General features: G+C 44.5%; 2 protein-coding genes across 16 annotated transcripts in view; both read left to right on the top strand.

Annotated features, from left to right (window-relative positions):
- Window positions 1-2,509: 2,509 nt before the first annotated feature.
- LOC110490333 (uncharacterized) lies at window positions 2,510-51,084 on the top strand. 6 transcript variants are annotated; one of them, XR_016486780.1, is made up of 10 exons: window positions 2,514-2,763; window positions 3,217-3,492; window positions 34,648-34,968; window positions 35,439-35,513; window positions 37,599-37,898; window positions 41,199-41,310; window positions 43,257-43,551; window positions 43,712-43,846; window positions 45,259-45,324; window positions 47,671-51,084. XR_016486780.1 is itself a non-coding variant. In XM_090200454.1 (10 exons), the coding sequence occupies exons 2-9, from the start codon at window positions 3,441-3,443 to the stop codon at window positions 45,312-45,314; spliced, it is 1,395 nt and encodes a 464-aa protein (XP_090056580.1). In that variant the 5' UTR covers window positions 2,547-2,763; window positions 3,217-3,440; the 3' UTR covers window positions 45,315-45,324; window positions 47,671-51,084. The 6 variants fall into 6 exon arrangements, 4 of the variants coding, with proteins under 4 accessions (XP_090056582.1, XP_090056580.1, XP_036800549.2 ...); XM_090200454.1 differs by having other exon boundaries at window positions 2,547-2,763; window positions 45,210-45,324; XM_036944654.2 differs by having other exon boundaries at window positions 2,646-2,763; window positions 3,243-3,492; window positions 45,210-45,324.
- Window positions 51,085-56,252: 5,168 nt separating this feature from the next.
- LOC110490751 (filamin-C) overlaps window positions 56,253-62,952 on the top strand; it is a 76,535-nt gene continuing 69,835 nt past the window's right edge. For 6 of the 10 annotated variants that reach the window (XM_036944650.2, XM_090200451.1, XM_036944645.2 and 3 more), the window contains exon 1: window positions 56,253-57,214. In XM_036944650.2, coding sequence (XP_036800545.2) covers window positions 56,836-57,214 — 379 coding nt within the window. In that variant the 5' untranslated portion in view covers window positions 56,253-56,835. The remainder of the gene's footprint in view (window positions 57,215-62,952) is intronic. The other 4 variants (XM_036944648.2, XM_036944647.2, XM_036944646.2 and 1 more) reach the window with 1 other exon arrangement.

Genomic DNA, 62,952 nt, shown 5'->3' with positions numbered 1-62,952 from the left:
TCTACCAACATGTACATATTACCTCAATTACCTCGACTAACCGGTCCCCCTGCACATTGACTCTGAACCAGTACCCCCTGTATATAGTCTCGCTATTGTTATTTTACTGCTGCTCTTTAACTAGTTATTTTTATTTCTCATCTGTATTTTTTAAACTGCATTGTTGATTAGGGGCTTGTACGTAAGCATTTCACTGTCACCTGTTGTATTCGTAGCATGTGACTAATACAATTTGATTTGATTATTATAGCCATGCTGGTTTAAAACACAGAAGATATAGTTATTACACACATTAGGCCAACCTAATATTTTTTCACTACTAGAACCTCCTTAGGTACAATAATATTCCTTCACCTCACTATGGTACTAAGGCATATTAATATAGATATATAAAATAGAAAGGGTATTGTAATGACACTTCTGTTGATCCCAACTCTGGCCCAGCTGTGTAGAACAAGGTCACAATGTGTTTCCAACAGAGTGCTCTGCCTTGCTCCAGCCGGGAATACCCAGTTTCACTCTCTCCCATGCTAACTGGGGCTACCTGACTGTAAACTGTTGCCCGTGTTTTAATACGGAGCAAGTCTGTCAGCTCCTCCTATGGCTGGTGGAAAGAGGAAACAAAAAAACAATTAGAGGATATGCCTTTTTTATGGTGTTGATGTTTTCTCCGAGCCACAACTCCTTTTAACCAAATGGACCTGCAGTGTGTGTGTGTGTGTGTGTGTGTGTGTGTGTGTGTGTGTGTGTGTGTGTGTGTGTGTGTGTGTGTGTGTGGGAAGAGGAGATATTCTGGAGAGAGCAGGACACAGGGCCCTCCAGGGCATGGTTATCAAGTGTGTGTATGTGTGTGTGTGTGTGTGTGGGAAGAGGAGATATTCTGGAGCGAGTAGGACACAGGGTCCTCCAGGGCATGGTTATCAAGTGTGTGTGTGTGTGTGTGTTTGCATCCATGTGTGTTAATAGACTGTACGTCCCCACTTGCCTCCTGATGACAGTAGCATGTCATTCATTGCATCTCCCATAGGATAGCACACAGCAGAAACCTCCACTCCTTGCGGCACAGTGGTGGGAGCAATACCTATATGTGTTGCTAGCGTATGCAAGTCTACTTATGCCATTTGTCAAAATTCTGGGTACACTCCCTTCCCTCTTCCTTTCACTCAGTAGTGTTCTCTCACTCTCTGGTCCTCTGAAAGCCTGCCTTATATAACTTATGCTGCAGTGTTGCTCAGGGATGCACAGCAGCTCAGTCACACTCACAGTAGTCAGGTTTACTGACTCACCATCTGATAGAGAAAAAGCCCACAGGGCAGAGGATACCAGGGTGTTCTGGCAAAGATGGGAAAACCCTTCAAAGTCAACTTTGAACTTTTGTAGTCTTTCCTGAAACTTTCAGTCATTGGCTAGTAAGGACCATCTTTTAAAACCCCCCCAACAGTCAACATCTCACAAGGAAAATGAGGTTTGACTGTTAAGAATGTTTCACTTTTCTCTGTAGTTTTGTTTTTAGCTTGAACAATTTGCATCTAGCCTATTTCATGTGATGCGGTCCAGTGGACTTGGTTGCCTAGCAACCCCTCCGCCTCGATTCGTGTGATGCTCTGAGCTCGTCGCAGTTCCATTTTTATAACGTGAGGCCTGCCTGTTGTGTGGCATTGTGTATTGTGGAGTGCAGTTTGTTACTTCATGACCTTTGTGCTCACAATGACATGTCAAAACTGAGAGCACATAGTTACATCTGTTGACATTAATCAACACTGACAAATAGCCTACTTTGGTTCCATTTGATGCCATTCTGATAGCAATGAATGTTAAGGGTTCTTTCAACACGAAGGAGAAAAGCTTTCAAAGGCTTGCCGAATGACAGATACCATAATTATTTACATTTTAATTTTTTTGACGATATGTCTTATCGTTTTGACAATATCGCAATATTATTTTTGCGCTAGTTGGCTTTACCTTCACCAAAACTTCATAGCTTGTTCTCCATCTTCTTTTTTAAAATTGGGAGCCAATTTGTTTTCAGCAGTTTTATTTCCATGACTGATCAAAATTCGTAATGAATAGTTTGAGAATAATCAGCACTGACAAGTAGCCTACTTTAGTTCCATTTGATGCCATTCTGATAGTCATGAATATTAAAGGTTCTTGCTACACAAAGCTTTCAAAGGCATTGTAGATATGACAAGATGCTGCTCGCAGAATGACAGATACCATATTTTCCCCCTTAGTGTTTCATGTCTCTCTGAAGGTACACGGCAGCTGTGAGAACCCACAAGAGTCCTACCTCATCAGTCTCTCCCCCAGTACTTGTCCTCAGTGCAGCGAAGGGATAAATCACCCACATCATAAGTTCATTGCGTATTCATGACATACATTCTGTGCTCTCTTGTTCAGGTTCGATGGCTGGATGAAATGACCTAATGTTCATTGATCACAGCTGACGGACCAACAGCAGGTAAGGGAAGGGTTAAGCCGTTTTGATCTGTAAGGAAAGATAGAGAGAGGATAGAAGGAGAGGAATGGATCAGACAGCAGTATTTAGTATGAGAACCTTTACTAATGAGATCTGCATAGTTAACACAACGAGAAAAGAGAATCAGAGGGAGAGAGAGAGAGTGTGTGTGTGTGTGTGTGTGAGCGAGAGAGAGAGAGAGGATGGAGGGAGGGAGGAGTGAACGACCGACGGGAAATGAATCGCAAGCTGCAGGAGAATAGGTTGTCAGCATCCAGAGCTCCAAGGTCTGACTCTCATTAAAGGTAAATACAGTGTGTGTGTCTATATTTACTTGATATTTGCGCTTACAGATACGTGTGCTAGATGGTGAAAGGAATGCCTTGGATTTGACCCGTGTGGTTAAATCAGCAGAAAGAGCAGGTAGAGGGAGAGGTAGAGCGAGAGATGGGATGCAAAAGCATGGGCATCAAACGTGCTTGATACCCAGACCGAGACAGGAGAGAAACCAGTAGAGGGACCAACCATGCAAATGAGAGCGAGAGAATTGGTCAGTGGTAGAGAGAGAGAGAGAATAGGACAGGAAGGGCTAATAGAATCACAGCTCAAGTAAAAAGGAGACATGAGTGCAGTATCAAAACAAAAGGAGGTCTAGAGAGTGAATTGTGAGTTTGAGAGAGAGAGCTGTACCGTTTGTCTCTTTGTTGCATGCATCTCAGACTGCGGTCCCTCGCTCAGTTTGTCTCTTTCATCTCCAGCGTCCGTACGTCTCTCTCACCTCCAGGATGGAGGGGCTGCTGCGGCTGAGTCTACCCGGAGCGTGAGGAGCCTTCCTGGGCTTCGTCTGCGTCATCCTCCCTCTGTCTCTCTCTGCCCTGGTCCCCCTATACTCATCCATCACTTGACCTCTGCAGTGCAAGAGAGCATCTGGACCCACACGACACCTCACCCTAATCCCCCACACTGAGTTGCCAGGGCAACCATGGACGGACTACGCCTGCCACCGGTCATCGAGGAGGTCATGGACCCTGCAGGTTAGTGTGTGTGTTTGTTTGTGTATGTGTATGTGTGTGTGTGCTTATCACACTATCATGTGTGTGTTGTTTGTGTGCCTGTGTGTGTGTGTATTACATACCAATGACTCCATGGGTGTGTACACAAAATGTTGTGTTCGTGAGTGTGTGAGCCATAAAGGCTCTGCCAGTGTATGTGTGTGGGTGTCTGTTTGTGTGTGTGTTTGTGTTAGCCAGTCAGCGAGGCCTGTGTTTACCAGAACAGACGGATTAACAGAGAGGCTTCATCTCAGAGGGATGGAGAGACAGCCTGCCAGCCTTCCATAGTGACACTACTCAGGGACGTCATCCAACAGAGACTGTAAGCTAGCTGGATCACAGAGCTCTATGAATATAACATTCATAAACTCTTAATATTATTAAAATATTGGATTTACACATCCAAATATAAATGCTGATGCTGGGTAAATAGTCAATCATCAGAAAAATGGGAATTCTGTGTACATACTTTCAGCTTTGAAATCCCCAGGGGTTTTCCTGGCATTAAACATCATGTTAATTTGTTTGAATTGGGACATTCAGCCTATGTATTTATAATGTAACCTATGACCTCTGTGTGAATCCTTTATCAAATCAAATCACTTAATTTGTCACATGCACCGAATACAACCAGTGTAGACTTTACCGTGAAATGCTTACTTACAAGCCCTTAACCCAACAGGGCATTTCAAGAAGAGTTAAGAAAATATTTACCAAGTAGACTAAAATAAAAAGTAACACAATAACAATAACGAGGCTATATACAGAAAGCACCGCTACTGAGTCAGTGTGTGGGGGTACAGGTTAGTTGAGGTAATTTGTACATGTAGTTGGGGGCGAAGTGACTATGCATAGATAATAAACAGCGAGAAGCAGCAGTGTACAAAAGGGAGGGGGGGGGGGGGGATCAATGTAAATTGTCCGGTGGCGAATGTATTAATTGTTCAGCAGTCTTATGGCTTGGGTGTAGAAGCTGTTGAGGAGCCTTTTGGGCCAAGACTTGGCGCTCCGGTACCGCTTGCCGTGCGGTAGCAGAGAAAACAGTCTATAACTTGGGTTACTCGAGTCTCTGGAGACAATTTTATGGCCTTTCCTCTATTGTATAGGTCCTGGATTGCAGGAAGCTTGGCCCCAGTGATGTATTGGGCCGTACGCACTACCCTCTGTAGCGCCTTGCGGTCAGATGTAGAGCAGTTGCCATACCAGGCGGTGGTTGCAATTCTCTCAATGGTGCAGCTGTAGAACCTTTTGAGGATCTGGGGTCCCATGCCAAATCTTTTCAGTCTCCTGAGGGGGAATAGGTTTTGTTGATTCCTCTTTACGACTGTCTTGGTATGTTTGGACGATAATAGTTCGTTGGTGATGTGGACACCAAGGAACTTGAAATTCTCGATCCGCTCCACTACAGCCCCGTCGATGTTAATGGGGGCCTGTTAGGCCCGCCTTTTCCTGTAGTCCACAATCAGCTCCTTTCTCTTGCTCACATTGAGGGAGAGGTTGTTGTCCTGGCACTACACTGCCAGTTGTCTGACCTCCCTATAGGCCTTCTCATCATTGTCGGTAATCAGGCCTACCACTGTTGTGTCGTCAGCAAACTTAATGATGGTGTTGGAGTCATGTTTAGCCACGCAGTCTTGGGTGAACAAGGTTATATAGGATGGGTCTAAGTACACACCCCAGAGGGGCCCCAGTGTTAAGGATCAGCGTGGCAGACGTGTTGTTGCCTACTCTTACCACCTGGTGGCGGCCTGTCAGGAAGTCCAGAATCCAGTTGCAGAGGGAGATGTTTAGTCCCAGATTCCTTAGCTTATTGATGAGCTTCATGGGCACTATGGTCTAGGGTGTCCAGGAGGATGCTGTTGATGTGAGCCATGACCAGCCTTTCAAAGTACTTCATCACTACCGACGTGAGTGCCACGGGATGGTGATCATTTAGGCAGGTTACCTTCGCTTCCTTGGGCACAGGGACTATGGTGGTCTGCTTGAAACATGTAGGTATTACAGACTCGGTCAGGGAGAGATTGAAAATGTCAGTGAAGACACTTGACAGTTGGTCCGCAGATGCTTTGAGTACACGTCCTGGTAATCCGTCTGGCCCAGCGGCTTTGTGAATGTTGATCTGTTTAAAGGTTTTGTTCACATCGGCTACCAAGAGCGTTATCACACAGTCATCCAGAACAGCTGTTGCTCTCGTGTATGCTTCAGTGTTGCTTGCCTCAAAACGAGCATACAAGGCATTTAGCTTGTCTGATAGGCTCGTGTCTGGGTTTCCCTTTGTAGTCCGTAATAGTTTCCAAGCCCTGCCACATTCGACGAGCATCAGAGCCGGTGTAGTAGGATTCAATTTTAATCCTGAGTTGACGCTTTGCTTGTATGATGGTTCATCTGAGGGCATAGCGGGATTTATTGTAAGCGTCCAGATTAGTCTCCCGATCCTTGAAAGCGGTAGCTCTAGCCTTTAGATTGATGCAGATGTTGCCTGTAATCCATGGCTTCTGCTTGGGATATGTACGTACAGTCACTGTGGGGACGATGTCGTCGATACACTTATTGATGAAGCCGAATGACTGAGGTGGTATACTCCTCAATGCCATTGGATGAATCCCGGAACATATTCCAGTCTGTGCTAGCAAAACAGTCCTCTAGTGAAGCATCCGCATCATCTGACCACTTCCGTATTGAGCGAGTCACGGGTACTTCCTGCTTTAGTTTTTGCTTGTAAGCAGGAATCAGGAGAATAGAATTATGGTCAGAGTGTTGCAATGTTGTTTGTTACAAAAGGGGCGACTCCTTGTAACACTCCGGCATTCAACATACTTTTTTACGACCTGAAAAGTTTTGTCGCTTGGTTTCTTGATCTGATCTATATGCTACATAGGCTATTCATCAAAGTAGCCTATTTTGCATTTAAAACCAAATATAATCTCAGTAACTGTTCAAAGAGTAAACCAAACTTGTGCTATTTTCTCCACGACCAAAACATGATAACGTTTTATGTTTTAGCTGATATGGGAATGAATACACAAGGAGCCTATCAAACTGGAATAATGATTTAGGTTACACCAGCAAGTATAAAAATATATATACAATTATAAATCTGATTATTTCACATGGCGATGTGGGAAGCTAAAAAGGCTAGCTAGCTCGCTATGTTTTTAGCAAGGCTAAAGCCAGCTAGCCAGGCTGCCACCTAGCTACTACTAGCATAGAAAGGCGACTCTTCCTTGCCTTCACAAAATGTTAAGACAAAAATAAAAAACTTTGGAGTGTAAATGGGAGAGGGACCGGCGAGGATATCATGTTACCAAAAGGTATCTGCTACTCCAAAAATCCCACTTCACCCACGTACACACACACACACACACACACACACACACACACACACACACACACACACACGTACATAGATCAACGGAGTGAAGCTTGTAGTAACATTCATTTTAGCCATGGTCTAATCACACGTATGGTTCCTGTTACGGAGTCTAGTTTATAGGTATTCGACTAGCCGGAGAGTTCCCCGGACTCGTGTATGGATTTGTACAATGCACAAACAAGGCTCTTGAACTTGACATTGGTGTCTGTCTTTATTCCTTTATCTAACATATCATACTGAAACATGGTATCAGAAGTGGCTCGGAAAACACGTTTGTTATTTTTGTAGCTAAGTACAGTATAGGTGCAGCTACGTTCCATATGCAAACACACGCCTTTTCCTACTCACAACACTCATCAACTCGTTGTTAGCTGGCTAGCTAGCATCACTACCTACCTCGATGACGGAGGGCAAAGAAGTCTCCTATTCCATTGCTATGGCAGCGAACATTCCGCCACCAAATCCCATGGTTCTCACTAAGGACTGGAATACTAATTGGGACAACTTCAGGGATGAATTCGAGGACTATGCGCTGGCGACCGGTCTACATGAGAAACCCAACGAGGTACAAGCTGCAACTCTGAGGAGTTTAATGGGCAGCGAATGCAGGCATATCTACCGGCACAATCTCACCCTCACAGCACGACAACAGTGTGATGAAAAGGCTATATTGGATGCATTGGAGAATTACTTCAAACCCGCCAGAAACATCATTTACGAGCAGTTCGTTTTCTGAAGCTGCAAACAGGAAGAGGGTGAGTCAGTACACAACTTTGTAACCCGTTTGAGAGAACGGGTTACGGGGGATTGAAAGATGAATTGATTCGTGACAAAATAGTACTGGTAATTGCAAACGAGGATACGCGCCGGCGTCTACTGAGAGAGAGAGGCTTAACATTAGTAACTGCCATCGAAATGTGCCGCACTGCCAAAGTCAGTGACATCAGAATGAGAGCAATGGAAATCGAAACCCCACGCACCGATGTTGATACTGTTCACGCTGTTGCTAGGCAGACATTCAGACAAAACCAATCGAGGCAGAGTAATTCACCACAAACGGTGAACACAGAGAGCCCCGTAGCATGTAAATACTGTGGGAACACACACACACGTGGCAAAGAGCACTGCCCTGCCTACGGAAAACCATGCAGAGCTTGTGGAACTAATAATCACTTTGCAAAACTGTGTCTCAAAAGCAAAAGAAGGGTGAGTGAGGGCAAGATTCTCTGTGTTGATGATGTCACTCACTGTTCAGAGCTGAACAGTGAAAGTGACATTTACATGCATGAATCCATTGGGGCTGAACACTCAAGAGGGAAGAAATGGTTTGTGACACTACGATTACACAACAAGTAACAACAATGTCAACTGGATTCCGGTGCTACATGCAACGTAATGAGCTACAAAGACAAAATCAATCTGGCACCTGACACACATCTATTGCCCAGCGATACTAGACTAACGCTGTACTCAGGAGAGCTAATGAGCTCTATGGGCACCTTTGAGAGCCTGAATGTGTTATTCGGGGACGCAAACACAAGCTGGAGTTTGAGATTGTGAAAACCAGTCAACATCCTCTCCTCTCAGGCTCTACATGTGAACGCCTGGGACTGATGCAGTTCACTGTACCAAATGACCTGCACATTGTGGATCATGTCCAGCATGAACCGCTGTCCAAAGAACAACTACTCAGCAGATATGACGATGTATTCAACAGGCCTGTTGAATCAGTGCCTAGGGAGGTACACTTTGAAGTGGATGAGAGCATCACTCCAGTCCAGTGTGCTCCTTGCAATGTGCCCATTGCATTGAAAGTGGCTGTGAAGGCCCAGCTGGACAAGTATGGCCACATGACATCTGTGACTGAACCAACTGACTGGTTCAGCAATATGGTCATAGTGAAAAAAACAGAGAAGCTGAGGGTCTGCATCGACCCAAAGCATCTGAACCAAGCACTGAAACGGTCCCACTACATCATGCCGACACTAGAGGATGTCCTCTATAAGCTTCCCAAGGCCAGGATTTCCACCTTGGTGTATGCCCGAGATGCATTCCTTCAATGCAAGCAGGACAAAGAAAGCAGCTTCATGATTACCTTCTGGACCCCCTGGGTCGGAAACGCTGGTTCAAGCTCCCGTTTGGTGTCTCAGTGGCGCCTGAGGTATACCAACGCAAGCAGCACGAGTTACTGGCTGGGCTCAAGGGCATTGAACCCATTGCCGATGATGTCCTGATTGTTGGCTGTGGTGACCACGATGTGAAGCTCCTGGGACTGATGGAGCGCTGCCGATCAGTTAAGCTTCACCTTGGCCTGAAGAAGCTGCAGTCAAGGTGAAAGACATCCACTTCCATGGCCTGAAGCCGGACCCAGACAAGGTCCGAGTGATCCTCGACATGCCAAACCCGTCTGATGCAAAAGGAGTACAGCATCTTTTCGGTTTTGCAAACTATCTTGCAAAGTTCATGCCACACCTATCAGCAGTCTGTGAGCCTCTGCGCCGGTTGCTGGACAAAGACACACCATGGCACTGGCAACCCAAGCACGAGGCCGCAGTGCAGGAGATGAATTCTCTGGCTTCATCCATGCCAGTGTTGCGCTACTACGACGTCACGAAGCCTGTCACAATCCAGAGCGACTCCAGCCAAAGGGGACTTGGATGCTGCCTTATGCAGGAAGGCCAGCCCGTTGCGTTTGCCTCGAGAGTGCTCACCCCAACCGAACAAAACTATGCACAAATTAAGAAAGAGTGCCTCAGCATCGTCTTCTCCTGCCAGCGATTCCATCACTACCTATATGGTCGAGAGCTGGTCACTACTGAAACTGACCACAAACCACTCATTGCCATATTCAGTAAACCTCTCCTCAAAGCGCCCAAGAGGCTTCAAAGCATGCTCCTGTCTCTGCAAAACTACAGCCTGAAGGTAATTTACAAACCAGGACCAGAGATCCGCGAATTTACAAACCAGTACATCAGCGACACACTGAGCAGGGCAACAGCACAATGTACAGGCAGAGGCAATGTCTATCAGCGGCAGGCCATCTGTTCGCTACAGCAGGAACAACAAGATGTTCAACAGATTAATCAGGCAGACTACTTAAACGTCACAGATCACCGCCTAGCCCAAATCAGGCAAACCACTGACAAGGACGAAAACCTACAGTCACTGAAGTCCATGGCTCTTGCAGGTTGGCCATACCTGAAAGATGAGACACCTTTCAGTGAGAGAATACTGGACCTTTCGAGATGAGATCAGCGTGCAAAATGGCATCTTGTTCAGAGGTCAGAAGGTCATTATTCCCAAATCACTACGTCCAGAGATGCTTACCCGCATACACTCCAGTCACGTTGGAGGTGACGCATGCTACCGCCAGGCCCGTGAAACATTATACTGGCCAAACATGCAAGCAGAAATTAAAGACTTTGTCAGCAACTGTACCACATGCAACGAGTATGCTCATGAACAGCAAAAGGAAACCATGATGTCACACGAACTGCTCACAAGGGCCTGGCAAATCGTCAGCATGGACTTATTCAGCCACAGACCAAAGGACTATCTTCTCATCGTTGATCACTACTCTGACTTTTGGGAAATTAAACTGCTCCCTGACTTGTCTGCAGAGACGGTCATAAAGCTTGCAAGGAGCAGTTTGCAAGGCAAGGTCAGCCTGACAAGGTAATCACGAACAATGGCCCACAATTCACTGCACAGTTCAAGCGTATCGCCTCAGAATGGGAGTTTGACCACGTGACCTCTCCAAGACACCCAAAAGCAAATGGCAAGGCAGAATCAGCTGTCAAGATTACAAAAAACCTGTTAAGCAGGGCCTTGTGCGACAGCAACGACCCATGGAAAGCAATCTTACAATGGAGGAACACACCCACCGAAAACATGGACAGCAGCCCAGCACAACGCCTTCTGTCCAGATGTCTGAAGACTAACATCCCCATAGCTAACAAGCTACTTGAGCCCTGCGTCATGGTTGGCATCACAGACAAACTGCGTCACAGAAAGCAGCTCGCTATGTGCTTCTACGACCGGACTGCTCGAGACCTACCAGAGCTGGAGGTGGGTGAAACGATAAGGATGAAACCGCTGCCGGGAGACCACACAGGACTTTGGAGGCTGGGCACATGACTGCAGAGAGTTGCACCACGTTCTTACCTGGTGGATGTTGGTGGCTCCCTCTATCGTCGCAATCGGGTGGATCTGCGCGTAGCAGAGCAGACAAACCAGAACACGCCATACACTCACCTAGATGAGCTGGATCACAGTCCAGGCCTAAGGGTAAGGGGCGCAGAATTGAGACATGAGCCAACTGAAGGTAAGGTTTCTACCTCACCAAGCTCTCCAGCTCGTGGCCCTAACCCTACCCCTGTCAGAGCCAATACTTAGTCACGGGTGGGTCGGCTGTGCAAGCCACCGGACAGGCTTACTCTGTAAGCAAGAGACTGTTAACTTGTCCTGTGTTAATTAAACATTTAAAATAAAACAAACATTTAAAAGGAAGATGACAACTGAAGTAAAAAGAAAATGTCATGCTTTTTCAATTGTTATGACTTGACTGTTAAGAACTTCATGTTATGCCTTTATGTTTGCACTTTCTATTGAAAAGGATGATGTTACGGAGTCTAGTTGATATGTATTCGACTAGCCGGACTGTTCCCCGGACTCCACGTGTAGGGATTTGTACAATGCACCAACAAGGCTCTTGAACTTGACATCGGTGTCTGTCTTCATTCCTTTATCCAACATATCATACAGAAACAGTTCCTTATGTTAATTATCCAATACATACTATATTTGAGGAGAGAGTGTGAGTGTGAGTTGTGCAGTGGGTGGTTAAAGCAGGTACAATGTTGTAGGAGAGACAGTGTTGTAGTTTTAAAACTAGTTAGGGATAGGCGGGACGCAAATGTCTCAACTGGCCAATTGCCAGGGAAAATGCAGAGCGCCAGATTCAAATAAAATACTACACAATTCAAACTTTCATTAAATCACACATGTAAGATACTCAATTAAATCTACACTCGTTGTGAATCCAGCCAACATGTCAGATTTAAAAAATGCTTTTCGGCGAAAGCATAAGAAGCTATTATCTGATAGCCTGCACCATCTGCACCAGCAGTAAACAAACGAGTTAGCATATTTCATATTTCAACCCTGCAGGCGCTACACAAAAAAATATTAAACATGCATTACCTTTGACGAGCTTCTTTTGTTGGCACTCCAATATGTCCCATAAACATCACAATTGGTCCTTTTGTTCGATTAATTCCATCCATATACAGTGGGGCAAAAAAGTATTTAGTCAGCCACCAATTGTGCAAGTTCTCCCACTTAAAAATATGAGAGAGGCCTGTAATTGTCTTCATAGGCAACAGCCCCAAACAATCACTGCTCTAGAGGAGATCTGCATGGAGGAATGGGCCAAAATACCAGCAACAGTGTGTGAAAACCTTGTGAAGACTTACAGAAGGTACACTTCATAGGTACACTTCAACTATGACAGACAAAATGAGAAAAAAAAATCCAGAAAATCTCATTGTAGGATTTTTAATGAATTTATTTGCAAATTATGGTGGAAAATAAGTATTTGGTCACCTACAAACAAGCAAGATTTCTGGCTCTCACAGACCTGTAACTTCTTCTCCTTTAAGAACTTGTTATCAGTATAAAAGACACCTGTCCACAACCTCAAACAGTCACACTCCAAACTCCACTATGGCCAAGACCAAAGAGCTGCCAAAGGACACCAGAAACAAAATTGTAGACCTGCACCAGGCTGGGAAGACTGAATATGCAATATGTAAGCAGCTTGGTTTGAATAAATCAACTGTCGGAGCAATTATTAGGAAATGGAAGACATACAAGACCACTGATAATCTCCCTCGATCTGGAGCTCCACGCAAGATCTCACCCCGTGGGGTCAAAATGATCACAAGAACGGTGAGCAAAAATCCCAGAACCACACGGGGGGACCTAGTGAATGACCTGCAGAGAGTTGGGTCCAAAGTAACAAAGCCTACCATCAGTAACACACTACGCCGCCAGGGACTCAAATCCTGCAGTGCCCGACGTGTCCCCCTGCTTAAGCCAGTACATGTCCAGGCCCGTCTGAAGTTTGCTAGAGAGCATTTGGATGATCCAGAAGAAGATTGGGAGAATGTCATATGTTCAGATGAAACCAAAATATAACTTTTTGGTAAAAACTCAACTTGTCGTGTTTGGAGGACAAAGAATGCTGAGTTGCATCCAAAGAACACCATACCATCACCTACTGTGAAGCATGGGGGTGGAAACATCATGCTTTGGGGCTGTTTTTCTGCAAATGGACCAGGATGACTGATCCGTGTAAAGGAAAGAATGAATGGGGCCATGTATCGTGAGATTTTGAGTGAAAACCTCCTTCCTCCTTCCTTCAGCAAGGGCATTGAAGATGAAACGTGGCTGGGTCTTTCAGCATGACAATGATCCCAAACACACCGCCTGGGCACTGAAGGAGTGGCTTCGTTTTTATTTTACTTTTATTTAACCAGGCAAGTCAGTTAAGAACAAATTCTTATTTTCAATGACGGCCTGGGAACAGTGGGTTAACTGCCTGTTCAGGGGCAGAACGACAGATTTGTACCTTGTCAGCTCGGGGGTTTGAACTCGCAACCTTCCGGTTACTAGTCCAACGCTCTAACCACTAGGCTACCCTGCCGCCCCGTAAGAAGCATTTCAAGGTCCTGGAGTGGCATAGCAAGTCTCCAGATCTCAACCCCATAGAAAATCTTTGGAGGGAGTTGAAAGTTCGTGTTGCCCAGCAACAGCCCCAAAACATCACTGCTCTAGAGGAGATTTGCATGGAGGAATGGGCCAAAATACCAGCAACAGTGTGTGAAAACCTTGTGAAGACTTACAGAAAACCTTTGACCTCTGTCATTGCCAACAAAGGGTATATAACAAAGTATTGAGATAAACTTTTGTTATTGACCAAATACTTATTTTCCACCATAATTTGCAAATAAATTCATAAAAAATCCTACAATGTGATTTTCTGGATTTTTTTTCTCATTTTGTCTGTCATAGTTGAAGTGTACCTATGATGAAAATTACAGGCCTCTCTCATCTTTTTAAGTGGGAGAACTTGCACAATTGGTGGCTGACTAAATACTTTTTCTGCCCCACTGTATATCCAAAATGTCCATTTATAAAGCACGTTTGATCCAGAAAAAAACAGCTTACAAAAAACGCAACGTCACTACAAAATATTTCAAAAGTTGCCTATAAACTTTGCCAAAATATTTCAAACTACTTTTGTAATACAACTTTTGGTATTTTTAAACGTTAATAATCAATCAAATTGTAGACGGGGCAATCTGTGTTCAATACAGGAAAGAAAACAAACCAGCGCCACTTTTCACGTCTTGCGCAACTCACAAAAGTGTCCCCAGTTCTTAGTTGGCCTACTTCTTCATTACACAAAGGAATAACCTCAACCAAATTCCAAAGACTGGTGACATCCAGTCACAGGTTCCTAAGAAATATCCCTTGGCAATAACAAGCCAGGGAACAGAGAGAGGCAAAAAACCAAAATCTGAACAGTTAGTCCTTTGGGTTTTGCCTGCTACATAGGTTCTGTTATACTCACAGACATGATTCAAACAGTTTTAGAAACTTCAGAGTGTTTTCTATCCAAGTCTATGAATAATATGCATATCTTATATTCCTGGCATGAGTAGCAGGAAGTTGAAATTGGGCATGCTATTTATCCAAAAGTGAAAATTCTGCCCCCTAGCCCCAAGAGGTTATTAACAGGTGTAGGTGAGACGGTGTTGTAGTTTTAACAGGTGTAGGTGAGACGGTGTTGTAGCTTTAACAGGTGTAGGTGAGACGGTGTTGTAGTTTTAACAGTTGTAGGCAGTGTTAATTTTTGCACTCTTTTTTTGTTTTAGATTTAGTCTAGTCTTAGATATTTTTACCTTCGAGAATGTTTTGCAACTGAACGTGGTTCTGGTACCAGAGCCACGTTACCAGAGCCACGTTGCAGATTGAAAATTCCATGAGTAGAACTGATGTTATTCCTTATTCAACATGTCAGAGAGGCATGTTTGTTCTACATACAGTAGCATATTTCTATCAGAATTTTCCAAAACAATACCTCCCAGGTTGTTAGCCATAGCTGGTGTAGTTGGTGTAGCCGAAACAAATGGTTGAAGGCTCGGTCTGGAAGCAGTCCAGTTTTAGAACAGCCTGCAATATGCTTTATGACTGTAAAAAGTGGTCCACCAATGCACGATAGAAAGTAAGAAGGTAGAGCGGGTATATGGGTCATATCTTTAAAACGGTAAAGGCTAGAATCCAGCTGTTTTCTCTGAGGAAAAGAGGGAGACTTGGTTACGGTGGCTGCAGAACCTGGCTATGAAATGCAGTGGGGAAAGTGGCAGGCTTGAACGAGACCACACTTTCAAAGACGGCCTACTTTTCTATACTAGAGGGAGAGAAAAACATAACTAGACTGTTGTTTCACTATTAAACTCAATGCTGCTTTTGTTTTTCATTTAGTAAAGAAGCTTATTTCTTAACCAGGCAAAAGGTAGCTAACTAGAAGACTGGTGGTGACTGGGGGAAGCGACTGTGTGCTCCGGGTGCTCCGTGTCCTTTAGACTGCTGAACAGAACTGCTCTGTGCGTCTGTGCTACTAATATTCATGGTGCTTATCAATGAAAAGCTCTCAATCTCACCTAAAACTCTTATCCAGTCCATTTAGTAGTCAGATTTTAGTCACAGAGATAACTGAAATGAAAACTAATTTTAGTTTAGTTATAGTCTTGTCAATTTCGTCTGAAAAATAGGTGTTTGACAAAAATTGTAGTCACTATTTTCGTTGACAAAATTAACACTGGGTGTAGGTGCGACATAGTTTAACAGGTAGAGGTGAGACAGTATTGTAGTTACAGTATGTAAAGGTGAGTTTGGGTTAGCCACAGCTGTCTGTGTTGAGTTGCTGTTCAAGATAAATTGAGTTAGCCAAAGCTGCTCTGGCAGAGTGGATGGGGCTAGTTAGCTGTTGTAGCTGTGAGTTAGCCATAGCTGGTCTATTGGGTTAATTGGGTTTGATAGCTAGTCTGAAGGACTTGAGCTATGTAGAGCTAGCTATACCCAGATGAAATAGAGAGTCCCGGGAGTTCTCTCTGTAAAATGCTGTCTCTGATCAAAGCCAAAGTCCGTTGTGATCTTCAGAGCTGCTTTGTGATGGCTCGGAGTGTGTAAGCTTATGCTGCGTGGTTCATTCTCTGTGTCTGTGTGTGGTTCATTCTGTGTGTGTGTGCTGATGGCCCAGTTTATTCTGCTATAGAAATGACTACAGTGTTTCTCCACTCTCACTACAAAGTACTGACAAACACACAGCATCTCTCTCTCTCTCCCTCTCCCCCCTTATCTGATTTGACTGACAAATCACCCAAAGATGTTACTTCCTCACAGTTGGCTTCTAAGGAGTTCGATAGAGAGGTAGAGGATAAATGGAGGCACTGGGAGAAGGACAGAGAAGGTCTCCACCCACTGCATCTCAATCTCCTTTGATCTGACTGCGACACTCTAGAACACCTCGTCCATGTTGTGTCAGTGACTCCCCTGTCCTTTAGCTCTGCTGTGCTGGTGTTCCATAAGTACGTACCCCCCCCCCCCCCCCCCCCCCCCTGATATGCCTTTGAAGAACCACTGACTCCCATAGCTCTTCCCTCAATACCCACTGGTTTCACCAATTCCCGTCTCTACTTGTCCACCCCCAGCAGCTGCACCCCTCCTCTCTCTCTCTTCACATATGCCATGTATAGCACCCACAGAGCCCAGCGCGTGCCAACCTGATCCTCCCACCATCACGCCTCCATGGCCCACTAACACACTACTCTACTGCAGTCTCTCTCCCTGCTCTCTCTCTCTCACACACAGGGAGATAAAATAAAATTTGATTTGATTTGATTTGGGAGACAGCTGCAGCCAATGTTCTGCCTCTGCATCCTCCTCTTAGAGCCTGTCTCCTCTCATCTGTCATCTGTAATTGGATGTGACTGGCGATGAAAAGTTCCGGATCGTGACCCATTGCCTGGGTTTACCCTCTCTGTCTATCTCTCCAGCAAAAACGAGGCCTCTTGAGCCTTCCCTCCCTTCCTGCCAGCAACCTGCCCCCCCCCCTGTTACAGTGTGTCTGTAGCAGAGGTCAACCAAAAGTACAGTCATGAGAGCTGATTGTCTAGTTGTAGTATAACCTTCTTTAAATTGTGTTTACCATGTTTACTCTCTCTCTCTCTCTCTCTGGTGTGTGTGGGCTGCTGTCTAACAGGATAATTATCAGTGTAGCTGAGTACTGAACTCCTACACTGTCTCTGTTACGACCCATTTAAAGGCAATATCTGTCAAACTAACAGTTCATCACTATACCCTCATCTAGTCACTAGAAGTCTGACTGGAACAGGACTCTAGACTGGGGATTTGCTTCTGCTGCTTTGAGCCAAGTCTGGAAAGGGTTTGAGGTCTGTGGACGTGTATCCTGGCTGGCAATCGCTATGAAATATCCTGTTTCGATTGACCATCTGCGTCCCAAATGGCACCTTGTTCCCTATATAGTGCACTACTTCTGACCAGAGCTCTATGGTCTATGTAAAGTAGTGAACTACAGTATATAGGGAAGAGTAAGGGGCGGCTGGTAGCCTAGTGGTTAGAGCGTTGGGCCAGTAACCCAAAAGGTTGCTGGAACGAATCCCCGAGCTGACAAGGTAAAAATCTGTTGTTCTGTCCCGGGGCCGTGGATGCTAAGGAAGCCCCCCGCACCTCTCTAACTCAAAGGGGTTGGGTTAAATGCGGAAGACACATTTCAGTTGAAGGCATTCAGTTGTTCAACTGACTAGCTTTCCCCTAGTGCCATTTGGGATGCTCTCTAATGTTAACGAATGACACTGCACTAACTCAGCAGTTTCAGGTAAACTAGCTAAACCATTGTGATTTAATTATAATGTCAATACTAGATACAGTGGTTAGCTAGCTTGGAGGAAGTATTTAATGTTTTGTGCACTGCGTCTGTGCACTTAGCTAGCTACCCATTGCATATGACGTGTGACTGGCTCATCCGTGGATGTACAGAGAAAATGCACTCTTTTTTTCTGATTGGTTCAAAGTTACTAATGAGCATTGTAATTCTACAAGTTGAATCGGTAGGTTCGTCGCTACCAAGTCGACACGCAGCAGGTAACACTTTTGTCTAGCAAGAGGAGGAAGGGCCTCCCACTGTGATAAGTACACATCGGCAGTGAGATTCTCAGTGTGTTTCCTGCTTTAGAAGTAAGCTATGTTATTAGACTAGTAACCTTCTGTGTTGCAGTATAGACTTAGTGAGAAGTGTGTGTCTGTGTTAGGCTGTGTGTGAAGTAGTGTGTTGGTGGGGTGTTGAGAAGTGTGTGTCTGTTAGGCTGTGTGTGAAGTGGTGTGTTGGTGGGGTGTTGAGAAATGTGTGTCTGTGTTAGGCTGTGTGTGAAGTGGTGTTTTAGTCGGAGTGTTGAGAAGTGTGTGTCTGTGTTAGGCTGTGTGTATGCAGGTGAAAACATGGGCACAGGGTTGGGTGTATTTTTGGTCTCTCTAATCAGTTGGCCTACTGAATATAATATAACTGTGATATATACAACCTAACAGTTACTAATTGGTAAATAGTAACCCTTATTTTTGTTCATTGCCATAGAATCCCAAATAGCTATTTATAACCTGTCAGGAATTTCCAGTTGATCATCTACCAGCCCATGTTAGCTAGGTAGGTATGTTTGGCTAACTAACCAGCTATATAACTGTTGTAGTTACCATGGCCAGAATATGTGCCCATGGGGGCCTCAACCAACAGGAGGCCCCCATTGATTTTGATGTGTCACTCAGGTACACTATATATATATATATATATATATACGGTGCCTTGCGAAAGTATTCGGCCCCCTTGAACTTTGCGACCTTTTGCCACATTTCAGGCTTCAAACATAAAGATATATATTTTTTTGTGAAGAATCAACAACAAGTGGGACACAATCATGAAGTGGAACGACATTTATTGGATATTCCAAACTTTTTTAACAAATCAAAAACTGAAAAATTGGGCGTGCAAAATTATTCAGCCCCCTTAAGTTAATACTTTGTAGCGCCACCTTTTGCTGCGATTACAGCTGTAAGTCGCTTGGGATATGTCTCTATCAGTTTTGCACATTGAGAGACTGACATTTTTTCCCGTTCCTCCTTGCAAAACAGCTCGAGCTCAGTGAGGTTGGATGGAGAGCATTTGTGAACAGCAGTTTTCAGTTCTTTCCACAGATTCTCGATTGGATTCAGGCCTGGACTTTGACTTGGCCATTCTAACACCTGGATATGTTTATTTTTGAACCATTCCATTGTAGATTTTGCTTTATGTTTTGGATCATTGTCTTGTTGGAAGACAAATCTCCGTCCCAGTCTCAGGTCTTTTGCAGACTCCATCAGGTTTTCTTCCAGAATGGTCCTGTCTTTGGCTCCATCCATCTTCCCATCAATTTTAACCATCTTCCCTGTCCCTGCTGAAAAAAAGCAGGCCCAAACCATGATGCTGCCACCACCATGTTTGACAGTGGGGATGGTGTGTTCAGCTGTGTTGCTTTTACACCAAACATAACGTTTTGCATTGTTGCCAAAAAGTTCAATTTTGGTTTCATCTGACCAGAGCACCTTCTTCCACATGTTTGGTGTGTCTCCCAGGTGGCTTGTGGCAAACTTTAAACAACACTTTTTATGGATATCTTTAAGAAATGGCTTTCTTTTTGCCACTCTTCCATAAAGGCCAGATTTGTGCAATATACGACTGATTGTTGTCCTATGGACAGAGTCTCCCACCTCAGCTGTAGATCTCTGCAGTTCATCCAGAGTGATCATGGGCCTCTTGGCTGCATCTCTGATCAGTCTTCTCCTTGTATGAGCTGAAAGTTTAGAGAGACGGCCAGGTCTTGGTAGATTTGCAGTGGTCTGATACTCCTTCCATTTCAATTTTATCGCTTGCACAGTGCTCCTTGGGATGTTTAAAGCTTGGGAAATCTTTTTGTATCCAAATCCGGCTTTAAACTTCTTCACAACAGTATCTTGGACCTGCCTGGTGTGTTCCTTGTTCTTCATGATGCTCTCTGCGCTTTTAACGGACCTCTGAGACTATCACAGTGCAGGTGCATTTATACGGAGACTTGTTTACACACAGGTGGATTGTATTTATCATCATTAGTCATTTAGGTCAACATTGGATCATTCAGAGATCCTCACTGAACTTCTGGAGAGAGTTTGCTGCACTGAAAGTAAAGGGGCTGAATAATTTTGCATGCCCAATTTTTCAGTTTTTGATTTGTTAAAAAAGTTTGAAATATCCAATAAATGTCGTTCCACTTCATGATTGTGTCCCACTTGTTGTTGATTCTTCACAAAAAAATACAGTTTTATATCTTTATGTTTGAAGCCTGAAATGTGGCAAAAGGTCGCAAAGTTCAAGGGGGCCGAATACTTTCGCAAGGCACCGTATATATATACAAATGTACGTGGACACCCCGTTGCTAACAGGTATATAAAATTGAGCACACAGCCATGCAATCTCCATAGACAAACATTTGCAGCTGATTGGCCTTACTGAAGAGCTTAGTGACTTTCAACGTGGCACTGTCATGGGATGCCACCTTTCCAACAAGTCAGTTCGTCAAATTTATTCACTGCCAGAGCTGCCCTGGTCAACTGTAAGTGCTGTTATTGTGAAGTGGAAATGGCTAGGTGGAACAACGGCTCAGCCGAGAAGTGGTAGGCCACACAAGCTCACAGGACCGGACCATCTAGTGCTGAAGCACGTAGCGCGTAGAAATCATCTGTCCTTAGTTGCAACACTCACTAACGAGTTTCAAACTGCCTCTGGAAGCAATATCATCACAAGAACTGTTCGTCGGGAGCTTCATTAAATGGGTTACCATGGGTGAGCCCCCGCACACAAGCCTAAGATCACCATACCAAGCTTTGGCTGGAGTGGTGTAAAGGTCGCCGCCATTGGACTCTGGAGCAGTGGAAACGCGTTCTCTGGAGGGATGAATCATGCTTCACCATCTGGCAGTCCGACGGATGAAGAATACTGCTTCCAACTTTGTGGCAACAGTTTGGGGAAGGCCCTTTCCTGTTTCAGCTTGACAATGCACAAAGCGAGGTCGATACAGAAATGGTTTGTCGAGATTGGTGTGGAAGAACTTGACTGGCCTGCACAGAGCCTTGACCTCAACTCCATCGAACACCTTTGAGATGAATTGGAACGCCGACTGTGAGCCAGGCCTAATCGCCCAACATCAGTGTCCAACCTCACTAATGCTCTTGTGGCTGAATGGAATCAAGTCCCCGCAGCAATGTTCCAACATCTAGTGGAAAGCCTTCCCAGCAGCAAAGGGGGGACCAACTCCATATTAATGGCCGCGATTGTTTGACGAGCAGGTGTCCACATATTTTTGATCATGTAGCGTATAATTGTATAAACACACATAAGATGGCAAAATGTGTAGAATTGCATGAACTCAGCTTTAAAACTGCAACATTTTCTCCACCAACTAGAGGGGTGTGAACAGTTTGGGGTCGTATTGGATCGCTTGGTGGGGGTTTGTTACCACACCGATAAATTACAATATCCGTCCGGACCTTCTCAAATAATATTTGAGTACCCCTGCTCTATACTAACCAGACAGGAGCTATCTCCAAAAGGGCTCGTGGGTGTGGACTGCCCTTGTATGGCCGTATATATAGTTTTTTATTCTAACAAGTGCGTGTGTGTCAATCCTTATGAAAGATCTCGGCTGACATAACCTACATATTTGTCTCGGTGAGAATGTGAATTCATAACATGGCTAGATTCCTGTCATGGTTTCTCTTCTGAATGGGATTTTTTTGTCCTTCAGGGAGCGACGTCAAAACAAAAGATGGTTGGGCTCATTGGAATGGGGGGGATGCGAGTTAAGTGAGGATTCTGCACATAACTGTAGTTTAAAGGTGTGTGTGTGTTTTCTCCAAATGGGACCATGAGACTGTTCCCAAGAAGACTGCATTGTGTCTATGCGGTGCTGCTAGACATTGACAGTGTGTGTAGGACTTGAGTGTGTGGGATGTCATCTTTGTGAGTGTGAGGGGGCTGTTACCTTAGTGTGTTAGTAGACAATTAGGATATGAATGATAGAGGTAGGGGAGAGAGAGTCAAATCGATAACATTATGTCCCAATGTCCTTCGTCCTCCATTTTCATCATCCTACAGTATATCATATCCCCTCTGCTCTGGCCCTGTGTGTAGTCAGGTTAGTCATATGGATTTTATAAGCCCTCGCTCTGTGTGTGTTTGTTTGTGTGTGAGAGATGGTGTGTGTATTCATAATCTAGTAAATCACAGAGACAGGGGTGCTCTGATAGGACATATTTTCCTCGTATTGATCTCCCTTCCCTCATACAGAAGGAAAACAAATGGAATTGGGTTTATAAACGGGTGAACATTAATACTGGTGATTAGTCTAGTCTGGTTTAGGCTTTGATTTATGTCCTCTCAACTTTTCCTACTCTTTGACACTGTTCATTCCATTTTACACCTATTTTCTCCCGCCTATCTTCTCCCGCCTATCTTCTCCCGCCTATCTTCTCTCGCCTATCTTCTCTCGCCTATCTTCTCCCGCCTATCTTTTCCCGCCTATCTTCTCTCTCCTATCTTCTCTCTCCTATCTTCTCTCGCCTATCTTCTCTCTCTTATCTTCTCTCCTCTCTCCTATCTTCTCTCTCCTATCTTCTCTCGCCTATCTTCTCTCTCTTATCTTCTCTTTCCTATCTACTCTCGCTTATCTTTTCTCTCCTATCTTCTCTCATATCTTCTCCCGCCTATCTTCTCCCGCCTATCTTCTCTCGCCTATCTTCTCTCTCCTATCTTCTCTCGCCTATCTTCTCTCTCTTATCTTCTCTCCTCTCTCCTATCTTCTCTCTCCTATCTTCTCTCGCCTATCTTCTCTCTCCTATCTTCTCTCCTATCTTCTCTCGCTTATCTTTTCTCTTCTATCTTCTCTCGCCTATCTTCTCTCATATCTACTCTCTCCTATCTTCTCTCGCCTATCTTCTCTCCTATCTACTCTCTCCTATCTTCTCTCGCCTATCTTCTCTCTCTTATCTTCTCTCTCCTATCTTCTCTCTCCTATCTTCTCTCTCCTATCTTCTCTGTCCTATCTTCTCCCGCCTAGCTTCTCTCGCCTATCTTCTCTCCTATCTACTCTCGCTTATCTTTTCTCTCCTATCTTCTTTCCTATCTTCTCTCCTATCTACTCTCTCCTATCTTCTCTTGCCTATCTTCTCTCGCCTATCTTATCGTCTATCTCCTATCTTCTCCCACCTATCTTCTCTCTCCTATCTTCTCTCTCCTATCTTCTCTCGCCTATCTTCTCTCGCCTATCTTCTCTCTCATATCTTCTCTGCTATCTCCTCTCTCCTATCTTCTCTCCATCTTTTTTACTCATCAGTCTTTCTCTCCCTTCAACTGTTTCGTTGTTTTTTCTCCTCTTGCTTTCATTCCCTCGCATCATCTTGCTGGCTTCCTCTCCTCTCTCTATCTCATATGAAGTACTCATTACAGCTCTATCAAACATGAATTAAAAACACCACTGCTACAATGATGACTTCTTATCTGGCCAGAGAGAAAGAAAGGGAAGATGCTGAGAGGCAGAGAACCAGAGGAGATGAGGCATGGAGGAAGTGAAGGAGAGAGAGATGTTAAATGTCTTCACAGAACTGATGCAGGCCTATTGATATTCCAGCACTGCTCTCCGCTGGCCTACGATCCACTGCCTTTTCTCATCAAGGCTGGGGTGCTGTGTGTGTGTGTGTGTGTGTGTGTGTGTGTGTGTGTGTGTGTTCTGTGGTAAAAGCTGGGATAATGTTCACTTGGGGAGTGATGAAAGGAACAGAGCTGGAAGGATTGATAAGGTGTATAGGTGTGTGTGGTGGTCCTCAATATTCTGCCACTGTCTCTTAGCCAATGTCACCCGCTTCGTATCAGTCTCACTCAGGAGTGTGTATGTGTATGTATGTGTGTGTGTGTGTTTGTGTATGTGTGAGAGATCCAAGATGGCGTAGCAGTCATAAGTGTGTTTTGTCTTGTCCCGTGGAAATATCGTAAATATCGTTTTCCCCGTTTTTTTCTCTCGTATATATTTTGCATATATGTTCATCTCACTTTCCATCTACGGACTGAATATACTCTACTGCCACCCGCCTCACCCAATGTGGTACAGATCTGCTATTTTTATAGGTTAGAACAGGAACCCCCATCAGAAGCTAGGCAGCTAACTAGCTACTAGCTAGTAGACAGCCACTGCTAGTGGTCTTTCACCATCAACTAGGACATCAGCCAGCCTCATCAGCTCGGTCAATACCTGCCAGTCTACACAGCACGATATCAACCCAGAGCATATCGGACTGCTTTTTCTCTACCACATCTCCAGATTCCTACCGCAAGTTCTGAACCTTTACATCGGATCATCGCAGCTAGCTAGCTGCAATCCGAGTGGCTACTTCTGGCTAACGTCTCTGTCCCAAAGCAAGCACCAGTTAGCCTTGAGCTAGCCTTCAGCTAGGCCCATCTCCCAACTAGCCGAAGAGGTCCACCAGCTAAATATTGGCTAAAGTACCTCTTTTGCCAATTGGCCTGGACTGCCGACACGGAGCCTCGCCGATCCATCACGACTGGTCTGCCGATGTAACAGTCCGAGGTGGTTTCAACAGGCCCTTCCGTTGCGAAGGCCCATCTGCTAGCCCGGCCCGCTAGCTGTCTGAATCGCTGTCTCCAGCTCGCCTATTGTAGTAGTGACTACTTGAATTTGCTCCCTGACTCACCTATTGCTACTCATTGGACCCTATGATCACTCGGCTACACTGCCCAATATGCCTTAGATAGCCCTTTTGTCCCACCCCCCACACATGCGGTGACCTCACCTGGGTTAACTGGTGCCTCTAGAGACAAAACCTCTCTTATCGTCACTCAAATCCTAGGTTTACCTCCACTGTACTCGCATCCTACCATACCCTTGTCTGTACATTATGCCTTGAATCTATTCTTCCAAGCACAGAAATCTGCTACTTTTACTCTCTGTTTCGAACGCACTAGATGACCAGTTCTTATAGCGTTTAGCCGTGCCCTTATCCTTCTCCTCCTCTGTTCCTCTGGTGATGTAGAGGTTAACCCAGGCCCTGAAGCCCCCAGCACCACTCCCATTCCCCAGGCGCTCTCATTTGTTGACTTCTGTAACTGTAAAAGCCTTGGTTTCATGCATGTTAACATCAGAAGCCTCTTCCCTAAGTTTGTTTTATTCACTGCTTTAGCACACTCCGCCAACCCTGATTTTCTAGCCGTGTCTGAATCTTGGCTTAGGAAGGCCACCAAAAATACTGACATTTCCTGAAAGTCCTGATTGCCCCCCATCTATCTTCAGAGTTCTACTGTTAGGTGACCTAAACTGGGATATGCTTAACACCCCGGCCAATCTCCAATCTAAGCTAGATGCCCTCAATCTCACACAATTTATCAAGGAACCTACCAGGTACAACCCTAAATCCGTAAATATGGGCACCCTCATAGATGTTATCCTCTGCTGTCTTCAACCAGGATCTCAGTGATCACTGCCTCATTGCCTGCGTTCGTAATGGGTCCGCGGTCAAACAACAATCCCTCATCACTGTCTAACGCTCCCTAAAACACTTCAGTGAGCAGGCCTTTCTAATCGACCTGGCCCGGGTATCCTGGAAGGATATTGACCTCATCCGTCAGTAGAAGATGCCTGGTTGTTCTTTAAAAGTGCTTTTCTCACCATCTTAAATAAACATGCCCCTTTCAAAAAATGTAGAACTAAGAACAGATGGTTCACCCCAGACGTGACTGCCCTTGACCAGCACAAAAACATTCTGTGGCGTTCTGCTTTAGTATCGAATAGCCCCCGCGATATGCAACTTTTCAGGGAAGTCAGAAACCAATATACACAGTCAGTTAGAAAAGCTAAGGCTAGCTTTTTCAAACAGAAATTTGCATCCTGTAGCACCATTTCCAAAAAGGTTTTGGACACTGTAAAGTCCATGGAGAATAAAAGCACCTCCTCCCAGCTGCCCACTGCACTGAGGCTAGGTAACTGTCACCACAGATAAATCTACAATAATCAATCATTTTAATAAGCATTTCTCTACGGCTGCCCATGCTTTCCACCTGGCTACCCCTACCCCAGACAACAGCTCTGCACCCCCTGCAGCAACTTGCCCTAGCCCTCCCCGATTCCACTTCACCCAAATCCATGTTCTGAAAGAGAGGCAAAATCTGGATCCCTACAAATCAGCTGGGCTAGACAATCTAGACCCTCTCGTTCTAAAATTGTCCGCCAAAATTGTTGCAACCCCTATTACTAGCCTGTTCAACCTCTCTTTCATATCGTCTGAGATTCCTAAAGATTGGAAAGCGGCCCTGCCCTGCCTTTCTAAAATCTTTGAAAGCCAAGTTAACAAACAGATCTCCGACCATTTCGAATCCCACCTTACCTTATGCAATCTGGTTTCCGAGCTGGTCATGGGTGAACCTCAGCCACGTTCAAGGTCCTAAACGATATCATTACCACCATCAATAAAAGACAATACTGTGCAGCCGTCTTCATCGACCTGGCCATGCATTCGACTTTGTCAATCACAGCATTCTTATCTGCAGACTCAATAGCCTTGATTTCTCAAATAACTGCCTCGCCTGGTTCACCAACTACTTATTAGATAGAGTTCAGTGTGTCAAATCAGAGGGCCTGTTGTCCGGACCTCTGTCAGTCTCTATGGGGATGCCACAGGGTTCATTTCTCGGGCCACTCTTTACTCTGTATATATCAATGATGTCGCTCTTGCTGCTGGTGATTCTCTGATCCACCTCTACGCAGACAACACCATTCTGTATACATCTGGCCCTTCTTTGGACACTGTGTTAACTAACCTCCAAACAAGCTTCAATGCCATACAACTCTCCTTCCGTGACCTCCAACTGCTTTTAAATGCTTGTAAACCTAAATGCATGTTCTTCAACCGATTGCTGCCCGCACCCGCCCGCCCGACTAGCATCACTACTCTGGACGGTTCTGACTTAGAATATGTGGACAACTATAAAACCTAGGTGTCTGGTTAGACTGTAAACTCTCCTTCCAGATCTCCAATCCAAAATGACATCTAGAATCGGCTTCCAATTTCGCAACAAAGCCTCCTTCACTCATGCTGCCAAACATACCCTCATAAAACTGACTATCCTACCGATCCTTGACTTTGGCGATGTCATTTACAAAATAGCCTCCAAAACTCTACTCAGCAAACTGGATGTAGTCTATCACAGTGCCATCTGTTTTGTCACCAAAGCCCCATATACCACCCACCACTGCGACCTGTAGGCTCTCGTTGGCTGGCCCTTGCTACATATTCATCGCCAGACCCACTGGCTCCAGGTCATCTATAAGTCTTTGCTAGGTAAAGACCCGCCTCATCTCAGCTCACTGGTCACCATAGCTACACCCACCCGTAGCACACGCTCTAGCAGGTATATTTCACTGGTCATCCCCAAAGCCAACACCTCATTTGGCCGCCTTTCCCTCCAGTTCTCTGCTGCCAATGACTGGAACAAATTGCAAAAATCACTGAAGCTGGAGACTTATATCTCCCTCTCTATCTTTAAGCATCAGCTGTCAGAGCAGCTTACCGATCACTGTACCTGTACACAGCCAATCTGTAAATAGCACAGCCAACTACCTCATCCCCATACTGTTATTTATCTTTTTGCTCTTTTGCACCTCAGTATCTCCACTTGCACATCATCATCTGCACATCTATCACTCCAGTGTTAATGCTAAATTGTAATCATTTCTTGCCTCTATGGCCTATTTATTGCCTTACCTCCCTACTCTTCTACATTTGTACACACTGTACATAGATGTTTCTGTTGTGCTATTGACTGTACGTTTGTTTATGTGTGTTGTTGTTTTTGATGCACTGCTTTGCTTTATCTTGGCCAGGTCGCAGTTTTAAATGAGAACTTGTTCTTAACTGGCCTACCTTGTTAAATAAAGGTGAAATAAATAAAATAGAAAACAAAATGTGTGATAAAGGCAATCTAGCACCCTGTCTTTGGTCTGGGAAGCAGCACAACAGAATAGTGATCAGTGCAGGTGTTGGCCTGGGGCGAAAGTCAGGTTACAGAGGTGACTGGACTTTTTCGGATTCTCTGTCACTCATTCTTTTCAACCTTTTCTCTCTTTTCACTGGCTCAGCTGTAGAATCTTGAGTGGCTCTGTGGCAGACCTGACCGTTTCTGAGGTGCAGGAGATGAAGAGTAACACTGAAAATAAAAGGAATCAGAGCATCCAAAAATGACAGAGGCCACATATAGGCAACGTGCGTCAATGCGATCAGACATGATGCGCAACACCTGCATACAAGGCAATCGGTAGTCAATTATCTCAATTATCTCAGAAAAGTGTGATTTGATTGAGACAGCATATGTAGTTTTGGGATTCAGTATAGTTTTGACAGAATTGTAAAATGTTTTACTACATTTTTGCATAATGCATAAACATTTCAAATGGCCTAGAAACAGGTGTGAAGACCAAGAAAGGCCTCCAACTGAATAAAAAAGCTCAAGAGGTGGGCCTATGGGAACATGTAAGCTGGAATTGGGTTAAAGAACCGTCATAAATGACAGGAACCACATAAAGCCAGGGGTTAGGGGGAAACATATGAAAGCATGACCCTCATGTTCAAATAATGAGAGAGAAAAAACACTGGGAAAAATATAATGTATACTGTCTCGATCAAGTCACACTTTTCTGAGATAATTGATTACTCATGTGCCTCCTGGCACTTTTATTGCTGTTGCGCGACATGTCTGATTGCATTGGCGCACGTTTCCTCTGTCATTGTGTGTTTTTGTATGCTCGGATGAAGGTCTGAAGACCGAAAGCTCGGCCTAATAATTTGAAAATGATGCATGAGTGTATAGAGATTCCTTTTCATTCCACTGTGTCAGCTGTGCCACAGAGCAGTGTTATCTGTTTCTCTTTCTCTCTCTCTCTCTCTGTGTGTGTGTGTGTGTGTGTGTGTGTGTGTGTGTGTGTGTGTGTGTGTGTGTGTGTGTGTGTGTGTGTGTGTGTGTGTGTGTGTGTGTGGTGTGTGTGTGTGTGTGTGTGTGTGTGTGTGTGTGTGTGTGTGTGTGTGTGTTTGTGTGTTTGTTTGCGTGAGTGCTCCTGAGGGGATGTGTGTACTGTGTAGACAGTGTGTTGATGGTACTTGTCAGGAGTGATCAGGGCTGTGAAGAGGCAATGTGTCTGGTCACTAAGTGCTTTGGTGCTATTCAGACAGAAGTGAATTGTAGCTTCACACCCCAGTGGACAGGGACTTCAGGTATCTGCATGCTAAGGAGGCTGTAGGGTGTGTTTGTATGTGCGTGTGTGCTGGAATCCTAGCCTTCGGTAAGTCTGTATGTCTCAAACTCTGTGATTGGTGTCATGGTTTTTACTGCTCTTTTGCATTCATGTCCCTTATCGTCGCCCGTTGTCTCTGTCCCCGGTTAGGAGATGACATTACTCCTGCTCTGACTCCCAGTTATGGTTTCAGTATCTTAGTTACCTGTTATGCACCTATAAGATTGCTCTAGTTCTGTTTCCCTGTGTACCTTGCAATAAAATTGTCTGTAGCCATAAACCCATTGTTGATATAACAGTGCGGTGATGGGATCAAGTGTGCAAGACTGGAGTCTCCTCATGTGTATTCTAAAGGGGGGTGTATCTCTTTGACTGCATAAATAAGCTGCTTTGTTTGTGATAGGATGCTTATGTGTAGCATACTGTGTGTGTGCTATGTGAAAAGGTGTGTGTTTGCAGAGAAGAGAGTGTGGCCATGGTTACCAAGGTGCTGTTTTCTGACGCAGTGTCGAGGTATGAGTCATTCTGCCATCGCAGCCCCCCGTCCCCATCCCCTCACCTCCAAACCACCAGCCACTGAGATTGTCCCGTCGTCATGTGGACACAAAGAGGGACAGGTCTGGGATTTTGAGTGTTGGGAGGGAGGGGGGGGGGGGGGGGGGGGGGGGTCATTATTTACGGTTACAGTTGTGCAGAAGGAAGATAATTGTGGTTATGGTTGTTATTTGGGCTCTGGACTTCGTCCTCTGTTCTAACTGTGGCTTCTCAGTCAGAGAGAAGAGAGAGACACATCTAGCTCATCTTGTCAAGAGCATTTCGATGTCAAACCCTGTCTTTAGAATGAGTATTGTGTTTCTGTGAGAGAGATAAAGAGGGAGAGATGAGAGAGAGAGTGCAAGGGAGGGCTAGCTGAGAGAAAGAAGAGGGAGAGAGGAAGGCAAAGAGAGAGGGAGAACAGTGCGAGAGAAGGTTAGGCAAGGAAGATTAGCGAAAGAGATGGAGAGAGAGGATAGAGAGCGGGGCGAGAGGGAAGGATCAGACAGCTATGATGAGTGATTTATTGAATGGTCCCTGTGACAGTGATGCTGTTGTAGCAGGGCCATCATTGGTTGCCTGCCAGAAGCCCTGACCAATCAGCCAGTCCTGTGGCAGACCAGAAGGATATTGGGGCGCAGAGTTGATTACAGAGAGAAGGAAGGAGGGGAGGGGGAGGAGGAAGGGGAAGAGAGGAGGGAACAGCTTAAATTACCTTGAAAATGGCACTTAACCATATTTGAAATGGCCTGTTGTAAGACCCGCATAGTGCTGACATAGATAGGACATAACATCTCATACCACATAACCTGACCAGATACCACATGACAATCTCTTCATGCCTTTCCTTCACCACGACAGGCCTTTCTTTCTCTGTCGTAGTTTAGAGGTACAGTGCCTTCAGAAAGTATTCACACCCCCTTAGATTTTGTGTCACTGGCCTACACACACTACCCCATAATGTCAAAGTGGAATTATGTTTTTTTTAATTTATTTTTTTTACAAATTAATAAAAATGAAAAGCTGATTTTTGAATGACTACCACATCTCTGTACCACACACATACAATTATCTGCAAGGTCCCTCAGTCGAGCAGTGAATTTCAAACACAGTTTCAACCACAAAGACCAGGGAGGTTTCCAATGCCACGCAAAGGTCCCCCATTGGTAGATGGATATAACAAAAAGCAGACATTAACTATCCCTTTTAGCATGGTGAAGTTATGCATTACACTTTAGATGGTTTATCAATACACTAACCAAAATGACAGAGTGAAAAGAAGAACGCCTATAGAGAATACAAATATTCCAATACACGCACCCTGTTTGCAATAAGGCACTAAAGTAAAACTGCAAAAAATGTGGTAAAGAAATTAACTTTATGTTGTGAATACAAAGCGTTCTGTTTTGGAGCAAATCCAACACATCACTGAGTACCACTCTCCATATTTTCAAGCCTGGTGGTGGCAGCATCATGTTATGGGTATATTTGTCATTGGCAAGAACTAGGGAGTTTTTTTTTAGGATAATAATAAACGTAATAGAGCTAAGCACAGGCAAAATCCTACTTTCTAACAGAAACTTGGAGACATTCACCTTTCAGCAGGAAAATAACCTACAACACAAGGCCAAATATACACTGGAGTTGCTCACCAAGACGCATTGAATGTTCCTGAGTGGCCTAGTTATAGTTCTGACTTAAATCGCCTTGAAAATCTATGGCAAGACTTGAACATTTCTTTCTAGCAACGATCAACAGCCAACTTGACAGAGCTTCAAGCATTTCAAAAATAATAATGTGCAAATGTTGTACAATCCAAGTGTGCGAAGCTCTTACAGATGTACACAGAACGAGTCAAAGCTGTAGTCACTGCTAAAGGTGATTCTAACACGCATTGACTCATGGGTGGGAATACTTATGTAAATTAGATATTTCTGTATTTCTTTTTTTAGAAAATGTCTCACATTTCCAAAAACATGTTTTCACTTTGTCATTATGGGGTCTTGTGTGTAGATGGGTGAGAAAAACAATCTATTGAATCCATTTTGAATTCGGGCTGTAACACAACAACATGTGGAATACGTGAAGGGGTATGAAGACTTTCTGAAGGCACTGTAGTTTTACTTTAACCTTCTTTGATTTCATGCGTTTCCCTCACATCGCTGTGTTCCAGATGTGTTGTTTACTCCTGTCTCGTCTCCCTTCGACAACTCATTACATTGGATTAAAAATAGATTGGCCTTGCTAGCTTTTAGGCATCACTGTTAAATCCAGACTAAACCAGGGCCTCCAGATATTTGTCCATAATTGTGCCATGATGATAAGTGTTATGCTGTGTTTCAAAAAATAAGTCTGAGTTTCTTTCTCCCTGGCTAACGTTGGATAAGTGTGTCGTGTCTTTTATTTGAGTAGATCTGAGTTGGAAGAGGGACTTGGGAATGAGTTCAATGACATTTCCATGCTAATATGATGTTGCCAAAAACCCAGATCTCACACCGAAAATAAAACAAGTTATCTTTCAAAAACATGAAATAAAATAAAATAAACAGGAAATAACTTATATACACACTTACGTACACAGGCGGTGTCCTTACCAGTCTATGCATGTTATGTAAGAATACAGTACTCACTGAGTACATAGGGCTCTTTGACGTGCCACTGTCAGCCGCAGGACATTAGCCCTCTGGATGGGTGTGTGTACCATGGAGGGATTGGCTATGAAATAGTGTGTCTGTCTGTCTGTGTGTTTGGGAGAGGGAGAGGTCAGTGTCTGTGTGTTGGAGGTACTAGCCTATGGTTGGAGGTAGACTGCACATTTTCTAATATATAGCCTCCTCCTTTCAAGTGTGAGTTATTCATATTCACCAGTAGACTAATCTACTGTGAGTCATCTTCACTGGGCTGTGTGTGTGTGTGTGTTCATCTGATTATAACCTGTTGTTGACTGTTTGTTAATAAACAGGTGTTGCCTTGTTGTGCTGTCTGCATTATGTATATATTTTCAATCCAAAGGGAAAAATTTGGTGTACTCTCAGGTGCACAATCACACACACACACATACACACACACACACACACACACACACACACACACACACACACACACACACACACACACACACACACACACACACACACACACACACACACACACACTTTTACTAGAATATTGATTGATTTAACTGGAACTATTGTCAGCCCAATGGCTTTACCAGAACTCTGTGTGTTCCAGTTAATTGGCCAATAACACACACCCACATGCATACACAGCTAGTAAATGAGACCTCATGTCTTAGGAATGGAAGGCTACACTCTCTCTAACCCGTCCTGTTTCATCTCTCTGTGTGTGAGAGTCCGTCTGAGCAGTGGTGACGCACCTAGGAGACTGCAGCAGACACACACGCATCACCTCCTTTCAGCATCACTGACATCAGAAGACATGTTTAGTATGTTGTTACCCGTGCCCGAGAGAGAGCGGAACGTGAGATGGATAGAGGGAGAGGGGAGAGAGTGAGCAGAAAGAGAGAGAGGTAGCGCAGAGAAATAGAAGAAAGAATGAGAGATGGAAGGGAAAAGAGAGAGAGAGCCAGAAAGAGAGAGGTAAGGAGAGAGAGAGATTTTTGGAGAGGGGAAGTGAGGAATTGGAGGGGAGAGGTGGAGAGAGAAAGGTGAAGAGGATGAGGGTGAGGGAGAGAGAACAGAGAAGGGAGGGAGGGAGAGGGGATCCAGGAGGTAAGGAGGGGAGGGGAGGTGAGAGAAAGGTGAAGAGGATGAGGGTGAGGGAGAGAGAACAGAGAAGGGAGGGAGGGAGAGGGGAGCCAGGAGGTAAGGAGGGGAGGGGAGGTGAGAGAAAGGTGAAGAGGATGAGGGTGAGGGAGAGAGAACAGAGAAGGGAGGGAGGGAGAGGGGAGCCAGGAGGTAAGGAGGGGAGGGGAGGTGAGAGAAAGGTGAAGAGGATGAGGGTGAGGGAGAGAGAACAGAGGAGGTAAGGAGGGGAGGGGAGGTGAGAGAGGTTTTATTTTTGGATGTCCCTCCTCACTCTGGGTCCTGATGACAATAGGCGAGAACGAAAGACGAGAAAAGGACAAGTGGAGTCCACCTCATGTGCTGCATAAGCAATGACTCAAGAGTATCTAAAGATACATTCTAAGGAGACACATATAGCTCCAGAGAGAGTATTGATTTTCTCTGAGTTTCTCTGAATATTCCTCTGTTTTCCCACTAGATGGCTCTGTAGAACAGGTAAAACTACTTTAAAAGTTGCTCAGCGATCCTCTGCTTGGTCTGAGGACAGCACTATCAGGCAGTGGACTGTGTGGGCAAGAATGAGTGTGTGTGTGAAGTCTATTGGGGGGGGGTTCCTCCGTGGAAACCAGGTGAGGATCGAACCAGGGGATGGGGCAGCAGATGGAGGGGGGGGGGGGGGGGGGGGGGCTGGGGGTCAGGGGGTTGGGTTAGGAGGCTCAAAGCCTAGACAAGCGAACCACAGCTGCCTATCAGCTTTCAGACACCAGGACGTATCCTATGAAGCAGGGTCAATGAGTTAAGAAGTACTGCTACCACTTTGTAGGTCAATACAGACCTCTGTATGAAAGGAGTTTGCAGACTAAGCTGTTTACAGAGGTAGTAAATATCTCACTCTATCTATTTCTCTCTCTCTCTCTCTCTCTCTCTCTCTCTCTCTCTCTCTCTCTCTCTCTCTCTCTATCTCCCCATCCCTCTCTCTCTCTAGATGACATATGTGACCTGAAGGTGGAGAGGCCTGGCATTGTGGACAAGCTGACGGCCAAAGAGAGGGAGTCCCTGGAGGAGAACGATGAGAAGGAGGAGAAAGAGAAGGAGGTGGAGGTGGGGAACGGCGAGAAGGGCCAGCAGGAGGAGCAAGGAGAGGAGAAGGAGGTGAAAGGGGAGGAGGACGAGGAGGAGGAAGGAGGAATGTTAGAGGAGGATGACTTGGAGGAGTTGAGGTCCCAGGTGCTGCAGCTGGTGTTGGAGCTGGAGGAGGCCAGGGATGTGTCTCAACGACATGAAGAGAGCTTCATGGAGCTACAGGGTGTGTTGCTGTGTGTGTGTGTGTGTGTGTGTGTGTGTGTGTGTGTGTGTGTGTGTGTGTGTGTGTGTGTGTGAGTGAGTGAAGAGTTTGTGTCTGAGTATGACTGTATTTGTGTTAGTGTGTGGAACTGTGTGTGTCTGAGTGAGTGCGTGTGTGTGTGCCTGTGTGTGTGTGACAGGTGTAGCCATGATTGCATGCTGGGTGTTTAGTTCACTGTGACATCACAGCTGGGTCGTGAGGGGGTTGGGAGGTCCTATTGCTCAGCTGTCATGGTTCTTGTGCCAGTTGTCCCTGACCCGAGCTCCCCCGTGGTCCATTCTGCTGACTCACATACACCACATTGACTGTATACACAGTCACTTTGTTCTTCCTCTCCTTCCCCTTTCTCTTCCTCCTCTTGTACATTTCCTCCTCTCATAACCCCCTCTTCTTCTCTTCCTCCCCTCTCTCCCACTCTCCTCTGTTCCCAGGTCTGTTGGAAGATGAGCGTCTGGCCAGTGCTCACCAGGCAGAGAGCTTTACCAGACAGATCCAGAGACTGCAAGGTAGACACGCACGCAAGCGCGTATGCACACACACACACACACACACAAGCACGCACACAAGCACGCACACCCTTATACACAACCTCTCCTCTCTCCACTTCTGATAAATGAGCACAGCACCATTATCTTCCCCTACTGTCTCATGAAATAGTGTAATGGCTGAGGAAAAGTTACCAATAAACATAACTTTTGTAGATACATGTCTCCTAGCAGGGTCTTGTGATAGTGGAGAGAGGACATAACTTTAAGAGATACAAGGATTGTACACAATCTCCCTTTCTCTCTCTTTTTTTTCTATGTGTACTGTCCCCATCACCTGACAGTGCTATAGGGTTTAAACAAAAGTTCTACAATAAACTGTTCTATGCAAGAAGTGCAATAGGGTTTCAATACACATAGCTGAATATGACATTATATCTATTCGCTTATGACTTAGTCCCATCATAGTTATATGGTCTAATGGTCTAACATGACTGATAAATGACACTAGATAAGCCTATCCTAGACTGTATTCACAGAATGTGTCTGCTTGGGAAGAGGTCTGGTACAGCTCCATGATTGGCTGATATCTCAATGGTGCTCAACCTCAGGAGACATGGTGGCCACCGTATGAATGACGTCACGTGACCAGAGACACACCAGACCATAGAAATCCATGTATTACCACTCTGTTCTATTTCATTCTGTGCACCAGACATCATTAGTTACAGGAAGGACAGTGGCTCCAGACGACATAGAGGCCTTATCATGATATCACTTCCTTAGGAGAAGATGCTCAGCATTTTGGATTAACATGGGGTTATGTAGGTGACTGAGTGGACGGGTGTGTGGGGGTGAGATGGAGCACAGCACTCCCTCCTTATTCCTCTCTCACTCCCCCCTTGCAGTGACACTCACCACATGACTCCTACTGGAATGCAGACTGGAGATGGGGGGGGGGCAGGCTGAGGTAGGGATAGTTTGTCTTAGCTCATTTGGCTTTGTTATTCTGCTGTTGTACACACACGACGCCAGTGTTTCCCATCCACGGTGAGGGAGAAGGAGAGAGAGAGGGAGAGAACTCTCCGTACATGGTGCACTCCATGTAACGGCAACCCCAAGGCAGAATGCCATGTGATGTCAGAGGGAGGCCATGTGATTGGCTGAATGACTGTAAACATTAAGGCAGGAGGGGATTGATGTTCCCAGAAGGAAAGTTATCAAGAGCAGAATGTGAACGTACTGCACAACCATGTGTGTGCTCAAGAATTGTCCCCTTGCTCTGGTGAGCCCAGACTCTTTTTGTCCCTAACCCAGGACAAGCCTCTGTCCAGTACAATACTATACTGTACCTCACACTATAACTAAGTAAGTAAGTAGCTTTGTCTGAGCCAGAACTGCCCAGACTGTACATCTTCTTAATGTTGTGGTCCAAGAAGTAATCTAGGTGTGTGGTTCCTCTGTGCAGTGTATGATAAGAGAGCTGGTCTGCAGACACAGCCATATAGCCATGGCCTCTTGAGCTCTGGCCATGTCTGTGTAAACAAATCAATCTCCCTTCACTTCAAAAGTCAAGTATGTGTGTGTTTGTTTGTGTGTGTGTGTGTTTGTGTGTGTGTGTGTTTGTTTGTGTGTTTGTGTGTGTGATTAATGAGGAGAGGAGAGGCGCCAGGGGTTTTTCTTTAGAGACAGAGAGGCCAGACCAGAGCTAATGCCCTTGTCCCTCTCTTCTGCTCTCTCCTTCTTCCCTATCTTCCCCATGCCCCTGGCTCAGTCAGCTCTTGTGTCTGCTCTTTGCAGCCAGGACATGTTCACTAGAGTGTTTACCAGACCTTCCTGAAACAAAAGGCCCTTGACAGAGTACAAGTCAACATTGCTTGTCTTTTTTCTGAATCACAGATTGACAGGAACACCTCTCCTCTCCTCTCCTCTCCTCTCCTCTCCTCTCCTCTCCTCTCCTCTCCTCTCCTCTCCTCTCCTCTCCTCTCCTCTCCTCTCCTCTCCTCTCCTCTCCTCTCCTCTCCTCTCCTCTCCTCTCCTCTCCTCTCCTCTCCTCTCCTCTCCTTTCCTTTCCTTTCCTTTCCTTTCCTTTCCTTCCCCCTCTAGCTCAGCTGCGTTCGGTCCAGGAGGAGATGGACTCTCTGGAGGAGGAGAAGGAGAGTGAGCTGGGGGAGGTGCAGGAGGAGCTGAGGTCTGCCCAGGAGGAGGTGCTGGTGCTGCAGCAGGCGGGGGAGGAGGCAGCAGCGGAGAGGGAGAACGACATCGCCTCCCTGCAGGAGGAGCTGTGTCGTCTGAGGGCCGAGCTGCAGCGTCTCCGCACCACGGCCCAAGAGTACGAGCTGGAGATCACCACCCTGCGTGCTGAAATCAGTATGAAGAGCATGAGGAGGGAGGGAGAGACTGACGGTACTATCATACTATATACTGCACTAACCCAAACTACTAACCACTACAATACCACACAAGCTGCAACACTGCTTAAATCCCTTTCACAAACTCAAAACACAACCATTCCACACACATTCCCTGCCCAACCAGTACACCACTCCATACATAACACTGAAGCAATGGAAACCAATCAGACATGAGGAAAATCCCAGTCAGGTATACCCATTATTACAACACAGTAGAATAATCCAGTTAAAACTGTAGGCCGGATCCAAGAGAAACGCTAGAAATGTTCAGGTTTTTACAGACTCAACAGGTCCAGTTGGCAGAGAGGCCTTCTTTCTTGCAGAGAATTGTGGGTAAATACAAGAGTCGGGGACTCATCGTCGTGACTCCAGGGTTGCCAGATTTGTCTTGATCCCTCTCTGTTTCTGTATGGACCTCAGAGAGATCATGTCAGTATCCATTAAAACACACTTCGACAACGTTTAGAGGATTTATCAGTGTTATTGATCCCAAGCTCATGGTTATTGGGGAAGTCACGGATGCAGAGTTCAAGGTGTCACCACTATACTGTTAGGATAATATGGTAATGACACAGCACCACCGTGTTTACTCAAACAAGAGGGAGGAAAGCCAACAGCCTCTGTTTAAGTTTGATGGGTTGATTCTCTCGTGGTTCCGCTAGTCCGTAACGATCTAGGTAGATCCCCTTTCAGTTTTAATGCCCCCCATTGTTGGACAGGCCGCAGAACTCCTTGCCTCTTGATTCTCTGGTGCCGCCAGGGTAGTTTATGACTCTTGTATTAGACGTGTTGAATGAGAGCTGCAGTTGTTTTGAGTGAATGAAGAGATTGTTGTGGTTGTAATGTTGAAAGTTGTAATTTGTAGTTTGGTTAGAGTGATCTTTTCTCTATTGTTGTAACGACTCTCGTCGAAAGGAGTGGACCAAAGCGCAGCGTGGACAGTGTTCATGATTTTTATTTTCAAAAAACACTCAAACAAAATAACCAAAGTGAAAACGAAAGCGCACAGTTCTGTCAGGTACAGACACTAAACAGAAAACAAGATCCCACAAAACCCAAAAGGAAAATGACAACTGATATGTGATCCACAATCAGAGACAACGAAAGGCCTCTGATTGGGAACCACACTAGGCATAAACAACAAAGAAATAGAAAACATAGATTCTCCCACCCGAGTCACACCCTGACCTAACCAAACATAGAGAATAAAAAGGATCTCTAAGGTCAGGGCGTGACAATTGTTGTATTGTTATGCTGAAAATGAGAATCTGGTCTTGATGGGTTTCCCCAGACTAAATAAAATATAATTATTCTACCTGATGAGTAACAAACGGTGTTGGAGGAAATGAGGATCACAATCTGTCTTGGCCTCTGTAGGGAGGATGCAGACTGAAAACTGATTCCTCCTTTTAACACTCAAGTTGAAACCCCTCGAGTCCAGAAAGCAGGCGAAAGCTTTTAAAAGTTTTAGTGTGTTCTCTGTCTCGATGTGCTCATTTGTTACAGCTGCGACTCCTTTATTTGAATTGAATGCTAATTAAGTAGAAAAACAACTCTGCCCTATATAAAACCAACCCAATAGTAGATATAAATGAATTAAAGTGCCAATTTTCCAGAGCTGGTTATTTTCAGAGGAGAGCCTGGGCGGTCTGGGTGGTGTGTGTATACAGACAGACAGACAGACAGACAGACAGACAGACAGACAGACAGACAGACAGACAGACAGACAGACAGACAGACAGACAGACAGACGGCCATTCCTCCTCAGTGTTGTAAACCTCTCTTCTGGTTTCTTCTCTCCCTACTTTATGTATGCAGTATAATGATGACATAACATATTATAGCAGAATGAGTAACACAGGGTTACTAGATCAAAGGCTGTCTCTCTCTGTGTGTGACCTGTATTATATTGGCAGTTCACGGTACTCTATCCTCGTGCATCTCCAGTCTGTGCATGACTTTCATTAGCCTGTCTAATAGCAGGGCTAATGCCAAAGAGAGAGGAGAGGAAGGAAAGGAAACTGAGAGGGGGAGGGAGAGAAGCTATTGAGACAGAATTAGGACTATAAAAGTAAAGGAAAACAGGGATTCAGAAAGGGTAAATGAGATTGTGCGCAAGATACAGTGGTGGGTCTAAGTGTACTGTACCTCACCCAGTCACATAAACACAGTAGGCTGTTATTATATCCATACATCAGCATCTTGAACAGGAAGTGGCAACCTCTCATACCCACACACACATACACACGTTCAGGTATACACACACATACACACGCGGTTAGGTATACACACACGTAAACGTTCAGGTACACACACACGCACACACGTTCAGGTATACACACACATACACACGTTCAGGTATACACACACATACACACGTTCAGGTATACACACACACATACACACGTTCAGGTATACACACACATACACACGTTCATGTATAGACACACATACACACGTTCAGGTATACACACACACATACACACGTTCAGGTATACACGTACACACGTTCAGGTATACACACGCATACACGCGGTTAGGTATATACACACGTAAATGTTCAGGCACACAAACACGTACACACGTTCAGGTATACACACGTACACACGTTCAGGTATGCACAGACATACACACAGTTAGGTATACACACACAAACACACGTTGCCCAGCAACATTACAAACAGAATTCCTAATTATAACACCTGTAAGAGGAGATCTTTGGAGCTATAGCGCTGTCGTGTTTAAAGGTATGCTTTACTTGGTTCTTTTCATCGTTTTCCCTCAACTCTCCCACACTCATTGACCACCCTCGTCTAGGGGAGGATTGAGCCTCTTCGTTAACAGTATACAGCTTATATAGCTTCCTCCACTGTCCCTGTTCCACACCCGTCTCGATTTAGTGAACCTCCGCTCGCAAACACATTTGCCGCCCTCCTTGACAAGTACCATCTGATTGAGCTGTACAAAAGGATCCAATCGGATAGCTTTTTTTGCCGACATTTCAAGCTATTTGTGTGGGGGGGGGCTTACGTCACGTTCTTAACTCTGTTACACTTGAACACATTTCAGGACTATGTCTAAACTAATATGTTACAGGGCCATGGTGGACGCAATGTTGTTGAAAACCTCAACTACCTTCCTCGCCATATCACACCCTTTCCTGTGGAATCTGTTACCATGACTACTTATTGTTAACATGGTTCAGTGCGTCACCTTTCCCACCCCAACACACACACACCCAAGACAAAACACCACACACTAATGTAACCCTGGGAATGTGTGTATGTTCCAGGTGAGTTAAGCCAGCTGACGGCGGAGTGTCATACGATTTCAGACGAGTGTCAGACCCTGAAGGACGAAAACAAACAGCTGAGCCTCAAACTGCAGCAGCTACAGCGAGCCGGGTGAGTGGCCGAGCCGCCTGTCGATCAAGATGCCGACCAATCAGTCACAGCCTCTCTATGTCTGGAGACCCCCACATTGCAGTAAAACCCCTCCTATGTGCTCTACAAACCTATTGTCTGTTTATTGTCTGTAGATAATATATCATAACTTTTTGTCTGGGGTCTGATGTAACAAAAACAATCTGTCAGTCCACAGACAAGACAAGAACACACAGGTATACAGGAGTATTTTTAATGCCTTCTGAATTGTTAAAGCCTTTGTCTCCTCCATCTCTCTCTGTATTTCCGAGACATTTATTATTTGATCTTCTGTATACACCCTCTAACATAACTAGGAGGCCTATGTGTGTATTTGTGTGTGTGTGTCTGTGTCTGTGTGCGTGCATTAAGTGTGTTTGGGTCTGTGTGCATGCATGTGATTGTGCACCTGAGAGTACACCAGATGTTTCTTAACCCTTTGGATTGAAAATATAGACATAATGCAGACAGCACAACAAGGCAACACCTGTTTATTAACAAACAGTCAACAACAGGTTATAATCAGATGAACACACACACACACACACAGCCCAGTGAAGATGAGTCTACTGGTGAATATGAAAAACTCACAACTGAAAGGAAGAGGCTATCTATTAGAAAGTGTGCAGTCTACCTCCTACCTCCAACCATAGGCTAGTACCTCCAACACACAGACACTGAACTCTCCCCAACACACAGACACTGAACTCTCCCCAACACACATACACACAGACAGACACACAAACACACTATTTCATAGCCAATCTCTCCATGGTACACACACCCATCCAGAGGGCTAATGTCCTGCGGCTGACAGTGGCACGTTGTCAAAGAGCTCAATACTCTGTCTTCTTACACAACATGCTTGACACAGTTCCCTATAAACCCTTCACTCTCTGCTCTCTGGTGTCCCCACTCTGATCGAAGGGGATACCGAGACACAGGAGAACATCTCCATTTGAGCTCCATGCATACAGACCTGATATTGAGGTGGTTATACTGTGTATAGCAGGCTGCAATAGCACAGCAGAGCATTGTGGGAAATGAACAGTCTTACTGCAAGAGCATACTTAGGTCTGGTTTCAGGTCTGGTCATTTCACCCCCTAGACCCTAGCCTCTCTCGTCCCCTTTGAAGTGATTAATGTGGGTGAGGCATTAGGAAACTACAATGTTGTATTCTAGGATGCATAGACTAGTAAGTATGCAGCCTGTGTATGTACTGTATCCTGACATAGTTTATTTCCTGTTTTTGAAAGATAACATGTTTCTTTTCGGGATCTAGGTTTGTGGTGACATCGTATTAGGATGGACATTTCATTGAATTCATTCTCAAGTCCCTTTTCCAACCCAGATCTGCTCGAATGAAAGACACGACACATTTATCCAATGTTAGCCTCAGAGAAAGAATCTCAGACTCATTGGCAGAAGCAGTGACTCATGTTTTCCCAGAATGAGAGAGAGGTGTGGTAGGTTCTTCACAGTGTTGCACTGTAATACATCACACTGAATACAGTAGTTACTTCAATGCACTCTAGACTTGTCGCGCTCATCAATTTTTAAGCTTCAATTATTTATGTTCACTCTACCGGTTCACAGAATGTGTGGTTTTGTTTTAGCAAAGTACTCTGTGGTGTAATGGCGTGATCTGACCATATAAGCTGTTATGTCATGAATGTTTAAACTCTGGGAGAGTTGTGGTTGGCCCAGGGGACAGAGTTAAATATGTTTAAACTCTGTGAGAGTTATGGTTGGCCCACGATATAACTTTCTCACAGTGAATAAATTATGCTGAGAGGGAATCAGTAATGGGACGAGTACTGCACTGCACTGCGGATTTCAACAACACCACAGCAAACACACCCACACACATACAGATGAATGATGCTTATAAATTGCTAATACATTGAATGATCTCTCTGGATGACAGCTCCAATGATGTCTACCTGGCCTTGAGAGGGGAGGGGGATGAGGACCAGAAGGATGAGGGTGTTGGGCAGGATGAGGAATCAGTGAAGGCTGGAGGCTACATGACCCTGTCTCAGACCCAGGGTGGGCAGACCCAGACTGGGCAAGGTGGGCGCTTGGTGGATGCCTCCATCCAGAAGAACATCTCGTTCGATGGCAAGCCTATCACCAACTGGAACGGGGGACCCTCTGAAGCCTTCTCCCTACGAGACCAGCTCAAACTGGCTGAAGAGAGGGCCTCGCAAGTACAGAGACAAGTATGGACACAGATGCTCTCACACACCCACATACAAGTCTTATAAGCCAAATGTGATAATGAAAATTGTCTGTCTGTCTGTCTGTCTGTCTGTCTGTCTGTCTGTCTGTCTGTCTGTCTGTCTGTCTGTCTGTCTGTCTGTCTGTCTGTCTGTCTCCCAGTGTGAGGGGTTGAAGGGGGAGCTTGCGGACCTGCAGGGGCTGTTTGACTGCAGCCAGAAGGAGAGGATTGAGCTGGAGCAGGAACTGCATCACTATAGGGCGGAGCTAGAGAGGCTTGGCGGCAAGAAGTCACAGGTGAGAGGTCAGCGGTCGGAGGGAGGTAACTTTGGTAACAATGGCCGACAAAAGATGGCCTCTAGCACAACACATGTGCTATAAGAAGGGTTATGGTGGTGAAGGAGCTAGTTATGAGGTAAGTAGAAGAGAACGAGATGACACACCTATACACATACACACCTGTATTTACAGTACACTTGAGTAACTGTGTGCTAACTAACCCATTCTCCTCAAGCATCAAGTCTGTCTGTCTGTCTGTACTGTGTGCATGTGGGTCAGTAACAACAGCTCAGTCAAACAGCTATGTCTCATGGAATCGTGACTTGTCTCTCGTCCTCTCTCTGCCTCCAGTGGTGTAGTCAGTTATTCTTGTGTCCTCGACTTTGGTCCCTGGCTTCTTCCGCCCTTTTCTCAACATGCATTGCTTCAATGGCGGTGTGTCTCTGCGTCCTGTCGCCCTGTCCAGTGTCTGTCCCCGTGTCCGCCTAAACAACCCAGTCCATATCCTCTTTCTCTTCCTGTCTGATGCCATCAAAACCAGGAAGTGCTGAATCAGAGTTTTGTTGAAAACTGAATAACAAAAACGACAAATCAACCCACATGTTATTATAGAGTACAAATGTGCGCTTATAAGCCAGCCACTCCACCCTTGATGATTTGATTGGGTGTACGTGGTCTCCTTATCAAGGATTTGGAATTAGACCATCTAGCCTGAGTACCACAGTAGTTCATGTCACTCACCTGTCCTCCATAGTTGTAGTTTATCTTGTGACTAAACCCCCTCACCCGCACTGCTGGGCTGCCTACAACTCCCAGGGTTCTCTCTGTCTGAGTGACCGTTTGAGTGACAGGCAGCACTTTTCAGTATGGGCAGAGATCTTTAAATGACAAGATGGAATCATTACACAAGTTGTTCATCTTGTCTTTAACCATCTTTGATGTGCTCTAATGCCATGCTCTTTCTGTTTCTCCCCTCCCTTCATCGTTTCCATGGCTGTGTTTTGTTGAAAACTCCTATTTATAAACACATTCACATTCATATGGTCAAATCTGTTTACCATAACCACCCTACAAAATGTTGCGCAATATGGTTTTTACAATCTGCCTATCTCTTTATTTCTTTCGTTCTGACCTCTCTGTCACTCACCCTCTCTGTCGTTGTCTATTGGTCTCTCTACCTGTTTATCTGCCTGTCATCCCATTTATCTACCTCTCAATCACCTCATGATGTTTTATGTACATATATTTATCTGTTGTCTCTTCATCTATCTCTCCACATGTAATTCTTTCATTTTTGCCTCCCTTTATTATGATTTGTGATTTCTCTCACCACCTCCCTCCTCCTCTCTCATGCCCCCACGATCCCTTGTTTTCTCCCCAGAACTGCACTCCTCCGTCTGAGCCCCCTGTTCTCTCCATCCCCTTCATAGGAATGATTGTAATAATGGCCCTGATATGGTGCTGGTGGGAGGAGCTGGCATCCTAGAGGGGACCAGGTATGGGCATGCCCTTTCTTTATCTAGAAGAATCATATATAGTCAACTCTTATTTCCTCTAAGAGAGGCTGAATGTCTGTTGTAGATGCAGATTATTCAGCCTCTGGCTGTGGGTGTGCCTGAATGTAGAATACTGCACACACAGATATACTGTAGATTGCAAATGTACAGTATAGGGCCAGAACGCATGGTTCCTGTTAGTAGTTAAATGTTATTAGAGTTCTGACAGTATTTGATCTGTTGTGGAAGGGTACCTTATTCCACTGACATAAAGACTCTGATTCAAGCATAAGCTTGTGCTGGCAAGACCAGCTATTACAGTGTAGTAGACCCATGTCTTACAATGTAATATGCCCCTCTAAGAATCACGTTTCTCTTGATCTGTCAATCAAACTCAAGCTGTCTTAGAAACGCAACCTCTATGGTGAACAATAAACATCCAAAGCCACATTAACACCAAATGGGCTAGAACCAAAACGGTAATAGAGTGTTGCGAAAATACTTGACGGAAATCAGCGACTTGGCTCTCGTTGGGGTAAGCTGGCTCAAAATGTGTGGTCGGCTTCGTTCCTCTGAAGGTGGGCCGTCAACCTTAGAGTTAGCAGAGTCACTGAGGCAGACAGTCCAATAACTCAGTCTCACCCAGTCTCCAAATGCACCATTCACTGTGTTTACAATGACTCTACTGAATGGAATGGCTCCGATTCTAAGAATACTAAGAACTTGGCTTGGAATAGCCAAGCGGACGCCACACTTGAAAAGCTGCTAGTAAGAGAGAAATGAAAAGGAGAGAGAAGAAAGTTGGCTTTTATTTGAGTGGTCCGTCACACTTAGCCGAGAGAAACACAGTGACACGCGACTCCTTTCATGTCTCCATTGGGACTGTGCAGAGATTACCACTAGAGCCAAGATGGATGACACAGCGCTGATGTCAACACCCACCGCTGCTGCCTGACCTCCACAGGCGGGATAGCAGCCAGAGAGCCAGGGAACCGGGGTTTAGATAAACCTTCTTTCCCTCCAACCTCCAGCCGGCTGAATGCTGTGTTGTGGTCAGCCTGCAGTGAGGCATAGCCCTTTCTGCCCCCCCCCTCTCTCATATGACCCCTGACAGATTTAGCTGACAGGGGTTTGGGCCAACCTGGAAGTATGTTACATACTTCAGGATGGGGTAGGCTATTTTGCAATGGACATTCAATCATGACTATTTACAGTAGATTGAGTTATGTAGCTTTAGGCATTTAGAATGAGGTATTTCTATTTACCTTGGGAGATTTAGAATGAGGTATGGTTACTTATCTTGGGACATTTCGAATGAGGTTTGGCTATTTAGCTTGGAACATTTAGAATGAGGTATGGCTATTTACCTTGGGATATTTAGAATGAGGTATGGCTATTTAGCTTGGAACATTTAGAATGAGGTTTGGCTATTTAGCTTGGAACATTTAGAATGAGGTATGGCTATTTAGCTTGGAACATTTAGAATGAGGTTTGGCTATTTACCTTGGGACATTTCGAATGAGGTTTGGCTATTTACCTTGGGACATTTCGAATGAGGTTTGGCTATTTACCTTGGGACATTTAGCCTGAGTTGGAGTGTTTGTATTTTATTGTAGCCTGATGTGAGTAAGGGTTCTGAAACTTTAATGAGAGGCTCAGGCGTCCATTTTAGGATGACATGGCTACGAGTTGTGTGTGTGTGTGTGGGCGAGAAGCTTTCTGCACACTACACCACACTTATAGGGGATCCTCTTACTGGGCTCCAGGGAGACATCACTGCTAAATCTCTCTCTCTCTCTCTTTCTTACTCTTACTCTCTCTCTCGCTCTCTCTTGCTCTCTCTCTCTCGCTCGCTTTCTCTCTCTCTCTCTCTCTCACACACACACACACACACAACCACACACACACACACACACACACACACACACACACACACACACACACACACACACACACACACACACACACACACACACACACACACACACACACACACAGAGATACTGCGGCTAACAATGCCCAACACCACTCAAGTCTTCTCTCTTCTCGCATAGGAGTGTGTTGGTTGGTTGTGTGGGTCTGTATCCCAATGCTGTAAATTACAGGGCTGTAAGGCACAAAAGATTCCTTTGTCCAATGTGTGTGTTGAGGAAATGGATGTGTCTAACGTGTGTGTTGAGAAAATGGATGTGTCCAACATGTATGCAAAGCGAAGTGGTTGTTTGAACTACTCTGACCAAACTCGAGGAGCTGATACGGTATGTGTGCTAAAACCTGAGCTGTCCTTATTGTGAATGAATAACCTCTGTGACCTTTGAACCCTGTCCTCTGTCCTCTTGCCACCAGGAGAGCGAGGGAGGCTGGAACCTGGTGGCGGTGGTTGCCGTGGCAGCGCTTGTAGTCCTGATAGTCCCCAGCCTTTCTAGAGCATTTACCTGAGGACTACACAGAAAGGAAGTCACTGTACAGGAAATGACTGTGCCGGTTGCCCATGGCAACACTGGCAATGCCATGCCCCTATCTCATGATGCCCCTGTCAAATCTCCTCCTCGCTTCATCTTCCAAGGAGGACTACATCGAAAACATTTTCACCAGGAAATACAACACAAGAAGGAAGTAGTCCCATACATTACTCAAGGAGAAATACATATACCTGTTTAAGCCACTCTAATGATAAGGACTGCAATATCTTTTTTCTCTCTTTAAAGTCCTTCAGTTTGACTCAATCGGTTTCCCTCTCTACTACTCTTCTCTCTGCACTTCTTTAGATAAACTTACGAGTTTAGGGGAACAGCATTATATAACAGTGATTGCCTCGGAGTTTGTGGCAGTACTGTGTCTGCATGGGCGTCAATGGAAAGACACAATTTAGCACAGGACATGTCTGAGCATTTATTGATTGATTGGTTGATGGTTTATTGTTTGATTGGTTGATGGTTGATTGGTTTATTGTTTGATTGGTTGATGCTTGATTGGTTTATTGTTTGATTGGCTGATGCTTGATTGGTTTATTTACAACCTGTAAAGGTTGAATTGTGAAAAGCTCATGCCTTATTGTTTCCTCTGCACATATTGAGTCACTGATGAGATGTTTCTCTTTCTAATGGGCATGTGGTCTTTTCCCAGATCCTACCCCTCGTTTTGAATCACTTTCAACATTGCCAATGCGAATGTCTCTGCTACACTTTGCGTGTCTTTACGGCTCACAATTGACTATCTTAACACTTTTCCTTCTGTTTCTGTTGTGGCATGCTCTTTTTACGTTTAAATGAAGTTGTGTGGAGGAGGGTTTGATTATGTGAGTTTGATGTATTGGATGTTTGTCTCCTTTGTAAATGTTTTTTTCTCTCTCTCGTCTGCATCTGTCACTCTCTCTCACTCTCTGCACTTTCTCCTTATTGGTTATTGGTTATATCTGCATGTGTATGGAACCACAACCACTATACACATCTATACAGATGAACAATACAATCATAAATGCAACTTGGGGTATTCAATTTGACAGTCCAAATGATTTCCAGCTAGATATCTATTTTTGTAGCCGTAGGAACAAATTGTCCCCAAGACTGAGGAGTTATTTAATGACTGATTCCACTGTGTTTGGTTCTGCTTAGAAACAGAACTTAACAAGGCTCGTTATTTGAAACAGAGAGTTATTTTTGCAAATAGACATTTGTGTTTAAATGTTTTGCGTTCTTTTTTTAATATTAATCGTCACACGCATTCTGAAAAATGACAAACAATCAATATAGGCCACCAAAATGAAAAGTGGAGCCAGTGATGAAATGTGGACCATTGTTTTCCAAGATGCGTATTTTGGGTGTTGTTCTCTTACCCAGTCTTTCGTCTTGTACCGCTTGCGTTCTAATCGCTGATATCTATGTTCTCTAACGATGATGCCCTTTTCTTTGTTGGCACGAAGCACACAGTTTATTCACAGGTTCTGCAACTGCAACTTGCCTGCAATGCATGGGAACTTTTCAGTGTCATTGCTGTAAACTTGACACAACACATTCCAATGATAGATTGACTTAACAACAACAGCGAGGTGACACTGTTGTCATGGAGAAGACGTCTAACCTTTACTCTGCCGTTTCGGCACCTACGGAGTGCACCGAGAATACTTTCTGACTCTTACTCTACCTTTGGCATGATTTAGCTACCATGTAAATACATAGCAAGGCAAATCATTTAAACTCCTTTGCGTGACCTGTGGAGCAAAAAGTCAGAAATGCGCTTTGCATTGGAGGTGGGACGGTGGCGTTATTTTAGAGTTAAATGGCCTTTGTCCAAGAACACACAACGGCTATGACTGAGAGAGCAATCTAACCATAAATGTTTTATTTTCTAGAGGATCGTTTGTGAGAAACGTGTACAGGATGCAGTAAGCGTTATAGCTGGTGCCTGGATTCGTAGTGTGCTGTCATGACTGACAGTTAGTTGGCTTGTTTCATAGATGTATGTAGGCGAGCTAATTCGCTGAATTCCGTGGGTGTGTAGGTGACAAGACATTGAAAGCGTGCTTAGCCAATATTCTTCTGTATTCCAATATCCCATTGTAGAGTTATAGCATTATAAATATGTATAGGTAATTACTACTTCTAGTTTGTGCTATGAATCAATAAATTACTACAATAAGTATATAATATTAGTTTCAATACATGTTTCACAGTCATAACTGTGTGATGGGCAATTGAACACTGAGGTGTACTGAAAAACATGAATGCTTATAGGCTATGCATAGAATATTTTTTCCACAGTGCAGAGACAATATAAGACCTCATTGGTAGGTTAATGCATGCTACAGTGTATGTAAAAACGATATCTGTAGTTTTGTAACAAAATGTGGTATTTGTATTGTGTTGTAAATAGGAAATAGTTTTTCACCGTTTAATAACATGGTTTGTTGATTGAGAGCAGTTCTAGATTGAGTAGAGGCTTCTTTTTGAATTGACTGAACACAGCCAGTGCATGAATAGTGAATATGTGTGAGACAGTAACATGTATAGCCATTGCATGTTAGACTTAGTAAACAACTTGCATGCCTATTGATGGATAGATCTAGTTCCTGTAGTGACAGTCATTTCAGCCAATCCATTGTGACTGTCTTCATGCATGACTAATCAGAATCATTTGTGATTTTCTTCTTACTATGTCAGTCTCTCTTAGTTGATTTACTACTTTACTGGGTTGTCACTATTAATATTTTCACTTTGGTTTCATACAGTCCCTTCTATTCTATCACACTCTACTCTATTCTACTTTTCTTCTTCAATTGTCTGGTCTCTACAATGTGTATAGATTGTTCGGGTATTTATCTTCACTTTTCTGCTGTGCTTCAAATACTGTAAAATCCACTGACAGTGTCCTTTTCTTTCTACCCTGCTTCTATTCCAGCATGGAAGCTTAAACAGTAAAGGAGAGACACATTACGGAAACTATTCTACATTTCAAAACAACCTGTGCTCTTAACTAGAAACTGGCTGCTGCTCACTGCATGTGATGATGTGAAGTTTGACCTTTGACCTTATGTAAAGCTGCAGCTCGTTCTGTATGTCTCTCTGTCTGGGTCTGTGTGACATGGCTAATGTCAATGTCTCTTTTATGCAGCGCTGAATCCGATGTTGCCATAGTCTCTACTAGAGCACCTTGTCAGTCAATGTCTCAATGGGCTTTTAATGAGAATATTGTGAGTATTTTGGTAAATAGTCTGTACATTTTGTAAATGAACTGAGAAATAAAAGTAGTTTATCCTCATTCTATCTGTCTCTCTCTCTGTCTCTCTGTCTCCGTCTCTCTCTGTCTGTCAATTTCTAAGCGAATTGCAGACTACAAGCTGTAGATCGTTCAGTCCAATCTTTATTCGCTGTGTGACTGACCTGTTGACATAGGTCAGAGAGGAGGTTCCAAAGGAACAGCGTAAAGAGGAAAGACGATCAACACTCCCTGCATCGTAGCCCCCTGCAACCCTATCACACCCCTCTGGGTGCTTAACTGTCTCTCCCTCCTCCAGGGGTTTTATATATAGTTCCAGCGCTCAGTGTCAAGGCCTCTCACACAGATCCATTACAAGTGAGAGCCGCACCTGATGGACACACACTATTCTCTCCTATACACATAGTCATTATACAGTTATGATACACACTGTAGTGCAGGTATGCATAATGTTAGCTGTGCACACTGCACAATGTGTTCACATTTCAAGCATTTGATCTATTATATCTCATGGACAGTATGTCTGCTTTGCATGATATAAGCTCATTCCCAAAATACAGCAAGGTTCCCAGTCCAAGCATCCTACATTCGGAAAACGTGACTCTACATGAGATAACATGTGTACCGTATAACATGACATATCAGTGTGTAACTTAGTTGTCGTACAGTGCCTTCAGAAAGTATTCACACCCCTTGAGTTTTTTCCACATTTTGCTTTGTTATAGCCTGAATTTAAAATGGATTAAGTAGAGATCTTTTTGGCACTGGCCTACACACAATAACCCACAATGTCCAAGTGGTTGTTATTATTTTTTATATATTTTTTTACACATTTATAAAAATTCACAGCTGAAATGTCTTAAGTCAATAAGTATTCAACCCCTTTGTTATGGCAAGCCTAAATACAAATGTGCTTAACAAGTCACATAAGTTGATTGGACTTCATCTGTGTGTAATAATAGTGCTTCACATTTTATTTAAAAAAAAATTTTTTTACCCCCTTTCCTCCATAATTTTGATCTTGTCTCATCGCTGCAACTCCCCAACGGGTTCGGGGGGCATAGGTTGAGTCATGCGTCCTCCAAAACCCGCTAAACCGCGCTTCTTAACACCCGCATGCTTAACCCAGAAGCCAGCCACACCAATGTGTCGGAGGAAACACCGGTCAACTGAAGACAAGGTCAGCCTGCAGGCCCCTGAACTGCCACAAGGAGTAGCTAGAGCACGATGAGCGAAGTAAAGCCCCCCCGGCCAAACCCTTCCCTAACCCGGAGTGTGCAAAGCTGTCATCAAGGCAAAGGGTGGCTACTGAAGAATTTCAAATATAAAATATATTTTGAGGTGTTTAACACTTTTTTGGTTACTACATGATTCCATATGTGTTCTTTCATAGTTTTGACGTCTATTATTCTACAATATAGAAAAACTAAAGAAAAACCCTGGAATGAGTAGGTGTGTTCAAACTTTTGACTGGTACTGTATATATATTTTTTTATACTGACCGAAAATATAAACACAACATGTAAAGTGTTGGTCCCATGTTTCACGAGCTGAAATACGCACAAAAAGCACATTTCTCTCCAATTTTGTGCACAAATTTGTTTACATTCCTGTTAGTGAACATTTCTCCTTTGATAAGGTAAGATGAGGCATTTCAAGAAGATGATTAAAAAGCGTGATCGTTACATAGGTTTACCTTGTGCTGGGGACAATAAAAGACCACTCTAAAATGTGCAGTTTTGTCACACAAAACAATACCACAGAGGTCTTAAGTATTGAGGGAGTGTGTAATTGGCAGGCTGACTGCAGGAATGTCCATCAGAGCTGTTGCCAGATAACTGAATGTTCATTTCTCTACCAGAAGTGCCTCCAATGTTGTTTTAGAGAATTTGACAATACGTCCAACCGGCCTCACAACCGCAGACCACGTGTATCCACATCAGCCCAGGACCTCCACATCCGGCTTCTACATTTTCAGGATCGTCTGAGACCAGCCACTTGGACAGCTGATGAAACTGAGGAGAATTTCTGTCTGTAATAAAGCCCTTTTGTGGAAAAAAACGAATTCTGATTGGCTGGGCCTGGCTCCCCAATGGGTGGGCCTGGCTCCCAAATGAGTGAGCTTATGCCCTCCCAGGCCCACCCTAATTCATATATTTCAATTGACTGAAATCTTCATCTGAAATTGTTGCATGTTGCATTTATATTTTTGTTCACTATATATATTTTCCTTTATTATTTACCCTAACCCTATCACCCTTCCCCTAATTGGAGTAAACTAATGGACAACACTTAGGCTTCTACCTCCCATCTATCTATGAACACCATCCATTTTGGGATTTCTATTTGCCATATATTTTTTCAAATGTGCTGTGATGTTTCACAACAGTTCGGAACTTTTCTTTTCTCATAGCTTCTACAGATTGTAAATTAAAAAGATAAACATTTTTAGTAAGAGTAATATTATATCATTGATCAATTGATTATGGCCTTTCAGATCACCCAGCAGTGCTAAATGCAGAGTTAACGCCAGGTAAATGTTGCAATTCTTCAGCCATTCCTGAACCTGCGACCAAAATTATTTTTATTTTATTTTATTTTTTTACATATATTAGAATTTGATTTCTACTTTGACATTACAGAGTATTTTCTGTAGATTTTTGACCAAAAAAAATACAATTAAATCTATTTTAATCCCACTTTGTAACACAACAAATTGTGCAAAAAGTCAAGGGGTGTGAATAGTTTCTGAAGGAGCTGTAAGCAGTGATGACTAGTTAATGTAGACATTTCAGGTGTTTTCAGGAATTTCCTTCCCCTCAGGAAACAACATTATGGAAGACATGAGTCCAGTGAGTCTCAGACACTGTGTTTGAGAGCTCAATTACATGTTGATGCTCTCTCTTGCTGACTGAGGTGTGAGATCACCCAAACAAGAGGGGGAGAGGTGTAGATATTTTGGGCCTACTGCCTCTGAGTGTATGTTCCCTTCTTGTGTCCCCCACTGTTTTAGCTTACTCTCTATATTAGGGGGGGGGGGGGGGATGAGTCAACACCGTCCATTACAACTGCATTTCTGACTCATACAGAGCAACCCTGTCCTAGATGGCAATGCTGACAATTGGCATTCAAAGTTGTAGCACACATAATTATGATGAAATTCTATAATTTGAAAGAACAAAAAGTCACCTGTGTGTTGCCAGATACATTTCTAACTTGTGTATTTCATTTGTTGTAAATGAAGATCTGACTGATAATCAAGAGGTGTCATATCAAGGTAGAATGTTGGCTAAAGAATCATACTGATCACGTTCATTGTTACTTTAGAACTCTGATGCAACCATTCTATTTCAGCTAATTTATCGGTTGCCACATTTTTTTAATTATGACAATGTATATTCTGAGAAACGGAACCGAACAGAATGCTGAATTGTGCTTAAATTCCTTATTCACAAACTGATCTGATCAATTAGATATGTGTTACAATGACTCCTGATAAATCTTATTCTTTGCCTGGAATCCACAAACTGGGCAAGAAATGTAAGATTTTTAAATGTTCAAAATTCAAATTTTCTCTTAAAAATAACTCATGCATAAATGTCATGTAATTCAATAATGGAAAAAAATACATGTTTCTTTGTCTCCTAATCAACACATGACTTACAAATCTGTCTTCTGGATGGCTGCCCTCAGTTGTCCACATTGTGAAGAAGACATTCTGGGTGTCTGAAGTGTCTGCACCAAGGGCCCAGCCTATCAAAGACTGCCTGGAGCTGAAAGACATCCAGTCTTACCTGGTGCTGGATGTGTGGGAGCCTAACATGGAGTCCCTTCAGAAGGGCAGTGTCCCTCTTGCTGCCTCCAGCCAACCTGGCCACAGCCAGAAATGGAGAAGGATTAGTCGCCCTGACCCCTACTGCTACTCCAGGCCCAGCCATGGTGAGAGGCATAGGGGGAGAGAGGTGATGTGGCCTGGCTTCTTTGACGAGAGAAACAGTCACCAGAGCCATGACTTACTGCCAGTGCAGCATGAAGAGCTCCAGAGAGAACCAGCAGAACCTCTTCTCCCAGCTGTCCGAGTCCCTTAAGAGGAGCAGGGAGGGTGGGGAGGACCATCAGGCCACCCCAGACTCCAAGAGTAGCAGAGCTGAGCACCCCACCCACAGCATTGTGCGCCCAAGGCACAAAAATGACTTTTTGAGGGGGTGGCCAGAATACTTAACGCCAGATTGTTCTTCAAGATGTTCAAACACTCATAGCTGACCAGCAGAGTCAAATAATAATCTCAGTGGTTATAGAGGGTGCAAAAGGTCACCACCTCAGGAGTAACTTTCACTTGGCTTAATTAATTCAGGAACCACACCTGTGTGAAAGCACCTGCTTTCAACATACATTTTATACTTCATTTACTCAAGTGTTTCCTTTATTTTGGCAGCTACCTGTACATTGGCAATAGGCTATACTACAGTTTGCAAGGTTAGAGCAAGAATGTATATAAACTGCAAGATAACTAAAACTGATATGAATTATTCTGTGAGTGAGTGAGTGAGTGAGTGAGTGAGTGAGTGAGTGAGTGAGTGAGTGAGTGAGTGAGTGAGTGAGAAAGCGAAAGAGTGAGAGTGAAAGAGTGAGAGAGCGAAAGAGCGAGAGAAAGAGAGCAGCATGGCCTGATAGTGCTCGGTAGTTCTCTTCAGTAAAGCATAATCTATACATGCACATGTGCTATGTTCTCTCTGGGGTGGTACATTCCAAAAGCCCCCGACATTAAGCTTAAGTCATATATTAACAAACTGAGCAGCCTTTTAACTTTTGAAACCCCTGTCAACCCAAGAACCCTGTATGATCTTCCTCTTGTAAATTAAGCATCAAAAGCTTGTCATGCGAGTTTATTTATCAGGTTTAAAATATATATGTTTGACAACACAATGCTACATCAGTGGACATATGAGTGACAGCAAGAGTAACCCTGGCTGGTAAAGGTTGGATCTATTGAAGATGCTGGCATCATTTTCCCTTCATAGTCCAATTGTTATTAACGCCCGTTTGGCCCTGGTCACCGTTCACTTTTACAACAACCGCAAAGCTCCGTCCCCCTCGCCCAATTTGGAGAGCCTAAAAATAAAGAGAAGTGTCACAACTGTTATGGCGCCCCAGGGCCAATCGTTGACCCCCTTCTCTTGTGTTACCCAATGGTGTTGCCTCTCGCTATCTCCGTCTGATTAGAGAATACCCATCCTGCAGTTGTATATGGTCATGACGGGGGCATTCCAGGGAGTCCAGGGGCCTGACGCGAGCTTCAGGGGTGCCAAGCTTTTTAAAACCCTGTCCTGCCTAGAGCTTCATTTAGCTACTCAAGTGTAACCGACTTCACCAAGCAGGCTGTCGCCGCCGACTTGGTAGGGCTACTAGCGGTCCCGTGCTGTCCATTGTACAGACAACGCGTTCATCTTTCTACAGTATATTCTTCTTCCGTGCCAAGGTGTCTATTAGGATGCAGCTACCACTTTTTTCACTATTCTGATACATAAAAAATCAGGGAACCGTCCACGTTGGAAACGATAAACGGATTAAACGGACAAGCTCCACTCCAATCACAAGTACAAACGAACATCTCACTTACTCTTTCTTTCATATTTTTCCTAGTTTTACAACTTTTTTCACGGCCAGTGCGCAAGCTTGGCACTGGCGCACAAGAAACATTTTTTTTACATTTATTTCCACGCTCCCTTGCGTGCAGTAACGTTCACACACTGGCCCCACTGATTGTGGTATAAAAAGGGCACGGAAACCGACAACATGATGAGCAATAATACTTACTACGAGCAGCAGCAGCCGCCGCAGTACTACCAGAGTACGGACAACGGGGACGACGAAGAAGAGGAGATGCCGGCTACGGAGAAAGACCTCGCTGAGGATGCGCCCTGGAAGAAAATCCAACAGAACACCTTCACCAGGTGGTGTAACGAGCACCTCAAGTGCCTCAACAAGCGGATCAACGACCTACAGAAAGACCTGACCGACGGGCTCAAGCTCATCGGTCTCCTGGAGGTTTTGAGCCAGAAGAAAATGTACAGAAAGTACCACGCCAGACCTAACTTCAGACAGATGAAACTGGAAAATGTGTCCGTCGCGCTGGAATTCTTGGAGAGAGAACACATAAAGCTGGTGTCGATAGGTAAGTGGTGTTTGCATTTAGGACCGATATAGCGCAATGGTTGGGTTTCTCGGAACATGTTGAAAGTTGTTGCTTTGTCCACTCTGTCTGGGGTAGCCCCTTTTGGGGTTACAGTTACTGGTTAGAGGGCGTATTTGAGTCCGGGGAACGAGTCTGAGATTGATTTCTCCTCAAAATGAATGAAACATGCTTTGATGTTATAGAAAAGTAATGCGCAATGCAGCTTTTATTTATTAGATTACAAATTATTCCTGGTTGTGTTGTTGATTGTTCCATAATTATATTGTTCAGAGTTGTGTTTTCACTGTATACACTTCTCCATAACTGTTGCATGCGTTATAAACAGTGCATAAATTAAATGCACTGTACTTTTTGACGCAAATTACGCACGTCGTTGATATGTACTTCTGTGCGTAAGTGACCAGACCACGGCGCGATGTGTTCAGGATGCGCCAATCAACAAATGTCCCCTTTCTGACTACCCGACAAAGACTGCTTTCAGCTGTATCCGGGAAACAGAGAGACTCTGGATTCGGTGCAATAATTTGGCATCTCTATGTGTTCAAATATGTGTTCAAATATGTGAAATAAAGATGAATAAGTAACAAAGCATTTGCATATATCCCATTCAAAAGGCACGAAAATATGTTGTCTTGCCCATTCACCCTCTGAATGGCACACACCCAATCCATATCTCAATTGTTTCAAGGCTTAAAAATCCTTCTTTAACCTGTGTCCTCCCTTTCATCTACACTGATTGAAGTGGATTTGACAGGTGCCATGAATAAGGGATCATAGCTTTCTCCTGGATTCACCTGGTCAGTCTATACAGGTGTTCTTAATGTTTTGTCCACTCAGCGTACGTCACTCACATTTGATCTTATCTGATGACATTACCCACCAGGTCTTATAGAATCAGTGCTCCAGGATGTAGGATATGTTCTTGGAGAACCAATAACAACATTAGAGAGACAGGGGCTCAGCTTGATTGCCCTGACCGGATCTAAAGTGGATTATGATGATTTTTTTGTATTTTTGGTATTGTATTAGGATCCCCATTAGCTGTTGCAAAAGCAGCAGCTACTCTTCCTGGGGTCCACACAAAACATGAAACATGACACAATACAGAACATCAATAGACAAGAACAGCTCAAGGACAGAACTACATCATTTGAATTTTTTTTTTGTTATTAGCGGCATGGGTGGCAGGTAGCCTAGTGGTTAGAATGTTGGGCCAGTAACCGAAAGGTTGCTAGATTGAATCCCTGAGCTGACAAGGTCAAAATCTGTCGTTCTACCCCTGAACAAGGAAGTTAACCCACTGTTCCCCGTGGGGATAAGAATGAACTCTTAACTGACTTGCCTAGTTAAATAAAAAAATGCATCCACACAAACTATCTAGGTCAAATAGGGATGAGGCGTGTTGTGCCGTGAGTTGTTGCTTTATCTGTTTTTTTAAACCAAGTTTGCTGTTTATTTGAGCAATATGAGATGGAAGGAAGTTCCATGCAATATGGGCTCTACACTTTCTTGAATTTGTTCTGGATTTGGGGACTGTGAAAACACCCCTGGTGGCATATGATGTAGTCTTAACAGACAGCTGTTAAGACTAGCCCTGTAGAGAGCTCCTCTGTTGCTGAGCCTTATAACAGTGATTTATGAATGCACCTTGTGCTCAGAGAATATGTGGTTCTAAGGAAAATGGTCCTTGGCTGAGCGTTCTGCCTTGAAACCAATCAATGCTATTATATTTATTGTCAGAATCTAAAACGGGTTCACGAGAAAAGGCGGCACATCAAAGCATCCCACCTTGTTGTCCACATCTGTTGTGCTGATGTGTTGTGGCTGTGTTGGCCAAGCCTTGATAAGAGCATGGCAACAGCCATTCATTCTGCCTACCAACAGCAAAACAGACTGAAAACAGGTTGGGCAACAAGATGGGATGGCGAGAGGTTGGTACACACACAGCAGTTGTTTCAGCGTTGCCTGTGGTTGTGTTGGTGTTAGATCTGTCCTTGTGTCAACTGTTTGAAGGTGTGAAGACCACCAAAGACTATGAAATACCTGAAGGTCCCAGCTACTGGACCAGTCAATATGATTGGAGGTTCTGTGAAAAAAAAAAAATCCTGTTGATTTTACCATCATTTACTGACAACCAGTTAACCTAGAAATTACTGTAAAAAAAAGTACAAGATCTACCTTTTTTTTTTACGGTATGTCATTTCTTTTTTACAGTGTACCATTCCCCTATTCTGAAGAGCCATCAGTGGTACAGACCCCAGTTCCCACTCTGGCTGTTGTTGTTTTCTTCGTATTACACTTTGTTTAATTTCTGTCACATACAGAGCCTTCAGAAAGTCTTCGCACCCCTTGACTTTTTAAACATTTAGTTATGTTTTCAAAATGGGATTAAAATGGATTTAATGATCCTTTTTGTTGTTGTCAAGGATCCACACAAGATATATTACTGTTTTACTTTTCATGAATAAAATAAAATATCATAGATTGTTTCTTCCACGTTGACAAAACTCTATATTTTATTTTATTTATGAAAAATAAGCAGTAATATATCTTGATTAGATATGTATTCCATCCCCTAAATCAATACATGTTAGAATCACCTTTGGAAGCGACTACAGCTGTGACTGTTTTTGCGTATGTCTCTAAGAGCTTAGCATACCTGGATTGTACGATACTTGCCCATTATTTTCCCCAAAATTATTCAAGCTCAATCAAGTTGGTTGTTGATCATTGCCAGACAGCTATTTTCAGGTCTTGCCATAGATTTTCAAGCCTTTTTAAGTCAGAACTATAACTCAGCCACTCAGGAACATTCAGTGTAATCTTGGTAAGAAACTCCAGTGTAGATTTGGCCTTGTGTTTTAGGATATTTTCCTGCTGAAAGGTGACTTTGCCTCCCAGTGTCTGTTGGAAAGCAGACTGAGACAGGTTTTCCTCTAGGATTTTGCCTGTGCTTACAGTAGCTCTATTCCAATGCTTTTTAACCATAAAAAAACTACAGCCAACACCATGCTTGAAGAGTGGTACTCAGTTATGTGTTGTGTTGGATTTGGCCCTAACATAACGCTTTGTATTCAGTACAAAAAGTGAATTTCTTTGCCAAATGTTTTGCAGTATTACTTTAGTGCCTTGTTGCAAACAGGATGCATGTTTTGTAATATTTGTATTCTGTACAGGCTTCCTTCTTTTCACTCTGTCATTTAGGTTAGTATTGTGGAGTAACTACAATGTTGTTGATCCATCCTCAGGACAAACAGAAACTGGGTCAGCTTTGAGGGGTTATCGGGTCCAATATCTCTTAGGGCTACCCAGGATGCAGTGTGATAAAGGGGGAAATGGGTCAACATGCAGACAGAGTCATTGGGAAAGGGCCGGACCAGGATGGCTCAGTGACATTGGTGATAAGAGTGATCCTTCCAGAAGGGCACCTGCCATGGCTCTCTCTCTCAGTGGGGGGTGGAGGGGAGTGTTGAGTAACAGAAGAGCTGGAGAACACACACAGACACTCACACACCCACTCGGTCTTTCTCCCTCACACACACAATACACACACGCTCATGGTGTGTATAGAGGCTCTCCAGTTGTCTGAATGTCAGCAGGCAGGGAAGGAAGACTAGAGGGTGTGTGACTTGGAGAGTTGGAAGTCCAGTAAGTATGGGGAAGGTTACTGCCACAGAAAATTAAGACTGATATCCCCCTCCCCCCTGGTTCTGGTGGTTTGGCCTTCTGGCTCTCTGGTTGTCTGGTAGTCTGGTAGTCTGGAGGGGCAGTGAGGGGCCAGCCGGGCCCAGGTCAGCTTCACTCATTTGGGGAAGGGGGCGGCTGATTGATGGGCAGACAGCTGGGCTCTGGGGCTCTGGGCTCCCTCCACTAACAGGTGCCTAAAATAGACCCACATACAGCCCCAGAGTGGCACAGAGAGAGGGAGCGGGGGAGAGGACTGTGAAAGAGGGGTTAGTTAAAAGAGAGGAGGCAGGGAAGTGGGGAGATTGAGAGGGGTTAGGAGAGAGGTTGTGGAGAGAGGGGGCCGGGAGAGCGGAGAGGGAGATTACGAGGGTATGACGGGGCGAGCCTGCTAGGAAGAGATGACTTAGATGTGTGGCGCCGAGGAGGGTTTTAGGTGGGGGTCCTGAATAGTTGGGTATCCCTTTTCCCGGCACTAAGACACAGTAGTATATATCATTATGACTCAAACAGACCATCCGTTATGACATTAGATGGACCTCCACTTACTCATAAAGTAAGCACCTCGCTCTTTGATGAATGAGTACCTCTCTCTCTCTCTCTCTCTCTCTCTCTCTCTCTCTCTCTCTCTCTCTCTCTCTCTCTCTCTCTCTCTCTATCTCTGTCTCTCTCTCCATCCCCTCTCTCTGACTCAATTCTGATGAGAGAAACAGAGAAGTTGAGCAGGGCCCTCTGATTGGTTGGCCGTTTAATTTGACTGCGGTATGATTGACCCCATTGTGGGTTCACATCGTAGTTGTGAATTTAACAGGGGGGAAAGTTGCGGTATCTCCAGTAGTAGCTGTGTGTATGTGTATATGTGTGTGTGTGTGTGTTTCCTGTATCACTATCCAAGGCTAAATGTTGTGGTTCTGTAATGGGTCTCTGACATGACTGTGCTTTGTGGTGGGGAGCAATGACAGAGAGAGAAAAGGGGCAAGATGGAGGGAGGGAGAGTGTTGCAGGGGAGGGAGCAGTATGTAGGAAGAGTGGGAGAGAGTACAGGGAGAGGATAGGGGAGAAAGAGAGGGGGAAAGAAGCTGGAGGATATAGGGAGAGAGACAGCAGTATGGAGAGAGAGAGAGGGTGGTGGTGGTGACTGGTCCTTATGTTGATGGTCACTCCTTCAGCAAGTCTCTGGTGTGTGTGATAAAAATGTGACCTTACCCCAATGTTACCCCAACACTCTGAGAGGTTCCAAGTTGCTGCTGGTCTCTTGGTGTTAGACAGTGTTCAGGCTCTGTAGTAGTAGACCCTATGGGATAGTAGAAGTATTAACTGTTGCAGATCCTTCAACTGGTTTCCTCCTCTCAGGAATAACACACTCCCTGCTCTCTTACTTTACTGGAGCTGAGGGAAGTGAGTGAGACCACTCTCTCTCTTTCCCCATCGTTTTTGTCTCTCCACCTCTCTCTCTTCGTCTCGGTCTCTGTCTCTGTCTCTTAATCTCAATCTCTCTCCCTCTCTCTCTCCCTCTCTCTCTCTCTCCCTCTCTCTCTCTCTCTCTCTCTCTCTCTCTCTCTCTCTCTCTCTCTCTCCCTGTCTTCCTCACCCTCTCTCTTGCCCTCTCCATGTCCTTCTCTCTCTCTCTCTCTCTCTCTCTCTCTCTCTCTCTCTCTCTCTCTCTCTCTCTCTCTTCCTCTCTCCCTGTCTTCCTCACCCTCTCTCTCTCCCTACAACAGTGTCTCTAATTGTTAGCATGTGTCAGAGGCAGTCAGCTCAGAAGAATGTCAGAGCAGGGCCAGAACCCCCCCATACTTCTCTAGCAGCCACCAGGGATAAGAAACTCTGGCTAGCCAAGAGAGGATAATAACTCTGATTGAACCACAACCGCCACAACCACCACCTCCACCACCACCACCTCCCCCAGAAACACCTCACCCCTGTTAATATCTTTCTTTATAAAGGAAGCCCTCTATATTGGATTTATATAGTTTCTCCTCCCATAGACTTCCAGCATTTCTCTTGTGTCATGTACAGTATTTAGATACAGA

The sequence above is a fragment of the Oncorhynchus mykiss genome, chromosome 15 (assembly GCF_057628025.1).
Source record: "Oncorhynchus mykiss isolate SJ-2025 chromosome 15, ASM5762802v1, whole genome shotgun sequence".
Lineage (NCBI taxonomy): Eukaryota > Metazoa > Chordata > Actinopteri > Salmoniformes > Salmonidae > Oncorhynchus > Oncorhynchus mykiss.
The sequence above is the reverse complement of the archived record's forward strand: the minus strand, read 5'-3'. Positions and strand labels throughout refer to the sequence as shown.

Coding starts and splice junctions, on each gene's coding strand:
- LOC110490333 (XM_090200454.1), top strand. CDS start 3,441: ATGGACGGACTACGCCTGCCACCGGTCATCGAGGAGGTCATGGACCCT. Junction 3,493..34,647: donor GGAGGTCATGGACCCTGCAG/GTTAGTGTGTGT, acceptor CTCTCTCTCTAG/ATGACATATGTGACCTGAAG. Junction 37,899..41,198: donor GAGGGAGGGAGAGACTGACG/GTACTATCATAC, acceptor TGTATGTTCCAG/GTGAGTTAAGCCAGCTGACG.